Source organism: Pelodiscus sinensis, chromosome 1 (genome assembly GCF_052426305.1).
Source record: "Pelodiscus sinensis isolate ZL-2025 chromosome 1, ASM5242630v1, whole genome shotgun sequence".
Taxonomy (NCBI): Eukaryota; Metazoa; Chordata; order Testudines; family Trionychidae; genus Pelodiscus; species Pelodiscus sinensis.
The window spans coordinates 359,120,125-359,190,559 of NC_143052.1; the positions used below are offsets into that span (position 1 = coordinate 359,120,125).

General features: G+C 49.8%; 5 protein-coding genes and 1 pseudogene across 5 annotated transcripts; all 6 read right to left on the bottom strand.

Annotated features, from left to right (window-relative positions):
* Positions 1-4,501: 4,501 nt before the first annotated feature.
* LOC149526141 (olfactory receptor 52E2-like) lies at positions 4,502-5,449 on the bottom strand. Its single transcript, XM_089775354.1, has one exon. It carries the CDS (start codon positions 5,447-5,449, stop codon positions 4,502-4,504), a length of 948 nt encoding a protein of 315 aa, XP_089631480.1.
* Positions 5,450-15,992: 10,543 nt separating this feature from the next.
* LOC102449930 (olfactory receptor 52N1-like) lies at positions 15,993-16,940 on the bottom strand. The gene has a single exon (XM_075923526.2). It carries the CDS (start codon positions 16,938-16,940, stop codon positions 15,993-15,995), a length of 948 nt encoding a protein of 315 aa, XP_075779641.2.
* An 8,964-nt stretch (positions 16,941-25,904) lies between these two features.
* On the bottom strand, positions 25,905-26,903 carry LOC142827777 (olfactory receptor 52M1-like). The gene has a single exon (XM_075923527.2). It carries the CDS (start codon positions 26,901-26,903, stop codon positions 25,905-25,907), a length of 999 nt encoding a protein of 332 aa, XP_075779642.1.
* An 8,892-nt stretch (positions 26,904-35,795) lies between these two features.
* Positions 35,796-36,851, bottom strand: LOC102450413 (olfactory receptor 52E4-like). Its single transcript, XM_006123595.5, has one exon. The coding sequence runs from the start codon at positions 36,804-36,806 to the stop codon at positions 35,796-35,798; it is 1,011 nt and encodes a 336-aa protein (XP_006123657.4). The 5' UTR covers positions 36,807-36,851.
* A 9,427-nt stretch (positions 36,852-46,278) lies between these two features.
* On the bottom strand, positions 46,279-47,348 carry LOC102450633 (olfactory receptor 52R1-like). Its single transcript, XM_006123596.3, has one exon. The coding sequence runs from the start codon at positions 47,287-47,289 to the stop codon at positions 46,279-46,281; it is 1,011 nt and encodes a 336-aa protein (XP_006123658.3). The 5' UTR covers positions 47,290-47,348.
* Positions 47,349-60,924: 13,576 nt separating this feature from the next.
* On the bottom strand, positions 60,925-62,079 carry LOC142819117 (olfactory receptor 52E4-like; annotated as a pseudogene).
* Between the last annotated feature and the right edge of the window lie 8,356 nt (positions 62,080-70,435).

The following is a 70,435-nucleotide window of genomic DNA, read 5'->3' on the forward strand; positions in this document are numbered from 1 at the left end:
CCAGGGTTGGTTTTAGTGTGGTATGTCCTGTGGTTGTTGGTAAGAATCATCTTGAGGTTAGGTGGTTGTCTATAGGAGGCTATGGGTCTGTCTCCCAGAGCCTCTCGGAGTGTAGTATTCTGTTCCAGTATAGGCTGTAGTTTATTGATAATGTGTTGGACAGGTTTAAGTTGGGGGCTGTAGGTGATGACAAGTGGTGTTCTATTGTTGGTTTTCTTGGGTCTGTCTTGTAGTAGATGGTTTCTAGGTATTCGTCTGGCTCTTTCAAGTTGCTTTTTTATTTCTCTGGGTGGGTAGTTGAGGTTTATAAATGCTTGGTAGAGATCCTGAAGTTTCTGGTCTCTGTCATTGGGATTAGAGCAGATGCGGTTGTATCAAAGGGCTTGGCTATTGACGATGGATCGTATGGTGTGTTCTGGATGGGAGCTGGAAGCATGTAGGTAACTGTATGAGTCAGTAGGTTTTCTGTAGAGAGTGGTGTCTAATTTTCCATTGTTGATTTGTACTGTGGTGTCCAGGAAATGGATCTCTTGTGTAGAATGGTCCAGGCTGAGGTTGATGGTGGGGTGTAGCTTGTTGAAATGTCTGTGGAATGTCTCCAGTGTTTCTTGGCCATGCGTCCAGCTGATAAAGATGTCATCGATGTAGCGTAAGTAGAGAAGGGATAAAAGGGGACAGGAGTTGAGGAAACATTGTTCTAGGTCAGCCATAAAGATATTAGCATACTGTGGGGCCATGCGGGTACCCATGGCTGTGCCGCTGATCTGGAAGTATAAGTTGTTCTCAAACTGGAAATGATTGTGGGTGAGAACAAAGGTACATAGGTCTGCTATCAGATTGGCAGTGGTGTCCTCTGTTGACTTGTATGCACCTTCTCATCTACTGCAATCCCCAGGATGTCTACACTACAATGTTAGTTCGAACTAACGGACGTTAGTTCGAACTAACATTCATAGCCACTACACTAGCGCTCCGCTAGTTCGAATTTGAATCTAACTAGCGGAGCGCTTAGTTCGAACTAGGAAAACCTCATTTTACGAGGATTAAGCCTAGTTCGAACTAGCTAGTTCAAATTAAGGGGTGTATAGCCCTTTAATTCGAACTAGTGGGAGGCTAAGGCTTCCCAGGTTTCCCTGGTGGCCACTCTGGCCAACACCAGGGAAACTCTATTGCCCCCCTCCCGGCCCCGGAGCCCTTAAAGGGCCACGGGCTGGCTACACAGTTTGTGCCAGTTGCAAGGCTGCAAGCACCCGTGCCAGCAGACCCTGCACCTGCCACAACATGAGCCAGCCATCCGAGGGCTCCCAGTCCCCCACTGCTCCCCAGGACCAACCTGGCGGCTCCCAGGAGCCTGCCCAGGGGCGCAAAAGGTGGGCGCCCGCCTGGTCAAGTGCGGAGATCGTGGACCTCATCGAGGTTTGGGGGGAAGCCTCCAATGTCCATGATCTCCGCACTAGCCACAGGAACACGGCCGTCTACAGCCGCATGGCTGCCAGCCTGGCCGCCAAGGGCCACCAGCGCAGCCAGGAGCAGGTCTGCTGCAAAATTAAGGACCTGCGGCAGTCCTACTCCCGTGCCTGCCAGCCAGGGGCCGACCCGGAGGCCTGCCCCCACTTCCACGCCCTGGACCACCTCCTGGGGGCTCATGCCATCCTTGCCCCCTGGGGATCCTGCAGGGGCCCTGGCCTTGCAGAGAGGAGCTGGGTTTCACACACCTGGGCCCCTGGGGTAATTGACCGCTGGTCCCGTTGCACCACGGCCGCAGCGCCTGAGACTGCAGAGCACACCACCCCGCCTGCAGCAGCCGCCCGCTCCCGGGCAAGCAGGAGAGCCAGGAACAAGGAGGAGTACCAGAGGCAGCACCTCCGGTTCCTGGATCAACAGCTCCGTCTCCAGGACCATTGGGTCCAGGAGGACCTGAGGCTGTGCCGGAGGAGTCTGGAGGCCCTGGAGGAGCAGGGCCGTGCCCTGCGAGGCCACCTCCAGAGCCTGCACGACCGCTTCCCATTTCCTCCTCCTGCTGCTCCCCCTGCTCCCCCTGCTCCTCCTGCTCCCCCTTCTCCCCCTCCTGCTCCTGCTCCCACTCCTGCTCCCGCTCCCGCTCCTGCTCCCGCTCCTGCTTCCGCTCCTGCTTCCTCCACACCCCCTGTCTCTCCTGCCCCCCCCCTCCACAACCATTTCCCACCGACGCCCCCAGACCCGCAGTGTGGCAAGACGGGAGAGGCAGCCGGACTCCCACCCCTGAGCTTTCCTTTCCCTTCCTCCCTTCCCTCCCCTTCCAGCTCCCTCGTCCCAGGTTTCCCCCTCCCCTCTCCAACCCTCATTCCTCCCTTCCCGCACCCAGTTATGTTAAATAAACGGACATTTTTGTTTAAAAAACAGGTGTCTTTATTTTACAGTAGATAGGGAGGGGAAAGGGGAAGGGGGGTAGGGTGGAAGAAGGCCCCAGTGGGGCATGCAGGGAGAGGTCAGTCCTCCTCCTCCACCTGGAAGCTCTCCCGCAGGGCTTCCCGGATCCGGACGGCCCCCCGCTGGGCTTCCCGGATGGCGGCGGTGCGGGGCTGACCGTAGGGTCCAGCCATGCGGTCAGCCTCAGCCATCCAGGCTGGCAGGAAAGCCTCCCCCTTTCGCTCACACAAATTGTGGAGCACACAACATGCCGCCACCACGGGAGGGATGTTGTTCTCAGCCAGGTCCAGACAGGTGAGGAGGCATCGAAAGCGGGCTTTCAGTCGCCCGAAGGCCCCCTCCACCACGATGCGGGCCCTGGTCAGCCTGGCATTGAAGGCCTGGCGGGAGGGATTGAGATGCCCCGTGTAGGGCTTCATGAGCCAGGGCTGCAGTGGGTAGGCGGCATCCCCCACCAGGCACACGGGCATGTCCATGTCCCTGACCCTGATGTGGCGGTCGGGGAAGAAGGTCCCGGCCTGAAGCCGCTGGCACACGGAGGAGTTGCGGTACACCCGGGCGTCTTGTGCTTTGCCGGACCAGCCCACATTTATGTCCGTGAACTGGCCCCGGTGGTCACACACGGCCTGCAGGATCACGGAGAAGTACCCCTTGCGGTTCACGTACCGGGACGCCTGGTGTTCCGGGGCACGGATGGGGATGTGCGTTCCGTCGATGGCCCCCCCGCAGTTGGGGAAGCCGAGGGCGCCGAATCCCCGGATGACGGCGTCCGGGTCAGCGAGGCGGACCACCCTGCGGAGCAGCACCCGGTTGATGGCCTTGACCGCCTGCGGAGAGAGACACAGCAAAGAGCCAATCAGTGGGGCGCCCGGGTGGCTGGGAGCGTTCGTGCCCTGGCAGTGCCCCGCGCCCCACTCCCAGTAGCAACCCCCCTGGCGGCGTGTAGTACGGCCGGGACAGACCGATCCCTCCGGTGCGAGGCGCTTTCGCCTCCTCCCGCCCCCCTTTGTCCCTGGGGCAGCCCATCCCCTCCTCGCAGCCTCCCTCCCCCCCCGGCTTGGTGGCCGACGAGTGCCATACCTGCATGAGCACCACTCTGACGGTGGATCTCCCCACACCGAACTGGTTCCCGACGGATCGGTAGCTGTCCGGCGTGGAGAGCTTCCAGAGGGCGATGGCCACCCGCTTCTGGAGGGGGATGGCGGGCCTCATGCGAGTGTCTCTTCTGCACAGGGCAGGGGTGAGCCACTCGCAGAGCTCCAGGAAGGTGTCCCTCCTCATCCTGAAGTTCTAGGTCCACTGTCGGTCCTCCCAGCGCTCCAGGACAATGCAGTCCCACCAGTCGGTGCTGGTGTCCAGACGCGGCGGGGTACGCCGGTGCCGGGGTGCCGCCACGGCCCCTCCATGGCCCCTCCATGGCCCCCAGGGCGGCAAGGCGGAGAGGCAGGGGGCTGACGTGCACCAGGTGGTGCCAGGCAGCCTCGAGCCATTGCTGGCAGGCTTGCAGCAGCAAGTCCAGAAAGTGCACCAGAAGGTGCAGGGCGAGCTGTGGCTCCATGTTGCCACCTGCGGCGGCGTCCCTGAAGGGCAGCACCGACACAGACGGGCACAGAGACCAACGCTTTGCTGTCCCTCGGCGAGGTTGGCAAGCAAGCAGGAAAAGCTGAGAACCGGCTGTCCAGGGGGGTCCCTTTAAGCTCGAGCCTCAGATAGCCTCAGACAGCAGCCACACAAAGCAACTACTGACCTGATGCCCTGCCAGAACCGGTTTCAGCTGCCCTTAAATGCCCCCCTGCGTCCAATCAGTGTGGACGCGCTAGTTCGAATTAGCAAAACGCTAATTCGAACTAGTTTTTGGTTCTAGATGCGCTAGTTCGAATTAGCTTAGTTCGAATTAACTAATTCGAACTAAGTTAGTTCGAATTAGCGCTGTAGTGTAGACGTACCCTGACTCGTTTGTCCCAGGGAATTGCGAAACGTCAGTGTCCCTTAGCCTGTCCTGTAGGTGACTCAGGGAAGAGGCCCAGCACTGCGTCACCAGCCAGTCCTACACCGAGCTCAGGGGGAAAGCCAGAGCACAAGGAGAAAATGTTTAGTTCTTCCTAGGAGTAAAGAGCCGAACCAAATTGACACGTATCTGTTTGGTCCTCACCCCATAGATGATGGGGTTCAGCGTGGGGGGCACCAGGAGGTACATGTTGGCCATGAGAATGTGGACATGGAGGGGCATATTGGGAACAAAGTTCTGTGTGACGAAGGTGAACAAAGCTGGGATATTAAAGGTTAAGATGGCGCAGAGGTGGGAGCTGCAGGTCCGAAAAGTCTTAAGCCGGGCTTCCTTTGTGGGGAGGCGGAAGATGGCCCTGAGGATCTGGGTATAGGACACAGCGATAAGAAACAGATCCAGACACAACCGACAGAATGCCACAAAGAGGCCATAGTAGTTACTGATGCGGATGTTGGCACAGGCCAGACTCACCACAGACATGTGCTTGCAGTGTGTGGAGGGGATGATGTTGGTTCTGCAATATGGCCACTGACTGGCCAGGAGGGGATGGGGCAGATTGAGCATGACTCCCCGCAGCATCACAGCCAGGCTGATCTTGGTTACCATGGAGTTTGTCAGGATGGTGGAATGTCTAAGTGGATCACAGATGGCCACGTAGCGATCGAAAGCCATGGCCACACAATAGCCAGATTCTATCGCTGTCAGAGAGTGAAGGAAGAACATCTGGGTGAGGCAGCCACTGAAACTGATTTCCCTGGAATTGAACCAGAAGATGCTCAGCGTTTTGGGCATGGTGGATGTGCACAGGACCATATCGGTGGCAGCCAGCATGCAGAGAAAATAGTACATGGGCTCATGGAGACTTGGTTCCATCTTCACGATGAACAGGATGGTGAAGTTCCCCAAGAGGGCTATGGCGTACATGATGCAGAAGGGGATGGAGATCCAGACATGGGCCCACTCCAGTCCTGGGATGCCCAGCAGGATGAAGGTGGAGGGGTTGGTAAAGTTGGTTGTGTTGGAATCTGACATGGAGCAGAGGAAACGGTGTCCACCTCTGAAGGTTATTAAGAGACAATGCTACCAGAGGTTGTTCCGATGGTCAAAACTGATGATCGTTCTTTACACACCTTGAAAAATGGTAATATTGTTATGCAGAGAAATAAATGATAAACAAGCATCCCTCCTCCTGCCAATCCCAATCCGAGGGGGCTCTGCGGGTCAGTGTTCCCATGAACGTCCCTGTGAAAAAGCTCAATAGCCACCAGCAGGAAAGAGGAGTGTGGATCCTGCCTGGCCTTTACTGTCCCATCATGCACTGAAAGCCAAACCGGCCCGTCAGCGCTGTCGGGAATTCCCTGTTCGTCCGGCTGCTCCACATCTGAGAGCTGAACAAATTCAAACTTTTGCCAACACCTGTGCCGGGGGGACACCCCCATTGGAACGGCCCTCAAGAAAGACCCGGGTGTCAGAGCTGGCAGGTCATGGAACCACCGGCTCAGTTGTAGCAGTTGGCAGACACAAAAAGAGTTTGGCTGCCTAGGGAAGGGGCTGGAGAGTGACCTGCTGTGGAGAGGTCAGCAGTTTGGTTTCTCAAAGACATAGCGATGCATTAGGGTCTGAGAATGTCGGGGGCTGCTGTAGGAAGGAGACTGTAAAGTTTGGGGCTGTTTGGTTTGGAGAAGAGACAAACAAAGGTCATGCTAAGGAAGAAGGAATTAAGGAGTAGAACTGACAATATTCCAAAGGACGCTCATAAGAACGGTCAGACCTACCTGTCCGATGGACTGATGGCCCTAGCCTCCATGGATTAATCTAGTTCTTATTTGAACACTGTTAAAGTCCTAATCTGCACAACATCCTCTGGAAAGGAGTCCCCTTCCTTTAGTTTGTTTGAAAACTGCTACCTACTAGTTTCACTTGGTGACCCCCTAGACAAGTATAATAATATAGTATAGGGGAGATTGCCTATCTCCTAGAACTGGAAAGGACCTTGAAAGATCATCAACTCCAGTCCCCTGCCTTCACAGCAGGACCAAGTACCATCCCTGACAAATTTTTGCTCCCAATGGCCTCCACAAGAACTGAACTCACAACCCTGGGTTCAGCAGGCCAATGCGCAAACCACTGAGCTATCCCTCCCCCCAATGTCTAGTCACAATCAGTGGTTGAAAATGGCTCGTTCCCTAAAATTGGGGGAAATTGTCAATCAAACTGATTGGATGGGAATATTTAGACAGAGAAATGGGAAAGAGCATCGGGGACTATTTTAGAAGTTTTTTATTAAAGTGCTAAAGAGCCAAGTAGCCAGTTTTAGACAAACCCAGTTCTGTAGTGAAGCGAGTGCAGCATTAGGGGGAAAAGGGGTGGGAAGGAACGTGTAACTAACTGTCGAAAGGAAAACACACAGCGTATTGGACACATTGGAAATTAGGGAAACTGATAAGGAACTTTTAAAACAGCATTGAAAATCCGTGCTTGGCAGGGCCAAGCATAAACAAGAAGGCAATTCAGAATGCTAAGAACCAATGAAATAATGGGAAAGGATTAGGCTGGTTACTAGAGGGAAAGTGGAAAATTCTGAGTGTTAAAAATGTAAATGTGCTCAAGAAACATCTTTTCTTCTGCATTGGGGGACAAGCCGTGTGAGGTTCTCAGAACATCTGAGGGGATGAAAAACTTCCCAGCCCATTAGCCGTCAAGGAGGGGGTTGAACAGCATCTAAAAGAGAACCCATAGAGGTATGAACACCATGTTTAGGAACCGACTGGTTTCATTTGGAACTAGAATTGTGCCACTAGGCAGCAGCAGAGCCAAAAACGGTAGAGGAAGGGGAGGGTATAGGACAAAGACTGAGTTAAAATGAAACTATTAATGAATAAAGGGAAAGTTTACCAAGAAGAGCTGACAAAGAAATGACGGAAAAGTTGGTCTGGAACTAGCTTAAAACAGCAGAGGGGTATGATTAACGCCAGTCCACAACATGGAATCACAGCAGAGCAGGGTTGGAAGAGACATGAAGAGGTCATCTCATCCACCCCCTGCCTGACGCAGAACCAATCCCAACTAAATCATCCCAGCCAGGGCTTTGTCAAGTGGGACTAAAAACCTCCTTTTAATGAGGCTACAAGATTGTTTCACCAGGGGAAGGGCACCGATCCTTCAGTCTTTGATTTCTCTGAGTCATTTGATTGAGCAGGGAAAAGATTTCGATTACATAAGGAACCTTGTGCCGTCTCAGCAGAGCACACTGGGAATGGATTAGAAGCTGGCAGCCAGGTCTCAGAAATAGCCAGGGGAGCTGTGGGTGACCAAAGGTATTTCCACAAGGGTGCTACGCGGATACGTCTAGGTCTGTTGTTAGTCACTAGTTGGATTATCGATCTGCAGCAAATCAAAATGGTTTCAGATCCACGCTGCAAGTGTCCCAAAGATCGGCAGAGAGATTTTTTCTGGACATTTTGGCCAACGTACGGGAATGAACTTACACCCCCTGGTCAGGGCCCCGAGATGCCCGGTGGCTCTGCAGCCCACAGAGAATCACAGACTGACCTTCTCCCCACATTGCGCTGTGTCCGTGGAGCAGGGGGGCCCCTCGGCCAGAGCTGGTACCTGTGAGTGCTGAGAGGGACGTGTCTTCCCTGGAACCCCCCTCAGGCAGCCACGTCCCGCACCTCTCTCAGCCCAGCGTCTGCAGCAGCGTCCCGCGCCGAGTCCCGGCACAGGGCCATGCACTGGTTATAACCCACGCTGGAAGTCTGTACGGGCGCTTGCTCCATTTCTAATATAGCTCAGTGCAGCCCCAGTGGGGATCGCTGAGCCTCTGATGGAAAAAACCGTCTGGATGCCAAATGTCTAGAGATCGGGGACTCTCGAGCCCATGTCTCCGTTTCCATGTCTGCCCTTCTGTGTCCTTCCTGCAGCGGCAGGAGTAAACAGCCATCAACGGCCTTCCCAAAGGGCGAGGAGACTCGTGGGCCCTGGGCTGAGTCAGGGAGGAATTGGCTGCTCCGTGCTTTGTGTATGTCTGAAAAGAATTGAGGATTGGGAAGAAACTTTGAGATAAGGCCCCGGTCCCCCTAGAGGCTGATGCTCTGTAAACATTCCGTCAATGGGCAGGTGCTGAGTGTGAGACTCTGGGACTGGTAGGAATTTGTACATCAAATCGTAGAAGATTCGTTTTGGAAGTGACCTCAGCTGCCATCGAGTCCAACCCTTGCTCAAAGCAGGACCAGCCCCAACTAACCCGTCCCAGACAGGGCTTTGTCAAGCTGGGATTTAAATAACTGGGGAGCTGGAGAGTCTACCCTCTCCCTAGGGAACCCATCCCAGAGCTTCCCCACCCGCCTAGGGAAATAGTTTTTCCTAATATCCAACCTGGACCTCCCCCACTGCAACTTGAGGCCATTGCTCCTTGTTCTGCCATCTGCCCCCACTGAGAACAGCCTCTCTCCATCCTCTTTGGAACCTCCCTTCAGGAAGTTGAAAGCTCCTCTCCAATACTCTCTCACTCTTCTCTTCCGCAGAGTAAACAAGCCCAAATCCCTCAGCCTCTCCTCGTAGGTCAAATTTCCAGCCCCCTCATCATTTTGGTTGTTCTCTGCTGGACCCTCTCCAATGTGTCCATGTCCTTTCTATGGGGTGGGGGGGGAGGGAGAACTGGACACAATACTCCAGATGTGGCCTCTCCAGAGCTGAATAAAGGGGAATAATCACTTCTCTGGATCTGCTGCCAATGCTCCTCCTAATGCAGCCTAATATGCCATTCGACTTCTTGGCTACAAGGGCGCCCCGTTGACTTATATCCAGCTTCTCATCCACTGGAATCCCCAGGTCCTTTTCTGTAGAACTGCTACTTAGCTAGTCAGTCCCCAGCCTGTAACAATGCCTGGGATTCTTCCATCCCAAGTCAGATCTCTGCACTTGTCCTTGTTGAACCTCATCAATTTTCTTTGGACCCATTCCTCTAATTTCTTAATTCGCTCTGGACCTGATCCCTGCCCTCCAGCATATCAACCTCTCTCCCCAGCTTAGAGTCTTCCACACACACACAGAGGGGGCCTGTCAGGATGGCTTGTTTCTGTGTCCTCAGTAATTTTTCTTTACCACACAGCTAGCCTCCCAGACACCTTCCCTGCCGTGTTACTCTTTCTAGAAGGTGCATTGTTTACCCAGTGCTAGTCTAGTGCGCCAGCCTGCCTGGTCTGGTGGCCTGCAGCAGAGAACCCCTGTGACATCCCCTTTGTCATTCTCCTCTACAGTCTGAACCCAAAGACTCTCCACAGACTTTTCTCCCTCTACGTGCTGGAGTTCTGGGCAATCCTACTGCTCCCTGACCTACAGGGCAACTCCTCCTCCTCTTCTCCCCCCCTCTACGTCCCTCCCAAGCATTTTATTCCCCTCCACGTCCTTGCTCCCCTCCTGTGAGTCGCCCCCCATGTCTCTCTTCTAACAATCACATCAGAACACTGTAACTTGGCCAGGACTTGCAGTTCTTCCTGGTTTTTTCCTGGTGTTTTGCGTTCGTGTGCAGGCACCTCAGATGAGTAGCTAACTTCATTTGAATCAACCTGGGGCTGGAAGGCAGCTGGTAAAACCTGGCTCTGGCCTGGTGGGTTGGTGAACTACCCACGTTGGCCCCTAGAATGTGCCTGTGGTTGGCGCAGGTGCAGCCCCCCAGATGTAACATGGCAGGAAGTGATGTCACTGCATGAACCGGGATGGACAGTAGAGCAGCCCCATCCCCCGCTAGAGGTTCTCCCACATGAGCCAATCAGCATAGGGGAGGCAGGGCTGAGCTTGCTTCCCCTTCACCAGCTCTGCCTCTGCAGCGCCCCCTGCTGTTCCAGCTTGGAGCTACATGCTGCATGGCCGGGGCCCCTCACTCTTGGCCTGCAGCGCCCCCTGCTGCTCCAAGTCTTGCGGTTTCACAACAGAATTCTAAACAGCTGTGGGCAGCCATTGCTAACCACCCACCTTTGTGTCATTTGCACCCTGGGCCTTAGCCTGTCTGCTTTGTGCCACATGCTTATGAGACTGCTTGTCTCACCCCATCAGCCTTTCAGGGTGTGCACGTGTGTCTGGCGCTGCTCGGGCTGAGCCTTTGCTCCTCACCAGGGTGTTGTCAGAATCGCGGCACCTGCCATTCATCCCGCCATTCACATTATCCTGTTTGTGGTGGTGTTTTGGGCCAAGAGCACCAGGCCATGGCACTTGTGTTGCAACATCCCTGTTTGTGTGATGCACACAGCGATATTTCTGCTGCAACTCTGTATCATGTGCCTGGGTACATCGACGGGCCAGAGCCCTTGTGCTGTGCTGGGGGGCAGCGTTACAGTTCGATTCCCTGTGCTGTGAGGTGTGACCATGGGGCACGCTGGGGCTATGGGGAGTGGCAGCAGTATGCCTGCACCATTCTGCTGACAGACTTGTCAATTCACAGGGTCAGGGCCAAGCAGGATTCTGGATTCACTTCAACACAGAGTCGATGAGGGATTACTAAACACTACATCACTACTATTACAGGTGTAACACTGCCAGATGATTACACAGCTTCTGCAAAGTAACAGGCCAATAAGCACAGGAAGAGCAATGCATAAGAGAACTACATGCACTTAGAAATGCTTATGCCCTTTCAGTCTGTGGGGAGCCCCATTCCTGTCACCTCGCACCAGGCTGCAGTGGACATGGCTCCACCTGGGGGATCCAGGGCACCCTGTGAGGTCTAGGTCCCTGCTGAGACTCACTGGGCACAGGACTCCCTACACCAGCTATACTGCAGGGCTGTGTCTACACTGGCATGAATTTCTGGAAATGCTTAAAACAGAATAGTTTTCGTTATAAGTATTTCCGGAAAAAGAGCGTCTACATTGGCAGGCTGCTTTACGAAAAAGCCCTTTTTCCGGAAAAGCATCTGTGGCCAATATAGACACGCTTTTCCGGAAAAGAGCCCCGATCATCATTTTCGCGATTGGGGCTTTTTTCCAGAAAAGACTACTGGGCTGTCTACACTGGCCCTTTTCCGGAACAGTGTTCCGGAATAAGGACTTATGCCTGAGCGGGAGCAGCATAGCTTTTCCGGAATAACGGCTGATTTTGTACAGTAGAGCGTCGTTGCTTTTCCGGAAATTCAAGGGCCAGTGTAGACAGCTCGCAGCTTATTCCGGAAAAGCGGCTGATTTTCCGGAATAAGTGGCCCAGTGTAGACACAGCCCAGTTGTTTACTGGGTGTGTGCATACCTGGCTCAACGCCATTCTTATCACTTTCATGGGCTGAGACCGAGGACAAACTAGTTCACCACTTAGTAGTTTTCCAGCTCAAGCATGGCTTAAAGCTGGGAAAGCCCAGCAGCTGTTTTCACTTGTAGGGTCCCAGCCTATGCTAAGCTGGGTTCAGCAGGGATGGAAACTTCCATCCCGGGCCTGCTGAGCTGCAAGCCCCACATATGACTTTTATGTGACTATTCTGAATTGCTTTGTCAACTCCTGTCAATTTCGCCTAACTTTCATTTCAGAAAGAAGGATGGAAAATCTGAGGGTGGTGCTGCATGGCCATGTGTTCACATTGCCCTACCTGGTCCTGGTGTGGCACTGGCCTTTACACAGAATCATTCCTACACACACTGCAAAAACATAGTCAGGGTGAATCTCGACTGCTCTGATGTCCATGACATCACTTACTAAAACCTCTCTGTGACATTCTTGTTGGCAGGTTTGAGGGGTTTTTTTTTATCACTGCCTCCTGTACTCAGATCCTCAGGGCTATCTTCAGCCTTCCCACAAAGGACGCCTGGTTCAAGAAATTTGGGATACGTGGCTCCCAGCTCTGTGCCATCGTAGCCTTTTACATCTCAGGTCTCTTCTTCCTTACACACTTTTGGCCACAACATGCCCCTCCATCTCCACATTCTCATGGCCAACGTGTACCTCCTGGTGTCCCCCATGCTAAAGCCCATCATCTATGGGGTGAGGATCAAGGAGATCCGAGAGAGGTTGCTCAGGATTTTCACTCATCACATGGTGCTCTGGCTCTCAGAAAAACTCCTTGCAGAGCTAGTATCAGTTTGAAAAATGTGGGGATCAGTCTATGTACAACTCACAGGTTTGCCACTTTTCCAGCTACTGATGACTGAGCCCTTGAAGCCCCACCCACCTCTTTTGTGTAGTCTCAGCTCTTCTTCTCAAGGCACTTTCCCTGTTCCACACCTTCATCCTCCCCTCCCTCTGATACTCACATAAGAACATGAAAATGGTAATAGTGTATCAGACCCAAACCATGTCTAGCCCAGTGTCCTGTCATCCTGTTTAATAGTCATAGATGGACTGACCCTCCAAGAAATTATTAAGCCTTTTCTTAATTCTGTGATAGTCTTGATCCTCACAAAATTCCATGGGTTGATTCTGTGTTGTGTGATACAAACTTTCCTTTTGTTTCTTTGAAACTTCCTGTTTATTAATTTGTGGTGGCCCTTAGTTATTCTAAGCTCTATGTTCTTATTCATGTTCTCCAGACTAGACATGACCTTAGTGACCTCTCTCGTATCCTTGGGATGGGTTGTCCCTTTTGTGTTGCTACCTGATGTACTGGTAGACCGCCGAGTTGGCCTGTTCTGCCAGCCTTTGTCCCCTCTACCTGGTCTCACCGGGCCATGTTTACAAGCCTCTTCTGGCCAGGCCACAGGCAGGGTCACCCCAGCTGCACAGAGAGACAGAGGTCAGCTCTGGAACATTAAGCCTTAGGGACTTGCCCCAACACTCTGCTGTGCAGACACTTTAGGTCAGTGTTTCTGTTTAAGACTGAGGAACACCAAACAATATTTTTTTTAATGGGGAACACCAAGGATTTTTTTGTTGAGAGGAAAAAAAAAAAGGAAGCTTGCTCCTTTAAGGGTGGCCATTCCCAAGAGAAAAGTTGTTGGCCCCAAAAAAACAAACAAAAAAAAAAACCCAAAAAAAAAACCACCACGGAAAAGTTGTTGAGCAAAGCAACCATACAAAAAAGGGCGGAAAAGAACTTGTTAAGCAAAAAACAAAAAAAAACAAAAAACAAAACCAAACATTTGCCCTTTCATCAGGAGAGCAGGCATTGCCCTTTTAAGAGCAGCCATTTTGAACTCTGTTCTCCATGGCACACCTCCAACTGCCAATACACTTTAAGAAACGCTGCCCTAGGGCAAAAACCAGGTTTTCTGACCTTTTCACTCTCCCTCAGTGTGGAGAGGGGCATGCTCAGCTCCCCGCCCCCGCCCCAATATGAATTGGACAAACTGGTTTCGAGTATAAAGGAGACAGAAGTTTTAATAAATTAATGGGAAGTTTGAAGTGACACCAGGAGGTAACACACAGAACAAAGACGCTCACCTCAGCGAATGCACAAACCGTGCTTGCTACTGTGACGGGGCTGGACCTGGGGCACTCAGGGTTCAAACACTCCTAAGAGGGGGATGGGAACCAGCTAGGCCCTAAAGGAAGGGCACTTACACAGGAGAAGCCCAGTCTGACTTCTGCAGAGGAGCGAGATGGACCCAGCTGCCTGCTAGCCGGGGTACCTGGGACAGAGCAGTGCTGGGGGGAGGCCGGGTGATCCAGGGAAGCTCAGGAATAAAAAATCCCCAGATTGAGAGCTAGTGAAAGGGCCCAAGGAGGTACGAGGGCTGCGGAGAAGCAGCCAGGGCAGAAATAGGCAATACGCCCCCCTCTCCCACCCGTACCAAAGATGAAGTGGCCAGTTCAGACTGCGCTTTGCCTGAGGGCAGGGGCTAGCTGATGAATGGCAGTGGGTCACCGAGGCAAGAGAGGGCTCAGTGATAACAATGTTCCCAGGAGTGTAGGCCCTCAGAGCATGGGCACGGCTGTGTAGCCAGGGAAGGGGCACCAAAGTGGGACCTGACAAAGCATGGTGCTGAACTGGAAAAAGGCAGGTATGAGCGGGTGAGACACCAGCCAGAGGAGGGTTCTCCACAGCGGAATGAGCTAATTCCCAAGTCTGGCCAGCAGGAGGCGCCGTGGCAGTGAGCAAACCTGTCACACTCACCTTGATACATAAAGAAACTGGCTACAACTAGAACATAAGAACGGTCGTAGTGGGTCAGACCAAAGGTCCTTCTAGCCCAGTAGCCTGTCTGCCGACAGTGGCCAGCACCAGGTGCCCCAGAGAGGGTGGACCGAAGACAATGATCAAGCGATTTGTCTCCTGCCATCGCTCTCCAGCCTCTGACAAACAGAGGCCAAGGACACCATTTTATCCCCTGGCTAATAGCCTTTTATGGACCTAACCTCCATGAACTAGTAATTTCTCCCCCATCTGAGCTTTTATGTAGATTCCCTTTGAGGTGAAATGTCTTTCCAGCCAGTGCCCAGCACTTCTTCCCACCTCTCATTCCAGACCTGTTGTTACCAGCTGTTTCCTCTTGGCAGGGAGGTAGAGGAGAAGCAAACAGAAGACCTTGATTCCTTCCCTCCCCCATTTTAAATGAGATGTCCTGAGGCTGGAATCCTTGAATTTCTCCACCTCCCAGTGGGAATGTTCAGCAGGGCAAGTTAGGGGTCACTCAAACCACCCAACGGCAGGGAGAGAGCTCCTCGACGGCCCTCATCTTACTGCGCAAACCTGTTGGAGAGACCGTTCTCGTACTTCAAGGCTGAGCTTGCTCGTGGAATGAGGAGTAACGGTAGTTCGAACTAGGAAGCCTAGTTCGAACTACCTAGTTCGTGCCCCGTGTAGCCGCGCGGCATGGGGTTCGAACCAGCGGGGATTTAAAAATGGTGGCGCCCCGCTTATGCAAATGAAGCCCGGGAAATTCAAATCCCGGGCTTCATTTGCAATTGCGGTATGCCTACATTACCCTCCTATTTCAAAATAGGAGGGTAGTGTAGACATACCCTTATAGATTAACAGGTATATTGGAGCATAAGCGTTCGTGGGTAAAGACCCGCTTCGTCAGATGCAGATTCAGATTAACACAGCTACCTCTGATACTTGTCACCAGGAAAGGGTGACATTCACGGCAACTCCTGGAAAAAAGCAGACCCTGGTGGCCAGGTAAGAACTGTCGTTTCCAACAATGGTGAACTGTTCTGCTAGAGCCCCAAGAAGTTCCAGGAAGAAATCCGTGGTGTTGCGTGGTTGGAAGAAAGGTGAGTATGACCCCAGCAACCGGAGGCCCATCTCTCGCTGTTCCACCATGTACACACTACGTGTCAGCTACCTCCCAGCTCGGATTACAGATTGGTTCGAGAACAGATGAGCCATCTGCTCCCTACAGAAGGGCTTGATGTCCTGCAAAGATTTCCACAAACCCACCTTCGTCCCCCAGACTGCCAGCCCCGTGGCCAGCAGGGCGTGGACGCAGTGTGCCATAGCGTGGCTGGACTGGCTAATGCATTTGGATCAATGTCCTCCCAGCACATTTTTGAGACCATGAAGGATCCCTGACCAGTCCAACTTTCCCAAACTTTCCTTCCCTATTTATCCGTTACTATTATAGCACATCACTCAAAGAAAAGAAAAAAACTGCATCACCAGTCAGTCCCGCACAGAGCTCAGGGTGAAATCCAGAGCACCGGGAGAAAACTTTTAGTTCTTCCTAGGAATAAAGAGCCGAATCAAACTGCGGCGTATCTGTTTGGTCCTCACCCCGTAGATGATGGGGTTCAGCATGGGGGGCACCAGAAGATAGACGTTGGCCATGAGAATGTGGACATGGAGGGGCATATTGTGGCCAAAGTATTGCGTGAGAAAGGTGAAAAGAGCTGGGATATTAAATGCTAAAATGGCAAGGAGGTGGGAGCTGCAGGTCCCAAAAGTCTTGAGCCGGGCATCCTTGGTGGGGAGGCGGAAGATGACCCTGAGGATCTGAGTGTAGGACACAGTGATAAGGAACAGATCCAGAAACATCACAGCGAATGCCACAAAGAGGCCATAGTAGCTACTGATGCTGATGTTGGAACAGGCCAGGCTTACCACAGACATAAGCTTGCAGTGCGTGGAGGGGATGATATTCGTTCTGCAATATGGCCACTGACTGGCCAGGAGGGGATAGGGCAGAATGAGTATGACTCCCCGCAGCATCACGGCCAGGCTGATCTTGGCCATCATGGAGTTTGTGAGGATGGTGGAATGTCTCAAAGGATCACAAATGGCCACGTAGCGATCCAAAGCCATGGCCACACAATACCCGGACTCCATCACTGTCAGAGAGTGAATGAAGAACATCTGAGTGAGGCAGCCACTGAAACTGATCTCCCTGGAATTGAACCAGAAGATGCTCAGTGTTTTGGGCAAGGTGGACGTGCACAGGACCAAGTCGGTGACAGTCAGCATGCAGAGGAAATAGTACATGGGCCCATGAAGGCTCTGCTCCGTCTTCACAATGAAGAGGATGGCGAAGTTCCCCAAGAGGGCTACTGCATATATAGCACAGAAGGGGATGGAGATCCAGACATGGGCCGCCTCCAGGCCAGGGACTCCTAGCAGTATGAAGGTGGAGGGGTTGGAGAAGTCGGTTCTGTTGGACTTTGACATGGAGCAGGTAAGAAGGTGTCCACTTCTATATGTTACTAGGAGACACCACATGCACTTCTGGAGGCTGTTCCGATGGTCAAAACTGATGATCGTTCTTTATACACCTTGAAAAATGACAATTTAATTAGGCAGAGAAATAAATGATAAAGAACCGACCCTCCTCCTGCCAGTCCCAATCTGAGGGGGCTCTGCGGGTCAGTGTTCCCAACACCTTCCCTGTGAGAAAGCTCAATAGGCACTGGCACAAAAGAGGAGCATGGATCCTGCCTGGACTTGATTGTCCGTCATGTACTGAAAGCCAAACCGGTCCATTGGCACTGTCAGGAATTCTCCATTCGTCCAGCTGCTCCACAGCCAAGAGTGGGACAAACGCAAATCTTCACAAAGGCCTGTGCCGGGGACACCTCCCCCTTGGAACAGCCCTCAGGGAAAGACCCGGGTGTCAGAGTTGGCAGGTCATACAGCCACCAGCTCGGTCGCAGCAGTCGGCAGACACAGATAGTGTCCAGCTGCCTAGGCAATGGGCCAGAGAATGACCTGCTGTGGAGAGGTCGGCAATTTGCCCCCCCTAAGACATAGCAATGCAAAGGGGAGCTCCACAGTAGGGTCTGAGAATGTGGGGGGCTGTTTGGTTTGGAGAAGAGACAAAGTTCAGGCTAGAGAAGAACAAATGAATGAGTAGAACTGACGACATTCCAAAGGACACCCCTAAGAACACAAGAATGGCCGGACTGGGTCAGCCCAAAGGTCCATCTAGACCAGTGTCCTGTCTGTCGACAGTGGCCAGCGCCAGATGCCCCAGAGGGATTGAATTGAACAGAGAATCATCCTGTGATACCTCCTCCGTCATCCATTTCCAGCTCTGACAAGCAGAGTCTAGGGACACTGTCATTGCTTGTATAATATTATTGATAATAATAGTGATGGACCCAACCTCCATGAATTTATCTAGTTCTCTTTTGAATCCTTTAAATTTCTGGTCTTCACAAGATCTGCTGGCAAGGAGTTTCACATCTTAACTTTGCACTGAGTGAAGGAGAAAAATAACCCCTTCCTTTTGTTTAAAACTACCTAGTAATTTCATTTGGTGACCCTAGAAAAATGTAATGTTTTTTCATAGTTAGTGTTTGAAAATGGCTAGTTCCTTAACATTGGAGGAAATTGTCAACCAACCTGATCGGATGGAAATGTTTTGACAGAGAAATGGGAAAGAACACCGGGGGCTAGTTTAGAAGATTTTATAAAAAAAGCTAAAGAGCCAAGTTCCCATAGAAAAGAAAGCAGCCAACTTTGGACAAAACCCAGTTCTGCAGTGAAGTGAGGGCAACATTAAGGGGAAAAGGGGGAGGATGGAACGTATAACAAATGGTCGAAAGGAAAACACAGCATATTAAAAAACTGTAAAAAACTACAAATGGTCTGGTAGCACTTTAGAGACTAACAAAATATGTAGATGGCCTCATGAGTTTCTGAGGGCACAACCCACTTCTTCAGATGACCGGAGTGTTGGATGTCCAGAGCCAAAATATAGTTTTGGACATCCAACGCTTCAGTCATCTGAAGAAGTGGGCTGTGCCCACGAAAGCTCATGATGCCATCTACATGTTTTGTTAGGCTTTAAAGTGCTACCAGACTATTTGCTGTTTTTAAGTTTTTCCTATTACAGATTAACTTGGCTACCCCTCTTAAGGTTTTGAACACAGCATATTGTACACATTGGAAATTAGATAAATGATAAGGAACTTTTAAAGCAGTATTGAAAATCTATGCTTGGCAGGGTGAAGCATAAACAAGAAGCCAATTCAGTATGCTAAGAACAAAAGAAATAATGAGAAAGAATTAGGCTGGTTACCAGAGGGAGAGCGAAAAATTGTGACTGATAAAAATGTAGATGTGCACAAGAAATATTTTTTCTTCTGCATTGGGGAACAAACTGTACTCAGAACTTCTGAGGGGATGAAAACTTCCCAACCCAATTAGCTCTCAAGAAGGGGGTTGAACAGCATCTACAATAGATCCGGTAGAGGTATGAACACCATGTTTAGGAAATGACTGATTTCATTTGGAACCCGAAGTGTGCCACCAGACAGCAGCAGAGCCAAAACGGCAGAGAAAGGGGGAGATCTAGGACAAGGACTGAGTTAAAATGAAACTATTAATTAATATAAAGTTTAAAAAATAGTGTTAACAAAGAAATGACAGAAAAGTTGGTACGGAACTAGCTTAAAACAGCTTAGGCGTAAAATTGATGCCAATCCACAGCAGATCAGGGTTGGTTCTTTTTTTTTATCCTTGGTTCCAGAGCAGACTGGAAATGAATTAGAAGCTGGCAGACAGGTCTCAGAAATTGCCAGGGACGCTGTCAGTGAGCAAAGGTGTTTCCACAGAGATGCTACATGGATATGTCTAGATCTGATGTTAATCTCTATTTTGATTATTGATCTGCAGCAAATCAAAATGATTTCAGATCAAAGTTTCAGGTGTCTCAAAGATTGTCCCAGAGATTTTTTTCTGACCGGGCATCTTGATTAATCTGGAGCATTTGGTGAGCAGGTACAGCTAACAAGAGAGTTTGGAGAGGGAGTTCTCCAGGTAAAACAGCTCGTTAATTCAAGCTAGGGAGGCAAATGAGGCGACTGGAGTAGCAAATGAAGCCCGGGATTTAAATACCCGGGCTTTATTTGCATGTTCCCATCCGGTCGTCATTTTGAACTTTCACTTGCCCGAACTCACTGCTGTGCGGCTACATATGGCAGTGAAACGTTAATTCAAACTAAGTCCTTAGTTCAAATTAACTGAGTAACTCCAGTCGCCTCATTTGTCTACCTAGCTCAAATTAACGAGCTAGTGTAGACATACCCTTAGAAACGAACATTCAAGAGAGAGATCTTGGAGTCATTGTGGATAGTTCTCTTAAAACATCCATTCAGTGTGCAGCGGCAGTCAAAAAAGCAATGTTAGGAATAATTAAAAAAGGTATAGAGAATAAGACAGAAAATATCTTATTGCCTCTATATAATATAATGGTACGCCCACATCTTGAATACTGCGTTCGGAATGTGGTCACCTCATCTTAAGAAAGGCATCTTGGCATTGGAAGAAATTAAGGAAAGGGCAACACAAATGATGAGGGGTTTGGAACGGGTCCCATAGGAAGAGAGATTAAAGAGACTGGGACTTTTCAGTTTAGAAAAGAGGAGACTAAGGGGGGATATGGTAGAGGTCTATAAAATCATGACCAGTGTGGAAAAAGTCAATAAGGAAAAGTTATTTACTTAGTTCCACAATATCAGAACTAGGGGTCACCAAATGAAATTAATAGGCAGCAGGTTTAAAACAAAGAAAAGGAATTTTTTCTTCACTCAGGACACAGTCAACCAGTGGAACTCCTTGCCAGAGGATGTGGTGAAGGCTAGAACTTTAACAGGGTTAGATTCATGCAGGTTAGGTCCATCAATGGCTATTAGCCAGGCTGGGTAGGAACGGTGTCCCTGGCCTCTGTTTCTCTGGAAATGGGTGACATGGGAAGGATTAATTGTGGCTTACCTGTTGTGATCCCTCCCTCTGGGGCATCTGGCATTGGCCACAGTCAGCAGAGAGGACACTGGGCAAGATGGACGTTTGGTCTGACCCAGTCTGACTGTTCTTATGTTAAAACCTCATAAACAAAGCAAAACAAAAACTGAAAACAACAGCCACCTATGGACACTGGGGGAAAGGAGGTAGATGATACCTATCAGCCTGGGAGGGTTTAGACAGAACGAATCCTGCATCCAGGCAGGGGTTCACACTAGAGAACCCTCCTGGTCTTGGCTAACTCTGGTCTCTGATTTAATTGGGACTGGTCCTGCTTTGGGCAGGGGGCTGGACTTGATCACTCCTGAGGTTTCTTTCAGCCCTGGGAGTCTATGAATTTCTGCTAACCCCCTGGCTCCATGATTCTACATTGTAGGGTGTGTCTAGACTACAGGGTTTTGTCGACAAAAGTCCACTTTTGTCGACAAAACTATACCTGCGTCTAGACTACCGCTGAGTTCTGTCAACATAACGTCGACAGAACTCACCAGTTTTGTCGATGCTGGTAAACCTCATTTTACGAGGCATAACACCTTCTGTCGACAGAGTTCTGTCGACAGAAGGTGTTATTGCATGTAAACTGTCCTTTGCGTCTACACTACCATGTCGACAAAGCGGCTTGCTTTGTCGACAGAACTGAATGTAGTGTAGACGCTCTTTGACGACAGAAGCTTTGTCGACAGTATCTGTCGACAAAACTTCTGTCGACAAAAGCTTGTAGTCTAGACATACCCGTAAAGTCCTGGAGTAGAGCAGGTCTTAGTTCAATACAAGTTGTAGAGCTCAATAGAAATCAAATGGCCTGGATTAGACAGGAGGCTGGACAATCTAATGGTCCCTTCTGACCTGCAACTCTGCAGATTTCGCAGAAAGCCATGAGATCAAGTATTGGCATTTACTGCTTCTCTGTGCACACAGACAAGGGGCCATTGCATCGTGGGATTAAAAGTCTGACATTAGAACACTGGTCAAGGAAATGTGTTTAGCTAATCGATATTTCTCCTGTGGAACTCCTCGCCACTGACATTACAGGAGGGAAGTGCTTAGCTCAGCGGGATTCACAAATGAACGGGAAGTTGTATCTGGTGCCAGTGGGCCCCCATGTCGCTAACGCCACCTGCCATTAGAGTGCCTCAGGTTGTGATACATTTGCCAAATATTCAGCCTTAGATTGGGAATTTCCCACACTGGGTGTCTGCTTCCAGCTGAATTGATCCAAGTTTCAGATGTAAATGACCTCAGCCAACTTCTGGAATCAAGCTGGGAGAAAAGAGGTCCTGCCTGTGTAGAGCAATTCTTATAATTCTTCTGGGGGAGGGGGCCCTAGCAACCCCAGGCTTTCTATCAGATAAAACCCAATTAATAGCCCTCTCGTTAACAGCCTGGGCCCTGAGAGGCAGGAGGAGAAGGTGACAGTGTCTGCGTAACACACAGTTGGCTCCCGAGATCTTTCCTCAATTCTTATTCCTGGAGGAGTTTTGCCTCCATGGGACCTGATCACACGACAGGCCCTGGCCTCAGAACGTGGCCTTGTATCGCTCATCTATTCACCCCGCTCAGCCCCACGGATCTGCCGTGCCACTCACATGGCCCAGCCTGGCTGCTGGAGGTCCCTAGCTGGGATGGGGGCAGGGGAGGGGCACAGAGAAGAAGGACGTTTTGGCCAGTGTACGGGAATGAACTCGTGCCCCGTGGCCAGGACCTCGAGATGTTCAGTGTCTCTGCAGAGCAGAGAGAATCACAGACTGACCCTCTCCCCCACCATCCCCACATCACGCCGTGTCTGTGGAGCAGGGGAGCCCCTCAGCTAGAGCTGGTACCTGTGAGTGCTGAGAGGGACGTGTCTTCCCTGGAACCGCCCTCAGGCAGCCGCGTCCCCACCTCTCTCAGCTCAGCGTCTGCAGCAGCGTCCTGCGCTGCAAGTCAACACGGGCTTTTGCTCTGTTTATAACACAGACCTGTGTAGTCCCAGCGGGGATCGCTCAGCCTCTGACAGAGAAGATGCGTCTGGATGCCAAATGCCTGGAGATCAGAGACACTTTAGTTAATGACTCTGTTTCCATGTCTGCTCTCCTGTGCTCCTCCTCCAGCTCCACGAGTAAACAGCCATTAAGGCCCTTCCCACAGGGAGAGGAGAACTCCTGGGCCCTGAGCTGACTCAGGGAGGAATTGACTCCTCTTTATATTGGTGAATGTTTGAAAATTAGAGATGATTGGGAAACAAATTGGGGTAATGCCTGGGTTTCCATTGAGTCCGATACTCTATAAATGAGTGAATAGGAATCATCTGTAATAGTGTGTTTAGGTAAGAGCTGAAATAGTCCGTCAATTGGCAGGTGCTGTGTGTGATCCTCTGGGAAAAGTAGAAATTTTTCCATGAATTCATAGAATCATAGAATCATAGGACTGGAAGGGACCTCGAGAGGTCATCGAGTCCAGCCCCCCGCCCTCAAGGCAGGACCAAGCTCCGTCTACACCATCCCTGACAGATGTCTATCTAACCTGTTCTTAAATATCTCCAGAGAGGGAGATTCCACCACCTCCCTTGACAATTTATTCCAATATTTGACCACCCTGACAGTTAGGAATTTTTTCCTAATGTCCAATCTAAACCTCCCCTGCTGCACTTTAAGCCCATTACTCCTTGTCCTGTCCTCAGAAACCAAGAGGAACAAATTTTCTCCTTCCTCCTTGTGGCACCCTTTTAGATATTTGAAAACCGCTATCATGTCCCCCCTTAACCTTCTTTTTTCCAAACTAAACAAGCCCAGTTCATGAAGCCTGGCTTCATAGGTCATGTTCTCTAGACCTTTAATCATTCTTGTCGCTCTTCTCTGTACCCTTTCCAATTTCTCCACATCTTTCTTGAAATGTGGCGCCCAGAACTGGACACAGTACTCCAGCTGAGGCCTAACTAGTGCAGAATAGAGCGGCAGAATGACTTCACGAGTTTTGCTTACAACACACCTGTTGATACAACCTAGAATCATATTTGCTTTTTTTGCAACAGCATCACACTGTTGACTCATATTCAACTTGTGGTCCACTATGACCCCTAGATCGCTTTCCGCCATGCTCCTTCCTAGACAGTCGCTTCCCATCTTGTATGTATGGAACTGATTGTTCCTTCCTAAGTGGAGCACTTTGCATTTCTCTTTATTAAACCTCATCCTGTTTACCTCTGACCATTTCTCTAACTTGCTAAGGTCATTTTGAATTATGTCCCTATCCTCCAAAGAAGTTGCAACTAATAGAAGATTAGTTTTGAAAGAGACCTCAGGAGTCATCGATTCCAACCCAACACTCAAAGCGGGACCAGCCCCAGCTGATCTAGGGGAAGGCTTTGGAGCAATGAAGCTCTGAAGGGGCTCTAACAGCTGGCATGGAAAAGTCTGACAGTCATCGGTGGCTCGGCATTGAAAGCAGAGAAACCGCAACTAGGGACATAGGGTACGGCTAGACTGTGGGGCTTTTCGGGGAGTGTCTCTGCACCTTTAGAGAATCCCATAGTCCAGTAGTTTAGAAAACTCTCATGGATGGAGACTCCGATTCGCATCCTTGCTCCACCGAATGTGTATTTGTCGAAAGTGGAACAGATAGAAGCAGACACACTGTGAGCTCCACCCAGAATAGTGCTTTGCCTGGTGCTTGGGGCACCGCTATGGGACCTGAGAGACCACGGTGTAAGTCCCTGCCTCAAATCAAGTGTAGTAGGAAGCGGGCCTGAAACATAAGCCCTTGTATCCGAGGCCTGGTGCAAGGCCTGAGGCTTGAACTAACGTCGTTTCCAAGCTTTGCTAGTATAAAGCAAGGAAGCAAAGTGAGCCGAAGTCATGTCCTGTCCACTTGAAGCCAGGCAGAATCTGGCAAGAACTGGGTGGATGCTGCAGAAACTCACGCTCCGAAGTAGTGCCAGGCACAAGACTAGATGTGGGAACACGCTCCAGAAAGGCTGTGACGGACTCCCCCGTACTTTGGGAAATGGACGTATGGACCAAATATACGTCACTCAACGGTGCTTAGGACAAATGGCGTCATGTAACCTGTCAATCCTTATGTCCTAATCTGCTGGGTCTGTGTATCTTATTGTGGGGTGTGTGTCATTGTTGTGTGTAAAGTTAGAGAGTGTGGGGTGCTTTATGGTATTAACTGTGCAAAGGAAAGTCATCAAGGGTGTTTCCAAGGCTACTTCAAGGTCTGGGCACTCGCATGTAAGCACCCTTTTTTGTCCTTTAAATCTTAGCAGTGCTTGGTCTTAGGAAGTCACATGACCTCCCTAACTGGTAGAGACTGGCCAGGTAACTTCCCATGTAACAGGGAATCCATAAAACAATGGTAAGTTTAGCAGGGTCGTTGTCTTTGACTGGCTGGCTGGCATGGCTCCCTAGTTTGGAGGCTTAGCTGGACAGGGAACAGTTTTAGGGTGAGGTTGTAATGAGTTCATATGGAGGTTTCAGTGTCAGAATTAGCCAAGCGTTTCCTGCCATTTAAATTTGTAATCTACTTTGCTCTGCTTTCCCATTAATAACCACTGCAAACCTACCGCTTGTACTTAATAAAATCACTTTTATTTACTATCAAGCCCAGTGTAAATAATTGTTTAACCACCATGACAGGTAGGAAGTGTTTCCAAATGTTCACCCTTGCTCCCCCAGTTTGAATTATGACCCTCTCCTCCAAAGCACTAGCAACCCCTCCCAGCTTGGCACCAGCTGCAAACTTAATAAACTTAACTACTGTGCCAGTATCTAAATTGTTGATGAAGATATTGAACAGAACCGGTCCCAAAACAGACCCCTGTGGAACCCCACTTGTTATACCTTTCCAGCATGACGCTGACCATTAACTACTCTCTGAGGGTATGTCTACACTACCCCGTTAGTTCGAACTAGGAGGGTAATGTATGCATACCGAACGTGCTAATGAAGCCCGGGATTTGAATTTCCTGGGCTTCATTAGCATAAAGCCGGCTCCGCCATTTTTAAAAGCCGGCTTGTTCGAACCCCGTGCCGCGCGGCTACACGCGGCACGGGCTAGATAGTTCGAACTATGTAGTTGTTCCGAACTATCTGTACACCTCATTTCACGAGGAATAAGCCCTCTTGCACAAGAGCTCTTGTGCAAGAAGGCTGTGTGGACAGGCAAAGAAACTCCTATGGTTAAAATGGCCATTAGAGCTTTCTTGCATAAGAGAGTGTCTACACTGCCATGGACGCTCTTGCACAAAAGCACATGGCAGTGTGGGCGTGCAACAGTTTTTGTGCAAAAAGCCTGCAGTGTAGACGTAGCCTAAGACTTCTGAGAAAGGGATTCACAGAAGGGATCCCTGTTCCATGGCACCAGGCAGTACTTCAGGGAGCCTGAGAGCCAGAGCAACAGAAGAAAACTTTAGGTCCCTCTATGAGTAAAAAGCCAAAACAGCCTGTCCCGGATCTGTTTGTTCAACACCCCATAGATGATGGGGTTTAGCGTGGGGGGCACCAGGAGATACACATTGGCAGTGAGAACATGGAAATGCAGGGGCACGTTCTGGCCAAACCGGTAAATGAGGGAGGAGAGGATAGTTGAGATGTAAAAGGCTAAGATGGCGCAGAGGTGGGAGCTGCAAGTCCCAAAAGTCTTGAGCCGGGCGTCTTTTCTGGGGAGGCCGAAGATGGCCCTGAGGATCTGCAAATAGGACAGGCCAATAAAAAACACGTCAAGACCAATGACACAGAATACCACAAAGAGGCCATAGTAGCTACTGACACTGATGTCAGAGCAGGCCAGCTTCACCACGGCCATATGCTCACAGTGTGTGTGTGGGATGACGTTGGATCTGCAATATGGCCGCCACCTTGCCAAGACAGGATGGGGAATTACGAGTATGCCACCACGCAGAAATACAGCCAGGCCAATCTTGGCCACAGCATGGTTTGTCAGGATGGTGGAATGTCTCAGGGGATGGCAGATGGCCACATAACGATCAAATGCCATGGCCACGAAGATCCCAGACTCTATCACTGAGAAGCAGTGAATGAAATAGAGTTGGGTGAGGCAGGCATTAAAATGTATCTCCCTGGAATTGAACCAGAAGATGCTCAGCGATTTGGGCAGGATGGAAGTGGACAGGACCAGGTCGGTGGTGGCCAGCATGAAGAGGAAATAGTACATGGGTCCATGAAGACTTTGTTCCCTCTTGATGATGAAGAGGATGGTCAAGTTTCCCACAAGGGCTATGACATACATGGTGCAGAAGGGGATGGAGATCCAGACATGGGCCACCTCCAGGCCAGGGATGCCCAGCAGGATGAAATTGGAGGGGTTGGTGAAGACAGTGGTGTTGGAATCTGACATGGCGTAGGGCAGAAGTTGTCCAACTCTGAGGTACAATGACGTCTCCTTCATGCACCTTATGTTCCCCAACTTCTTGTATGTGCCCAGACTCTCAGATGATGGTCCTGGATGGAGAGACAATGTCGATATTAGACACTACATCTATTACTGGAGGCTGTTCCCATGGGTGATGAAGATTGGTCATTGTTCAGAGAAATAATTACGAACAACTGACCCTATGAATGTCAATTCCATTATTTTACTATACTCTGTGTGTCAGGAGTTGTTAAATATTGTGGTGTGAGAGAACATAATAGAGGCACCAGCAGAAACAGAAACGTGGACACTTGTTTTCCCTCATTGTTCCTTAATTGTCAGGGTGGTTAAACACTGGAATAGGTTGCTTAGGGAGGTTGTGGAATCTCCATCTCTGGAGATATTTAACAGCAGATTGGACAGACACCTGTCAGGGGTGATCTAGACCAGCATATGTGCAACCCAGGGGTCACGACCCTCTTGGGGGTCGCAGCTGTCTTCAGGGGCCAGTGTACTACAGAACGTCAGACTGGATCGTCTAATGGTCCCTTCGAACCTTACGCAGAACGAGGCGCAATGCTCTCAAGGTGCAGTGGGGGAGGTCTAGATTGGATATTAGGAAAAACTATTTCCGTAGGCGGGTGGTGATGCACTGGGATGGGTTCCCTAGGGAGGGGGTAAAATCTTCATCCCTAGAGGATTTAAGTCCTTTCTTGACAGAGCCCTGGCCGGGATGATTGAGTTGGGATTGGTCCTGCTTTGGGCAGGGGGCTAGACTTGATGACCTGCTGTTGTCTCTTATAGCCCTGGGATTCTATAGGATGATATAAGTCCTATGGATCTCTGGATAAGACAAGTAGATCAGACAGGTATTTACTGTCTCATAATGCATCAATGCAGGGACGTTCAATTACAGTAATTCCTTATTTAACACGTGCCTGCTTCACACGTTTTTGAGATAGCGCAGGGATTTTTTTAGGGAACGTCTTTTGAATTACACGACCATCCCTGGAATAACACGATTTCCCCAGCTGGCCCGTTGACAGCGGATGCACGGGGCTTCCCCCGCCTCCCTGCAAAGGGGCAGAGGGTTCACCACTCACCGCGCTGTTCCCCGGCGATCCCCCCTCGCCGGACGCAGTGCAAGTCCCCGTTAACCCATCACAGGGGCATACTCCCATCCCAATTCCCCTCTCCTCTCTTCCCCTTCCCTTCCCCAGAGCCAAACACCTCCCCTCCCTGCTGTAACCCAGTCCCCTTTCTCCCCCAACCTTATGCCTTGGTCCCAACAGACACCACTGCTTGAAACACAACCCCCACCTTTTCCATTCTTTTCAATAGGAAAATTGACCTCGCATAACACGTTTTCATATAACACAATCATTTTCTGAAACATCTCGATAGTGTTAAATGACAAATTACTGTACATTGCAAATCTGAACATATAACACTGATCAAACCGGAGTCTTAAAATAACCCATGTTTGACCTGTGGAACTCCTTGCCACATACATCGCTGGAGCAAATAGTTTAGCTGACTAGGAGTGGCCAATGGGCTGGCCATTTTAGCCTTTAGTAAAGACTATCTGAATCCTTCAAAGAGAAGACCTCATTCAGATTTGCTTATACATTTGCCAAACATTAAGATTTGAGACTGAAAATTCTGCTTCTGGCAGGCTTTTTTTTTATTATTCAAATTCAGGCAATATAGTTCCACAGAGTTCATGAATGAAGCTAGGAGAGAAGTCTTGAGTTCATTAAAAAAAACCTTGTAATTATTCAGGTAAAGAGCCCTAGCACCTCCATGCTTTCCAGCCGATAAAAGTCAGGGAGCAGCTCCCACCCGTGAACAAACACAGCCCTAAACGCACAAGGGGAGGTGACCGTTTCTGTGTAGTAACACACAGCTGGCTCCTAAGGGCTTTAATCAGTTTTTGCTCCAAGGGGACATTTGCCTCGGTGAGACCAGAGTCTCAGAATTTGTATCATACGTATTCTAAACGTTTTCACCCCGAAGGATCCACTCTGTCACGGACATGCAGCCACCCAGGGATGGAGGCCATGAGCCTGAGGAGGGGAGGCAGGGGTGCAAGAAAGGGGGACATTCAGGTAATTGATACTAGATCATTGTGTTTGGCGTGGGCTCTGGGATGTTTAATGGCTGTGCAGAAAGGAAACCGCCCCAGATTGTCAATCCCATCTTGCCCAAGCGGCCCTAGCTCTGTGGGGCAGGGGAGCCCATCAGCCAGAGCTGGTACCTGTGAGTTCTGAGAGGGACGTGTCTTCCCTGGCAATTTTCCTGAGGGAGCTGTGCTCACGACAGCATCTGCAGCAGCATCCCACGCCGAGAGCCGACACTGTGATGTCAACCGTTTATGATGCAGCTTTGAAATGCTTCTTCGGTTCCTCAGCATCGGGGGGAGAAGCGGCATCTGATGGTAACCAGGCTGGAGACAAGCCTGTCTGAGCTTCTCTGTTATTTATCCGTGTTTAGAAGTAAACAGCAATCAAGGGCCCTTCCCAGAAGGAGAGGAGAATCTCTGGGCTCAGCTGGGAGGAATTGGCTGCTCTGGGAATATCTCTGTGTTTAACAATTATAGTTGATTAGCAAGAAAACGAGTGATAATATCCACATCTCCCTAGCGTGTGATACCCTGTAAGCGCCCAGGATGGAAGGGAAGATCGTATCCACACAGGTCTCCAGACAGATGACTGAGGATAGATGGGAACAGGGACACTTTCTGAAGGATCTGCAAATCCCCTAGCAAAGGAAAGTCCCAGTGAACATCTCAGTACACAGATCGGTAAAGAGAGGCGCAGGAGACGTGACGTGGCCAATGTCACAGACAGTGACCAAGAGAACACCAGAGTCCTGACTTCTCTGCTGTAACCTCAGTCCCCCTGGGAGTAACTGAGCCCAGGACAAGAATGAAATTGATTCGAGCTTCAGTGATGCCTGTTTATTGGGTAGTTGTGAGTCATTTGCCTGGAGAGTAACCTGGAGCTAGGGTGCAGCTAAAGCCTTTGGCAGTGTCTCTGGCTCCCTCTCACACCGAGGCTGTGACAAGCAGCAATCTGTTCCAGAAGATGCGCTAACACAACCAAGGACACTATCCGCTGGGGCACAGGAAGGCTTTCCCTAGCCAGTCATCAACCGGCAATACAGTGGCTGCAGCCAGTTGTGTGCAATGCCTGAGCCTAGGACCCCAAAGCAGTGTTGTCATGCCTTGGTCGGAAGACTGCCCAGTTCCAATGTATTACCCATCCCTCCCTCAATGTGGAGAGGACAATGCACCAGCACCCATCCCAGAGCAGACTTCTCTTTTGTATTCCAAACCAGCATTCAAGTGTTGCAAAACGTTGTAGGGTTATCCCCTTGTGTTATTGTAACATTCTGTGTACCTTGGAATGCTGCATGGATCAGCCTAGTGATCTCACAACTCAGCAAGTGCCCCTGCTCTGGGTCGTTAGAAAGCCCCTCTTTGTGTCTGTGCAGTATTGTCAATCATTGTGCTCCTCCAGCAGGTGATAACTCAACACGGCTACTCCTCTGTGCTGTGAAGTGGCGTGTCTCTGTTCACCCTGCCACAGAGCAGAGCAGCTTTCTTGTGGGTCCCCTGCTGTGACAAGATTTGAGCCAGTGTTCAGGTGTTAGTGGAGTTTCTTATGTACTACTACATGATCACAAAACCTTTTCCAGACTCAGACATGTTCCACATTTTCACAGGGTTTATCATCGGTATCGAATTCTTTATTATAGAAAAGAAACTCTTAATAAAAGGGAGGGAAGTAACTTGGCAGTAATTTGGGAAAATACCACAGAGTTCATAACCGAAACCATGAGCAACAGTCCCACCCCAAGCAGGTTGTGTAATGTCCCTTTTCCTCCTCGGTTCCTCAGTCCAGCAATAGTATAGACCCATAAACCAAACACTGAGGGCACCTCCAGCCGGCATCTGTACACTTGCAGTTGTGAGGAGCAATGGAAGCCAATAGAATCATTTGTTTCCATTGGTCTCTGCTGTGTGGTCAGCAAGACTAGGCTTAAGGAAAACTGATGTGGGTGGCACTGCAGGAGTTGTGTACCTTAAACTGACCTCCCAGGTCTAGGCTATGTCTACACTGGCAGCTTCTTGCGGAAGAACAGCCATTCTTACGCAAAAACTTGCCAGCTACACTGCACGAGTGTTCTTCCAGAAGTAAATTTACAGTAAAGTGTTGTAAAACAGGGCTTCTTCTGGAAGAGTTATTCCTCCCCCCTGAGGAATAAGCCCTCTTGCGCAAGAGCTCTGCCAGAAGAGAGCAGTGTAGACAGGTAACTTGAATTTTTTGCACAAGAAGCCCCTATGATTAAAATAGCCATCAGCTCTTTCTTGTGCAAGAGAGCGTCCACACTGCCATGGACGCTCTTGTGCAAAAGCACATGGCAGTGTAGACACTCTCTTGTGGTAGAGTTTTTGCACAGGAACTCTTCCGCAAAAGAGTTCTTGCGCAAGAAGCTGCCAGTGTAGACGTAGCCCTAGAGTAGATCTGCCCCCAAAGTCTCTACCACACTTTCTGAGTGGACCATGAGGTTTGTTCAATGCTAGCATGTCTTTCACCTCTTCTCTCAACTTTCACATGTGGCTAGTTCCTTCCCCCTCAGCGTCCCCTCAGGAGGGATCTCAGTTTGCCATCTTCGGGGGTGTTACTATGCCAGAGTTAGGAGGAATAAGGATGTAAGGGGAGATTGTGTATTGGCCAGTCCACTGTGGTGCTGCTTCCCAAACTCAGGGTTATACCCATGCAAAAGTTCCCCTCTCCATTTTGGGGGTTTCCCTGAAATCCCCATTCCCTGCAGTGGAATTTCCCTGTCCTAGAAGGATGTGATCCTTGCACCTTGGGTTAAGAGGTGCAGTCAAAGTTGTAACTTACAAAATATTTATTTATTTATTTATTTATTTATTTTTATCCTGCCTTTCTATTTAAAATATTCAAGGCGGCTTACAAGAACAACAACAAATAATACAAATATATATAAAAATTTAAAAATTTAAAATATGAGACCTCAGAGGGACATAACCAGCTAAAAACATATTGGCTACGTCTAGACTGGCATGATTTTCCGGAAATGCTTTTAACGGAAAAGTTTTCCATTAAAAGCATTTTCAGAAAAGAGAGTCTAGCTTGGCATGGACGCTTTTCCACAAAAGCACTTGAGGGTGGTGAAGCACTGGGATGGGTTACCTAGAGAAGTAGTGGAGTCTCCATCCCTAGAGGTGTTTAAGTCTCGGCTTGACAAAGCCCTGGCCGGGTTGATTTAGTTGGAATTGGTCCTGCCTAGAGCAGGGGGCTGGACTTGATGACCTTCTGAGTCTCTTCCAGTTCTATGATTCTATGATTCTAATCTAGACGCGCTTTTCCGAAAAAAAGCCCCGATAGCCATTTTCGCAATCGGGGCTTTTTTGCGCAAAACAAATCTCAGCTGTCTACACTGGCCCCCTTTTGTGCAAAAGTTTTGCACAAAAGGGACTTTTTCCCAAACGGGAGCAGCAAAGTATTTCCACAAAAAGCACTGATTTCTTACAGTACGAAGTCAGTGCTTTTGCGGAAATTCAAGCAGCCAGTGTAGACAGCTGGCAAGTTTTTCCGGAAAAGCAGCTGATTTTCCAGAAAAACTGGCCAGTCTAGACACAGCCTTTGAGAGGAGGATCACACACATACAGACTCAAACTTTAATAAAAGCACGAATAAAAAAGGTGGCTTTAGCCTGACGCCGAAACAACACTAGCGTTGGCGCCATGCGAATATCCCGAGGAAGAGAATTCCACAATCTAGGAGCAAAAGCTGGGAATGCCCTGTTCTGCATAGATGTTAATCTTATCTCCACACTTGGGGGAACATGGAGCAAAACTTCACCAGCTGACCTCAATCCCTGGGCAGGTTCATATGGGAGAAGACGGTCCTTCAGATACCCTTGACCCCACCCATTTAAGGCTTTATAGGTCATAACTAAAACCTTAAATTGTGTCCAGAAACATACCGGAAGCCAGTGCAGCTGCCGAAGCCCTGGAATAATGTGCTCCATATAACGAGTGTTAGTTAAAACTCGAGCAGCCGCATTCTGGATCAGTTGAAGATTCCGAAGGCTCTTTAGAGGCAGCCCCACATAAAGTGCATGACAGTAATCCAGTTGGGATGTAACAAGAGCATGGATCACTGTGGCCAAGTCATGCTTGTTCAGTACGGGTCGCAGCTGGCGGATCAAACAAGTTGCCCAAAGGCACTCTTGGCCACCAAAGAAATCTGATTTTCAAATGTTGAAAAAGGGTCCAGGTGGACTCCCAAGCGTACCTGTTTTTTCAGGGGAGAGTAACCCCTCCTAGAACAGGTGCCATGCCACATTCACACACAGATGGCCTCCTGATCCACAGAACCTCAGTCTTATCTGGGTTCAACTTCAGCTTATTTGACTTCATCCAAACCATCACTGTCTCCAGACACCGAGTTAGATCAGTCACTGCCACCTGGTTCTAATGTCACAGGGAAATAGAGTTGGGTGTCCTTTGCATATTGATGGCACCGTCCTCCAAAACTCCTTATGACCTCGCCCAGCGGCTTCATGTAGATATTAAACAGCATAGGGGACAAGATGGAACCTTGCGGGACCGCATAGCACAATCGCCACGGGGTCGAATAGCAGCCCCCTAGCTCCACCTTCTGAAAGCATCCCGACAGGTTGGACCAGAACAGTGCCTCCAATTCCCAACTCCACAAGGCGTCCCAGAAGGATATCATGGTCAATGGTATCAAAAGCCGCTGAGAGGTCTAGGAGAATCAACAGGGATGCACTCCCCTTGTCCATATCCCAGCATAAATCATCTACCAGGGCAACCAAGGCTGTTTCAAACTGGAGGTAGAGCTGGTGTATGTTCTCTGTCCTTTGTAGCAATGGCGGGCTGGGTAATACATTTGTACTGGCTGGGTTTTCACCAGAGCAAGATGGGAGAGCTTAGCCTGAGGAGCCAAGAATATTTTCCTTGTAGCCTCCCAACATTGGCTTCTGAGCTGGCTAGCCACAGTATTTATGAACACAGCTGGGGGAGGGGGTGTTCCCACCCACGGACGTTCATGTGAGTGCAGCTAAGAGGGCTCCACAGCTCGTCGTGTCACTGTGCAAGAGGGAATCCAGGATAGTGAGTCTGAGGGCTCTGCTGCACCTCAATCGCAGGTGTCCCCCAAGGCCCACCAGCCACCAGATGATCCACAGAGTGACAGGGGGAGCAAAGGAGCAAACGAGCGTGGGAAACCATGGGGGGGAAGGCATAGAAGTGGTTGGGACTGCAAGGGAGGACTTGGAGCAGAGGTGGGGCCTTGGGAGAAGAGGAGAGGGAGGCGAGGGGCCTTGGGTGTCAGTTACAATGACAAATACAATTAGAAAGGGGGCAAACATATGAGTTAACAGATTGTTCACAAAGGGTATGTCTACACTACTGCGTTAATTTGAGTTATCTTAATTCAAAATAGTTAATTCGAATTAACGCATCTACACACAAAATGCAGCTCTAATTAGCATTTTGGATTTAAGGCCAGCCAGAACCAGGTCAGGCAGGGCATCAGGTCAGGAGTGTCTGTGTGTGGCTGCTGCCTGACGCCTGTGCTTAAAGGGACACATCCCCTCACCCCTGGGGAAGCCAGTTCTCAGGTGTCCCTGCTTGCTTGCCTGCCTCGATGAGCGACAGCAAAGCATTTGTGTCTCTTTGTGCTCTGGTTGCCCTCACTCGGGACACCACAGCACTCTGCAACACGGAACCGGAGCTGCTCCTGGGCTCTCTGGTGCTTCTCGTGGATGCGTTGCTGCGAGCCTGGCTGCACTTTCTGCAGGCTGCCATCCCAGAGGTCCAGTGGGGGGCTGTCAGTATCCAGGAGGCCCTGTGGGAGAGCTTCCACCCTGAGGAGCACTAAGAGCCTCCCTGGTGTGCCCCACTGGGCACTTGTGCCTCATTCCTCCCTCATGTCCTTCCACTTACTCCTCCCTAGCCCCCTTTCTTCATAGCAAATAAAAGCACATTTCTTGCCAAAAACAAACTTTCTTTATTGACCGAAATAAAGAATGAGGGTGGGAATGAGGGTGAGCCAGGGGAAGGGGACACCTGGAAGGAGGGAGCTGGAAGGGGGATGCAAAGGGAGGAAGGGGGAGGAGAAGCTCAGGGTTGGGGATCTTGCAGGACAAATATGATTTTCATGCAAACTGCTCCTGGGTTCACATGTGGCCTTTGGTAGCCAGGCTGGCAGTTATCCTGCTGTAGACGGCTGCATTCCTCTGTCCAGTGCAGAGATCATGGATGTTGGGGGCACTCCCCCAAACCTGAGTATGGTCCACCATGATCTCCGCCCTGGACCAGGCAGTCTCCTGGGAGCTGGAAGACTGCTCCTGGGGTGCAGTGGAGGGTTGGCTGCCAGTGGCTTGGAGCTGGCACAGGCACTGTTGCCAGAGTCTGCCCCTTTAAGGTCTCTGGGGCTGGTGGGAGGGAGAAGAGTGTTCCTGGTTTTGCCCAGAGTGGCCCCCAGGGGAAACTGGGAAGGTTGGAGGCCAGCTAATTGGGACTAAGTGTCTACCCAGCACTTATTCTGAATTATCTAATTCGAGTTTCATGTTACTCCTCATAGAATGAGGTTTACCAAACTCGAATTAAGTGCCCTGCTATTTCAAATTTAATTTGATACAGTAGTTTGCTTGTGTAGATGCTATGGAAGTTAATTCGGAATAACGGCTGTTATTCTGAATTAACTTTGCAGTGTAGGCAAACTGATTCCCCTGTGTATCACAATCAGAATGCACAGCAAGGTCATCACAAAAAACTCTCACTTTGACTGGCTCATCAATGATTCAGGGAAAAGGGCCCAGCACCCCAAGCCCTGCACGGGGCATGGTCTGAGAGCCAACGCCCTAGGAAAGAACTTTAGTCCCTTTATGTGGAAACAGCCGGATCAGACTTTCCCGGATCTGTTTGGTCCTCGCCCCATAAATGATGGGGTTTACCATGGGGGGCACCAGAAGGTAAACATTGGCAATGAGAACATGGAAATGAAGGGGCAAATTGTGCCCAAACCGGGATGTGAAGGAATAGAAGAGAGTTGGGATGTAAAAGGTCAAGATGACACAGAGGTGGGAGCTGCAAGTCCCAAAAGTCTTGAGCCGGGCATCCTTCGTGGGGAGGTGGAAGATGGCCCTGAGGATCTGGGTGTAGGACAGGGCAATAAAAAGCACATCAAAAGTGATCCTAGAGATTAGTGCAAAGAGGCCGTAGTAAGTACTGACACGGATGTCAGCACAGGCCAGTTTCACCACGGCCATGTGCTCACAGTGTGTGTGGGGGATGATGTTGGTTCTGCAATACGGCCACTGCCTGACCAGGAAGGGATAGGGCAGTGCAAGTATGGCACCTCGCAGCACCACGGCCAGGCCGATCTTGACCACAACATTGTTTGTCAGGATGGTGGAATGTCGCAGGGGATCACAAATGGCCACGTAGCGATCAAACGCCATGGCCACATAGATCCCAGACTCAATCACTGAGAAAGTATGAACAAAGTACAGCTGGGTGAGGCAGGCACTGAAACCGATCTCCCTAGAGTTGAACCAGAAGATGCTGAGCAATTTGGGAATGGTGGATGTACACAGGACTAGGTCGGTGACGGCCAGCATGCAGAGGAAATAGTACATGGGCTCATGGAGGCTCGGCTCCCTCTTCACTATGAACAGGATGGTGACGTTCCCCAAGATGGATAAGATGTACATGGCACAGAAGGGGATGGAGATCCAGACATGGGCTGCCTCCAATCCAGGGATGCCCTGCAGGATGAAGGTGGAGGGGTTGGTGAAGTGGGTTGTGTTGGAATCTGGCATGGAGAAGGGGAGAAGGTGTCCAACTCTGATGCAGAACAGTCTCTCCTGCATGCGCTGTATGTTTCACTGATTTTATGGATGAGCCCAGGATTTAGAGTGATTGAAGCATTTCAAATGCCTGCAGGAACAGAAAATGTTAATGTGAGACACTCCATGCACTGATGGAGGCTGTTGTCATGGCTGACAGATTCATTGCCCTTCACATACTGAAAACCAACATTTTGCTTTATTCAGAGAAATGAAGTATGAACAACTGACCCTCCACATGCCAGCGGTGTCCCTGGGTCAGTAATTTCATACATCATTTTGTGAGAAACCTTAAGAGGCATCGACAGGAAATACACCTCGGGGAAAGACTCGGTCCTCGTTGAAAGCAACACGAGGGGGTCAGCTGCTCTTTGCAGCTGTGTCCAAAGTACAGACCATGGTTGGACACATACGGAATGAGATGGAGAATAACCTGCTCTAGCCACGCCCTTGGGTCTGGTCGCCCAGTCGCTGTGCAGGATACAGCAGATAGAAAAGGTATTTCTAGGGCAGGTTTTGAGAATGGGGAAGCTGCCATACGTGGACAGACAGGAAAGTCTGGAGCTGTTTGGTGCAGACTCAAGACACAAGAGAGCATATGATAGAGGAGAAGAAAATAATGGAGCTAATGACACACAAAAGGAGAAAGAGAAAATATTTCGGAACCAGTAACATCTGTTGACAGTGCTGGAAAAGGGCTAATTCCCCAAAGCTGAGACAAATTATCAGCACATTTCAGGGGGAGGAAAAGTGAGACAGAAAAACGGGAAACAACCCTTGGGAGAGCTTTAGGAAGAGTTTGTTGGGTATCTACAAAGCCATGATTCCAGAGTCAAGGAAGAAGGCCATTTTGGCTAAAATCCCAATTCAGTGGCAAGGGGATGGCAACAATTACAGGGGAAGGAGCAATATACGGCCCGTGGGAGAAAAGGAAAATAGATGGGAATCACTTAAAATTGGAAGCATTTTAAAATGATGAAGGATTTTAATGATTTCAGAGAAAAATCCATGCTTGGCTTCGTTCAGAGTCACAGAAAAGACGTTATTTTAGTGTATAATTTAGAAATGTCCATATTTCAGTCCGTCTGTTTCTGCATCCAGTTGTTTCTCCTAAAATAGAAAGGGGGGTGTCTTGTAGAAGGGACAGTTATACAGTAGAATGACCAGAAGGGGGCAGCAAGGAGACAGAGATGGGAAGGCAGGACAGCTATACCCCCAGTGTGCCAGGAGGAGACCGGAATGCAGAAAGTGACAGCTACCGACTACACATTTCAGAAAGTTTGTCTGTTTGTGTTACTGATTTTCTGTGTGTCTGTCTGTTGCCCAACCAGGGGACATTCAACCTTTCTCCAACTGCAGCGACCATGTACAGGTGCTTTCCCCCATACCTCAAGATGCTATAGTAAGAGAAGGCTCAGGCTGTCCCTCTCCCCAGGGCAGCCTGCCTCCTGCACCCCTCATCTCCAGCCTCACCCCCACAGCAATGGTTTAAATTAAAAAAAAATATTTGAGTTAAGGACTCAAGAAATGTCGGGTAAATATTCTAGTTGGCTGTGTCTACACTGGCAAGTTATTCCGGAAAATCAGCTGCTTTTCCGGAAAAACTTGCCAGCTGTCTACACTGGCCGCTTGAATTTCCGGAAAAGCACTGACGATCTAATGTAAAATCATCAGTGCTCTTCTGGAAAAACTATGCTGCTCCCGTTCGGACAAAAGTCTTTTTCCAGAAAACTGTTCCGGAAAAGGGCCAGTGTAGACAGCACAGTAGTGTTTTCCGCAAAAAAGCCCCGATCGCAAAAATGACGATCGGGGCTTTTTTGCAGAAAAGCGCGTCTAGATTGGCCATGGGCACTTTTCCTCAAAAAGTGCTTTTCCGGAAAAGCGTCCTTCCAATCTAGATGCACTTTTCCGAAAATGCTTTTAACGGAAAACTTTTCCGTTAAAAGCATTTCCGGAAAATCATGCCAGTGTAGACGTAGCTGTTAAGTATATTAAGGGAAAAAAGGAAATCCTAGAAAAAAAAAGTCACCAGTTCCTGGAGGGAGAAAGCAAATGTTTCAAGGATAGTGTTAAACAGCATCTACTGTAGAAACTTTGACTTTGGAACACCAGAGTTATGAAGTGAGCAGTGAATCACATTCAGAACCAGAAGTCCACAATCAGGAAGCAGCAAAAGAAAAGAAAAGAAAAGAAAAGAAAAGAAAAGAAAAGAAAAGAAAAGAAAAGAAAAGAAAAGAAAAGAAAAGAAAAGAAAAGAAAAGAAAAGAAAAGAAAAGAAAAGAAAAGAAAAGAAAAGAAAAGAAAAGAAAAGAAAAGAAAAGAAAAGAAAAGAAAAGAAAAGAAAAGAAAAGAAAAGAAAATGCAGGGCAGGTCTCTTTTAAATGTAAATTAGTAGAAAATAAAGAAAACATTTTTAAAAAGGCTTGGACAAACTTAGGAAAGAATGAAAAAAATGGTACGGAATTAGTTAACAAAATGTCAAGGAATATAATTCGTGCCAGACAACAATATGTTTTTTGGAAAATAGTTGTCATGAAATAAACTAATTTCCTCCTTTAATGAGAGTAAATGTTTGGTTGATCATGGGAACCAACAGAAGTAATAACCTTTAATTTCTCTGAGCCATTTGATTTAGTAGGGGAAAACATTCACATGAAGACACGAGCACTCGACAATTTCAGTAGCACACACATGACGTGGATCTATGGATGTTATACCGACCTATCTCAGAAAGCCATTCTCAATGCACCACGGAGAGTGACCAGGGCTGTTCGTAGTAGGATCTGCAGGGAGCAGTTTAGACTGATGCTAGTTAATGTTTTCATGAATGATCTGGAAGCAAACAGACAGACACTGCAGATAACGGCAGAGCAGTTACAGCGAGACGTGAGAGCAGGCAAACCTGTTGATTTGCCACATTTGATAAGCTGAGCCCATGCCAACACAATGTTTTAATACGGCCCAATGAGAAGTTTCCCTTTTGGAACAGGGACTGCAGGTCTGACCCACACACCAGAGTGCTGTATGGTGGAGTAGCAGAACTCTGAGTAGTAAACAGCAAAACTCACAACTGACAACAACTCCGTGTGATCTGTCCGTGTGCTGCTGTGGCCAAAGGAACCTAGGCATGGACAGGAGTGTTGTGAGTGGAAGGGTTTCACTGGACAGTGGTGAAACTGACTGTTTATTTCTGGGGTCCATATTTCAAAAGGGCCGTTGGAAAACTGGAGAGGGTGCAGAAGAGGAGAGCAACCAGACCAGACGCCCAAAGTGCCGACACTGCGATGTGTCTGGTGGTTGGCTCCAAGCAAATGTGATTCCAGTTTCCTGCCTCCTTCATTTCCTCTTAAACCTCAGTTTATCGAGTAAAATTGGAGTTCTGCCCAGCTCGACCCTCACCAGCTGTTTTACTGAAATGTTACTAATCAGTCCCAGTAGTGTAGTGAGTACCTCTCACCATTCTAATCCATTTACACCTAGCGAAATTAATCATACAGCAAACAAACAAACAAAGAGCCAGAGAGAGAACATCCAGCTTAACAACAGAAAAGTGGGGGCGATAAAGGAAAAATAACAATGCAATGAGGGTCCCACAACCACAACTAGGGATAAAACAAAAGACAGGACGATGCCAGACCAGACTCGCACGGCTACATCTCTAGAACTAGGGATCAGTGAGCTCCTGCCGGACACAAATCACACTAAGTTTTCTTTCGTTCTGGGATCTGTCCTGTATCTGGAGGGGTTAGATTGACTCAGCTTCTGTACCGCCTGATATTACCTGATCTCCGTGCGGCTGGCTGGGAATGGGAGGATGTGAGCATACCCTGCCCAGCCTATGGCTGCCCCACTGCTCGGCCAAAGCACAAGGCCTCAGACGGTCAGTGTGAGCAATGACCCCTTCACAGGCGGACGTGTGGGTCTGATTCTTTGGTTTATATCTCCACGCCTAGCTAAGTGATGGGAATACACCGATGTCCTGAAAGTAGCAGCCTTTGCTGACCGGCCCGGATGCCTGTTTCCTCTCACTCTGCCTGGTACTTCCTTGTGGACACAATTCTTGTCCTTGGGGGGGGGGGGGGGTGGAGGGTTGGGAAAAAGGTGGACCAGCAGCCCCCATCAACTCCTCTGAGTTCCCTGGAAGCCCCTCCCCTACTGGCCCAGAGCTACACCTGGGAGCCCCCTGCTTGCTGTGGGGGGGAAGGGTGGGGAAGATGGCAGTTCATAACAGCTTGTTCCCCCTCCCCCAATCTAGCCAACCACTCCTTGCCCCGGGATATCACAATCTGAACTGGCTAAAAGGGCAGTATACTTATAGTGGGGCTCACATACTTAAAGAGGCAATGCACATCTCTTGCTGCCTCTCGCAAATGCAGATATGCACACAGAGACACACAGAATGACACACACACACACAGGGTGCACGTCTCCGTCCATCTCTCACACCCAGTGCCCATGTCTCTCTCTTATGCAAACACCCCTTGGTACTGTGGAAACACCGCACTGTGCTGCTGTGCACGCTCAGTCCGGAGGAGAGGGGGCGCTCCGGCGGGATGATGCAAGTTCACCACCACGTTCAGGTTCCCCTGCAGCCACGGCCGTGTGTCTCTTGTGTGTCCTCCCTCCTGCCCCCCGCCACACTGCCTCTAGATTGCAGGGCCACCTTACCAACTCAGCGAAGTGCTAGTTCAGCACTGAGCAGCCAGACGGTCCCCGGAAACTATCCCAGCCTCTTACGCCACCACCTCCACCCAGCTTCCCAGCCGTCTCTGCTGGGCATGCTAACAAATTGATTAAAATTGTTAAAATCTTATTTGGTACCTACTGTCCTTTGTCTCCTAGAAAAAAATTCCTGGTAACCTAAGGCTCCTATTTCCATGATTTCTTACAGGGGAATTGGGGTCACTGAACATGATTTTGCTTTAAGTCATATGTTTTTCAGGAACATCGCAGCAACGTTAAATGAGGAGTTATTGTACTGTGTCCGATTTCAGTCACTGCTGAATGGAGGGAAACAGGAAAGGGTCACGAGAGAAGGCATCCAGATGTTCCCAGGGACAGAATGTAAGCTGTTTATGCGAGCTGAAGGACCCAGGTGTGTTTAGGTTTGAAGGGGAACATGACACGGGTCTTCAAGTACCAGAAAAACTCGGGTCATCTGAAGAAGTGGGCTGTGCCCACGAAAGCTCATGATACCACCTGTGTTTTGTTAGTCTCTAAAGTTCTACCAGACTATTTGTTGGTTTTTTAAGTTTATCCTGTACAGACAAACTCGATTACTCCCTCGAAGGCTTCTGAAAGGTTACAAGAAGACAGGAGGGAAAGTTCTTCGCACTTGACTCAGAGAGCAGAACCAGCGGCTTTAGATGCTTCAAGAGGTTGGGGAGGCCCTTCACTGGAGGTGTTCGGAAGGAAGGGGGCAGCCATCGGTTTGGGAGGGTGCAGATTCAACACATTCTCTCTTTGCCTGGGATTAGATTACCTGATATTTGTGGCGCCCTCTCATATTTACGATTCTACACCACAATCCTGGTATAAACCGGGCCTTAGTGACACACAGGTCACAGGACTTAATATGGGAATAACTAGGTGAAATGTTTGAACATCTAATAATAAGAAAAGAAGATGTCTTATAATTTCCATATTTGGCCTGCGGCGCTCCTTGCCACAATAATTATTGCAATTAAATGGGATTCACAAATGTGCCAGCCAACCATCTTTTATTGAGACTCTCTGATACCTTCGATTTTAGTGGCTTCTGGCAAATAGGGTTTTGTTGTTGTTGTTTTGAAAGGTTCATGAAGAACAGTTCAGCCGACTGGTTGAAGGAAGGCAGTCTGGATGGGATAAGTGGACTGTCAGGTGGATAGAAAGACGGCTAGAAGGTTGGGCCCAACATGTAGTGATCAATGGCTCGATGTCTGGTTTGTGGTCGCTTTGAAGCGGAGTGCCCCAAGGATCGGTTCTAGGACCGATTTTGTTCAACATATTTACTAATGAGCTAGATAAAAGGAAGGATTGCACCCTCAGCAAGTTTGCAGATGACACTAAGCTGCTTTCCAGCAGAGAAGCCTCAGGTAACACTCCCACACCCTCAACCTGCTGATTCACAGCCAGAGCCCTGAGGTTCAGGAGCAGGAGGGGAACATTTCTGGGCACTAACACACAGTGACTTCTCAGATCTATGGTTGGTTCCAGTCCAGGGGAGCTGGGCCTCACTGGGGCCTGAGCAAAGTCCAGGCCAGGACCTGCGAGCTGGGCATTGTCCTGTACTTCTACCGGCACCTTTCATCCCGACAGAGCCCCTGGGCCACTTCAGTGTGGCCACTTCGGAGCTGGAGGCATCAGCCGGGCTGGGCTGGGGTGCACTGAAATGAGGGACATTTTGACCCATGAAACTGGAGGAAACTCATCCCCTAATGCAAGGGCCCTGGGATGCTGAATGGCCGGGCAGAGAAGAGAAGACCCCCCCATCAACTCTATCCCATCATACCCACATGGCACTGGGTCTGTGGGGCAGGGGAGCCCCTCAGGAAGAGACGGTACCTGTGAGTGCTGAGAGGGACGTGTCTTCCCTGGGAACCCCCTCAGGCAGCCGCGTCCCCACCTCTCTCAGCCCAGCGTCTGCAGCAGTGTCCCGCGCCGAGAGCCGGCACAGGGCTGGGCACTGGTTATAACCCAGCTCTGGGCCGTCCCAGGAGGGTTTGCTCTGCCTTGCGGGAGAGGCACCATCTGGATGCAAACAGGCTGGAGAGGAGCCTGACTGCACTTCTCTGCTCTTTCTCCAGCTTCAGGAGTCAACAGCAATTAAGGCCCTTCCCAAGGGGGGAGGAGAACCCCTGGGCTCTGGACTGACTCAGGGAGGAATTGCCGGCTCTGTGCATTTGTGTGTATTTTAAAATGATCTTTGATTAGAAAGAAATCCCTGGATTTTGCCTACTTTCCCATAGGGCTGCTCCCTTGGAAGTGCCCAGGAGGGACGGGTCAATAGTCCCCACACAGACCTGGGCACAGACGCCTGAGGGGAGACACAAACCCTGTCTGGGGCATCACAGATCAGTCGTTCTCCTCAGTGATTCTCCTCACACTGGGCTGCACCTTCCACTAAAGGCTTTTCAGAGGCCCTGGTACAGGAAAATCCCCCTCACTACATCCCTATGCTACAGCTGGGTAAACTGAGGCTCAAGAGACATGATTGGTCAAGGTCCCTTCTGGCCAAGGGCATGTACCCACAAGCTCCTATTCCTATTTCCTGTGGGAGACTGAGACAGAGCGATTGCCCTGCGCTGGCCCTTTAAGGGCAAAATCCCAGCCCTGAGCAAGCCCCAGCTGAGGCAGCTCTGGCTAAGGAGGGCCCAGCTGGGGGCTGTATAAAAAAGGGCTCCTGGATGGAGGGGAGAACTCACGGCTGCTCTGGACAGAGCAGTAGGCACCTGGGTGCTTGGGAAGCAGGAGGCTTCCTGGAGGTAGAGCAGGACTGGGGAAGGCAGGCAGGGATGGGCATCTCTGGCCAAGCAAACTCCCAGGCTGCAGGGCCTGAAGCAGCCATGTGGGCAAAGGCAGCAGGTCCACCCCCCTTGGCCAGTGATGAGTGGCCATGACAGGCTGCAGTTTGCCCTGAGGCAGAGGCTAGATGGAGACTGGCCGTGGGTCACTGAGGCAAGGTGGGGGCAGGGGAACTGGGTGTTCCCTGGGAGGAGAACAGGGTGCCCTGGGGAGGGGAGGACCTGGAGAACAAGCAGGATAAACACCCCCCCGGGAAGGGGGGCTCAGACATTGGCATGGGCGCTGCCGGAGGGCCGTGTCCTGGAGGGGATGCCGTGGTGAAAGACACCAGGGAGAGGGAGGCATCCAGTGAGCCAACCAGCTAATTCCCAGAGCAACCCGCTGGCGCCGCCGTGGTGAGGAGTCTGCCCCATGGGGGAGACCCACACCCCGCCCTTGTGTGTGGAATGTGCCCACGAGACGCAGACACGCTGGGTCTCAGAGGCGAGTGAGGCCGGGAAAGGCAGATGAGCACCTGTCGATATGCACATATCATGGTTCTGCCTGAAGTTACGGATATTGGCCGTGTGCTGGTGTCAGAGGAGCAGAGCCAGTTTGTGGCCAGAGCAAAGGTGCTGGCATGGGGGTCAGGGCCACCAGTTGCCCAAAAGAGGGCCACGAGCTGTGGGGGTCCCAGCCTGTGGATGTCGGTGTGAGTGCAGCTCGGAGGGCTCCACAGCTTGTTGTCTCGCTGTGCAAGAGGGAGCCCAAGCTGGTGAGTCTGAGGGCTCCGCTGCACCTCAATGCCCAGTGTCCCCTGAGGGGGACCCACCAGTCACCAGATATATAGAATCATAGGACTGGAAGGGACCTCGAGGGTCATCGAGTCCAGCCCCCCGCCCTCAAGGCCAAGCTCCGTCTACACCATCCCTGACAGATGTCTCTCTAACCTGTTCTTAAATATCTCCAGAGAGGGAGATTCCACCACCTCCCTTGGCAATTTATTCCAATATTTGACCACCCTGACAGTTAGGAATTTTTTCCTAATGTCCAATCTAAACCTCCCCTGCTGCACTTTAAGCCCATTACTCCTTGTCCTGTCCTCAGAAACCAAGAGGAACAAATTTTCTCCTTCCTCCTTGTGACACCCTTTTAGATATTTGAAAACCGCTATCATGTCCCCCCTTAATCTTCTTTTTTCCAAACTAAACAAGCCCAGTTCATGAAGCCTGGCTTCATAGGTCATGTTCTCTAGACCTTTAATCATTCTTGTCGCTCTTCTCTGTACCCTCCAATTTCTCCACATCTTTCTTGAAATGTGGCGCCCAGAACTGGACACAGTACTCCAGCTGGGCCTAACTAGTGCAGAGTAGAGCGGCAGAATGACTTCACGAGTTTTGCTTACAACACACCTGTTGATACAACCTAGAATCATATTTGCTTTTTTTGCAACAGCATCACACTGTTGACTCATAGTCAACTTGTGGTCCACTATGGATCCCTTTCCGCCATGCTCCTTCCTAGACAGTTGCTTCCCATCTTGTATGTATAGAACTGATTGTTCCTTCCTAAGGGAGCACTTTGCATTTCTCTTTATTAAACTTCATCCTGTTTACCTCTGACCATTTCTCTAACTTGCTAAGGTCATTTGATCCGCAGAGTGAGAGGGGGAGCAAATGAGAGTGGGAGGAAATGAGGGAGGGGAAGCAAAAACAGGCTGGAGGCTTCACAGGAAGATTTGCAGTAGAGGTGGGGTTTTAGGAGAACAGGACAGGGAGGGGCAGGGCCTTGGGTGTCAGTTGCAATGACAAATACAATAAGAAAGGGGGAAATCAGTGTCTGATGGAGCGGTACACAGACAGATTCACCAGAATGTCACACTCAGGAAGCACAATAAAGCCAGGAAAGGATTTAATTTGTCTTTGGCTGGCTCATAAGTGATCCAGGGAAGAGGGCCCAGCAACATGTCACCCGCCAGAGTTACATGGGGCTTGGTCTGAGAGCCAGAGCTTCAGGAGAAAACCTTAGTCCCTTTACGAGGAAGTAGCTGGAGCAGCCTGGCCCGGATCTGTTGAGTCCTCACCCCATAGATAACGGGGTTTAGCATGGGGGGCAGCAGGAGGTACATGTTAGCAAAGAAAACATGGAAATTAAGGGGCAAATTGTGGGCAAAACGGACCATGAGGGAAGAGAAGAGAGTTGGGATGTAAAAGGCCAAGATGACACAGAGGTGGGAGCTGCAGGTCCCAAAAGTCTTGAGCCGGGCATCCTTGGTGGGCAGTCGGAAGATGGCCCTGAGGATCTGGGTGTAGGACAGAGCAATAAAAAACACATCGAGACCAATCCTACAGATTAGTGTAAAGAGGCCGTAGTAGCTACTGACACGGATGTCGGCGCAGGCCAGGCTCACCACGGCCATGTGCTCGCAGTGCGTGTAGGGGATGATGTTGGTTCTGCAATACGGCCACTGCCTGGCCAGGAAGGGATAGGGCAATGCAAGTATGGCACCTCGCAGCACAGCAACCAGGCCGATCTTGGGCACCACAGCATTTGTCAGGATGGTGGAATGTCTCAGGGGATGGCAGATGGCCACGTAGCGATCCAAAGCCATGGCCACAAAAAGTCCAGACTCAATTGCTGAGAAGCAGTGAACGAAGTACAGCTGGGTGAGGCAGGCACTGAAATCGATCTCCCGGGAATTGAACCAGAAGATGCTCAGCATTTTGGGCAGGGTGGACGTGGACAGGACCAGGTCGGTGATGGCCAGCATGCAGAGGAAATAGTACATGGGCTCATGGAGGCTCGGCTCTGTCTTCACTATGATCAGAATGGTGATGTTCCCTAAGATGGTGATGGCGTACATAGTGCAGAAGGGGATGGAGATCCAGACATGGGCTGCCTCTAGACCAGGCATGCCCAGGAGGATGAAGGTGGAGGGGTTGGTGAAGTTGGCTGAGCTGGAATCTGCCATGGAGCAGGGGAGAAGGTGTCCAACCCTGAGGCAGAACGGTGTCTCCTGCATGTGCCGCACATTCCCGTGGTTCTGTGGATATCTCCACAGCTTGCAATGCTGGTCGCAATACAAATACCTGGAGGGATAGACAATGACAATATGAGACCCCACATGCACTCCTGGTGGCTGTTCTCGGGGGCAGAGCAGATTGGCACACACACACAGGCACACACACACTTTCCTTATGCAGAGAAATGAATTATTTGCAACCGACCCTCCGGATGCCAGCGGTGTCCCCGTGTCAGTCATCTCCATACATCATTTTGTGAGAAGCCTCGATAGACACCGACAGGAACTACACCCCAGGGAAAGACCTGGCCCTTGCTGAGAGCAACACCCAGGGGTCGCCTGCTCTTTGCAGCCATGGCCAAAACACAGACCATGGTTGGACACGTACGGAATGAGATGGAAAAAAACCTGCTCTGACCACACCCTCGGGTCTGGTCGCCCAGTTGCTGGGCAGGACACAGCAGACAGAAAAGACATTTCTGAGACAGGCCGTGGGAATGGGGGAGTTGGGGGGAGCTGTTCTAAGGGGCTGGGAGGAAAGTCTGGAACTGGTTAGTTCAGAGACGAAACACACAAGGGAGCACGTGGTAAAGAAGAAAATAATGGAGCTGATTTCACACAAAAGGAGAAACAGCAAAGATTTCCTGACTAGGACTAGCTATCGACAGTGCTTGACAAAGGCTAAGACAAACTGAGACAAATTATGAGCAAAAGTTTTGGGGAGGAAACGTGAGACAGAAAAATGGGAATGAACGTGGGAGAGCTTTAGGAGGAGTTTGTTCACTGCTACAAAGCAATGATTCCAGAGTCGAGAAAGTGGGCAATTTGGGCTCAAATCCTAACGCAGTGGCAAAGGGAGAGCAACAATTATGGGGGACAGAGCGATATTTAGCAAACTGGAGAAAAGGAAACGAGACATCCATCACTACAAATTGGAAGTGTTTAAAACTGATCAGGGACATTAAAGATATCAGGGAAAAATCCATGCTTGGCTTAGTTAAGGACCACATAATGTGGGTTATTGGATGGCATATTTTAGAAATGTGCATCTTTCTGTCTGTCTGTGAGTCCCTTTGTTCAGAAGTCCACTTCATTGGTAAGAGCTAGGGCTACCAAACTTGGTATGCAGCTTCCTCTTCTCATCACTTCAGACAAGGTCGGGGTTTGGTTGTGCCAGGTTACTCGGATGTACCTAGAATTGGATTGTTTCTCATCAAATGGAAAGGAAGGGGGCTGGTAGAAAGAACAGTAACGTGGTAGAATGTTAGCAGAAGGGGGCAGCAAGTGGCAAGAGATGGGAACCCGGGGCAGCTCGAACCCCATGGGGCCCTCAGGGGTCCAGGGTTGAGAAAGGGACAGCTACCTACTCTGTATTTCAGGAAGTCTGTCTGCTTGTGTGTCTGTTTGCCGCTGTGTCCATCGGTCCCTCAGACGGGGGACGTGCATCTCTTTCCCGGCTGTGCCCACTGCAGCGGCCATGGGCAGGGGCTTTTGACCTAACCTCAAGCTACGGAGGTGAGAGAGGTCTGGGGTTGCCCTCTCTTCCCCGGGGCAGCCTGCAAACTGAACCCCTCACGTCCACCCCGGAACAAGGCCTTACATGAAGAGAAACAAAACAGATCTGAGTTAAGGACTGGAGCAATTTCAGGCAAATCTTTTAGTTAAGTATTTTAAGAAAAAAAAAGGAAATCCTAGAAAAAACACACTAGTTCCTAAAGGGAGAAAATACTCCAGTTCTTAAAGGGAGAAAGCAAATGTTTCAAGGATGGTGTTAAACAACATCTACTGTAGAACCTTTGATGTTGTGAAGTGAGCAATGAATCCCAATCAGCATCAGAAGTCCACAGTCAGGAAGCAGCCAAGTTGAAAAAGCAAAACAAAGCAAATACAGGACAGGTCTCTTTCAAATGTAGATTAGTGGAAAATAAAGGAAAAGGTAAAAAAAAAGGGGGATTTGACACGGTTAGAGAACAATGGAAAAGGATGATATGGGATTGTCTAGAAAAAGTCTAGGGGTGTAATTAATGCCAGACGATAGTATGGTTTCTGGAAAACAGGTGTTTGGAAATAAACTAATTTCCTCCATTAATGAGAGAAAATGTTTGGTTGATCATGGGAACCACACGGATGTAATAACCTTTAATTTCTCTGAGCCATTTGATACAGTAGGGGAAAACATTCAGATAAAGACACGAGCACTCTACAATTTCAGTAGCTCACACATGACGTGGATCAATAGATGTGATACCGACCTATCTCAGAAAGCCATTCTCAATGCACCACGGTCAGCAAACCGGGCTGTTTGTAGTAGGATCTCCAGGGATCAGTTTAGGCTGACGCTAGTTAATGTTTTCATGAATGATCTGGAAGCAAACAGACAGACACTGCAGATAACAGCTGAGGACGACCCTAACATCGGCAGAGATGTTACAATGAGACGTGAGAGCAAGCAAACCTGTAGATCTACCACATTTGGTGAGCTGAGCCCATGCCAACAAAATGTTTTAATACTGTCCAATGAGAAGTTACCCTCTCTGAACAGGGACTGCAGGCCCGACCCACAGACTGGAGTGCTGTGTGGGGCAATTCCAGCATGTAGTCATCATAACGGACAACAATGAGGGTACATCTACACTAGCCTCCTAGTTGGAACAAGAGAGGCTAATGAGGGCAACCGAAATTGCAAATGAAGCATGGCATTTAAATATCCCGCTCTTCATTAGCATGTTCCCTTGCGGGCGCCATTTTAGAAACTGACTAGCCCGGAATAGCTGCTCGCATCTACACGTGGCAGAGAAGCGCGATTCCGAGATAAACCCCTTAGTTCGAATTAACCGTTAAACCTCATGGAATGAGGCCCTTCTCTGGGGGTGTGCGAACGGAAGGGGACAGACATCTGTCTGGGAGGGTGCAGATTCAACACATTCTCCGTCTTTGGCGGGGGTCAGATCACCTGACACTCATGGTGCCCTCTCACATCTCTGCTTCTGCCCCACAAAATCCTGGTACAAAGCAGGCCTTAGTGACACACGGGACATGGGACTTAATATGCAAGTAAGTGGGTGACATGTAATGACCTGTGTTACGGAACAGGTCAGATTTAATGATCTAATTGTCCCTCCTGATTTTCAGCTCTATGAATCCAGCACTAAAGAAAGTAATCAGGCATTTATATTCACCGTCTCTCATAACACGCAAAAAGGGAACATTTAATTCCATTGCATGTTTGAACATTGAAAACAAGAAAAGCTAAGTTTTTACATTCTCCATACGTGGCCTGTGGAACTCCTTACCACAGACATTATTACAAAGAGGTTTGCTGAATGGGCTTCCCAAGAGCCAGCCAACCATCTTTGGGTCAGGCTGCCTGACACCTTCAGTTTTAGCTGCTTACACAGTTTCCCAGCTTCAACTGTCGGGAGTGAAACATCCAATGCTACGGATCCGCTTCTGGCTGAGCCGTTTCCCTTTTTTCTTTTCCTTCTTTTGAAATGTTGGGGCATAGCAGTCCAGCCGGCTGCTTGAATGAAGGTGGGAGAAAATATGTCTTGACCAGGAGGTGGAGAGGCTGGGGGAGTGTGGGTCACCAAGAAGGGGTCCTCCCAGGGAATGCCCGGAGCCAAGGGTGGGTACCGCCTGGGAGCCTCTGACACCATTGTTCCAGAGAGGAGCCCATCCACTTCCATGCTTTCCAGCAGAGAAACATTAAGGAAAAGCCCCCACCCCCAACCCGCCAATTCACAGCCAGAGCCCTGAGGTTCAGGAGCAGGAGGGAAACGCTTCTGGGCACTAACACACGGTGGCTTCTCAGATCTTTGCTCGGTTCCAGTCCAGGGGAGCTGGGCCTCACTGGAGCCTGAGCAAAGTCCGGGCCAGGATCTGCGAGCTGGACATTGTCCTGTACTTCTACCGGCACCTTTCATCCTGACAGAGCCCCTGGGCCACTGCAGTGCGGCCACTTCGGGGCTGGGCTGGGGTGCACTGAAATGAGGGACATTTTGACCCATGAAACTGGAGGAAACATCCCCTAATGCAAGGGCCCTGGGATGCTGAATGGCCGTGCACTGGGTCTGTGGGGCAGGGGAGCCCCTCACGAAGAGACAGTACCTGTGAGTGCTGAGAGGGACGTGTCTTCCCTGGAACCCCCCTCAGGCAGCCGCATCCCCACCTCTCTCAGCCCAGCGCCTGCAGCAGAGTCCTGCGCCAGGAGCCAGCACAGGGCTGTGTAATGGTCTGTGTAATGGTTATAACCCAGCTCTGGGCCGTCCCAGGGGGGGTTGCTCTGCCTTGCGGGAGAGGCAGCATCTCAGTAGTAACAGGCTGGAGAGGAGCCTGACTGCACTTCTCTGCTCTTTCTCCAGCTTCAAGAGTCAACAGCAATTAAGGCCCTTGCGAGGGGGTCACTCACCACCGTAGCGGGGGTCCATCTTCTGTCCCTGGAATCAGTTCATTCCGCCCGCACAGGCCTCCGCTCACGTGGCGTTTCCCCTCTGGAATCTTCCGGTCACGCTGCTCTCTTCGCCACACTGCCCTCCGGCAGTGCCCAAGTCACTCGCTCTGAGCCCCCCTTCCGGGGGTCTGGTGTCTCTCTGGTAGGCCTCACCGTAGGCCTAGCAGGCTGGCCGGGGGGGCTGTCCGAGCACCCTGGCCCAGCCTGACTCTCTAGCCCTGCCCTAGCTCCAGAGAGCGTCCTGCTCCCTCAGCAGCCAGGCTCACACTGCCTTGGCTGAACCAGCCCTTCCCTTTTATAGCCCCCAGCTGAGCCTTAATTGGCCAACGCCTCCCAGCTGGGCTGAACTCCCCGGGCCTGCTCCCGGCTGGGGTTTGGCTCTTAAAGGGGCCAGTACAGGGCAGCTGCCCTGTTACAGCCCTTCCCAACAAGGGAGGAGAACTCCTGGGCTCTTGGCTGAGTCAGGGAGGAATTGCCGGCTCTGTGCCTTTGTGTGTATTTTAAAATGATATTTGCTTAGAAAGAAATCCCGGATTTTGCCTACTTTCCCATAGGGCTGCTCCCTTGGAAGTGCCCAGGAGGGATGGGTCAATAGTTCCCACACAGACCTGGGCACAGACGCCTGAGGGGAGACACAAACCCTGTCTGGGGCATCACAGATCAGTCGTTCTCCTCAGTGACTCTCCTCACACTGGGCAGCACCTTCCACTAAAGGCTTTTCAGAGGTCCTGGTACAGGAAAATCCCCCTCACTACATCCCTGTGCTACAGCTGGGTAAACTGAGGCTCGGGAGACATGATTGATCAAGGTCACTGTAGAGGGCTCACCCTTTCTAGTGCACCCCTTCTGGCCAAGGGCGTGTACCCACAAGCTCCTACTCCTACTTCAATGTTGCCTAGGAGCTGGAGTCTTACTGCTCCTTTTACTAGCCACTGAGGGGCGGAGGTGGAGGAGGGTGAGTTGAGGCTGCACGCAAGGGGCTGACCTGGAGCACAGGGGGCTTTGTCCCAAGCCCCCCACACCCCTGGGGACGACCCTGGCTGGGAGTGCATTGGGGCCACAGGTGAAGACAAGTGTCCAGGCCCTGTGAGGGGAACAGGATCCAGAGACCAAGACACATGCCAGGCCAAGGGGCGAATTGGCCCAGGGCCTGGGGATACAAAGGCCCCAATGAAGGCTGGAGCACCATGCCCATTCAGTCACCACTGGAGCAGCACACAGCTGTCAGGGCTGCTGCCCCCTTCTGCCTGAGGCCTGCCCCTGTCCGCAGCTCAGAGCTGGGCCCTCCCTACAACTTACCTGGGGCCCTGCAGACGCTGTCAGCCCCCATGGACATGTGTACACACCTGGTCCTTCTGAGGGGCATAAGGTCAAGGGACAAAGACACACGCCCAGCCCCTGTGGGAGACTGGGACAGGGGGCTTCTCCTGCATTGGCCCTTTAAGGGCAAAACCCCAGCCCTGGGCAAGGGCGGAGAGCAAATCCCCAGCCGAGGCAGCTCTGGTTAACGAGGCCCCAGTTAGGGGATATATAAAGAAAGATTACACAGCGTGTAGTCAACCTGTGGAACTCCTTGCCAGAGGAGGCTGTGAAGGCTAGAATTATAACAGAGTTTAAAGAGAAGCTAGATAATTTCATGGAGGTTAGGTCCATAAAAGGCTATTTGCCAGGGGATAAAATGGTGTCCTTGACCTCTGTTTGTCAGAGGCTGGAGAGGGATGGCAGGAGACAGATCGCTTGATCATTGTCTTCGGTCCACCCTCTCTGGGGCACCTGGTGCTGGCCACTGTGGGCAGACAGGTTACTGGGCTAGATGGACCTTTAGTCTGACCCAGTACGGCCGTTCTTATGTTCTTATGCTCCTGAAGGGAGAAGGAGAACTGGTGGCTGCTCTGGACAGAGAGCAGTAGGGACCTGGCTGTTTGGGAAGCAGGAGGCTTCCTGGAGGTAGAGCAGGACAGGGGAAGGCAGGCAGGCAGGCAGGGCTGGGCGTCTCTTCCAGGCTTCAGGGCCTGAAGCAGCCATGTGGGCAAAGGCAGCAGGTCCACCCCCCTTTGCCAGTGACGAGCAGCCATGACAGGCTGCAGGATGCCCCTGAGGCAGAGGCTAGATGGAGACTGGCCATGGGTCACTGAGGCAAGGTGGGGGCAGGGGAACTGGGTGTTCCCTGGGAAGAGAACAGGGTGCCCTGGGGAGGGGAGGACCTGGAGAGCAAGCAGGATAAACACCCCCCTGGAAGGGGGGCTCAGACACTGGCGTTGGATCTGCCAGGGGGCCCTGTCCTGGAGGGGATGCCGTGGTCAAAGAGAACACGGGGAGACACCAGGGAGAGGGAGGCGTCCAGCGAGCCAACCAGCTAATTCCCAGAGCAACCTGCTGGCGATGCCGTGGTGAGGAGTCTGCCCTGTGAGGGAGACCCACACCCCGCCCTTGTGTGTGGAATGTGCCCACGAGACGCAGACACGCTGGGTCTCTGAGAGGCGAGTGAGGCCGGGAAAGGCAGACGAGCGCCTGGTGCCTGTGAGGGACGTGGGGCAGACGCAGATACTCGCCCACCCTCGGCGAGGGGAAGGAGGAAGAGTGGTGCAGACACTCAGCTGTACATGAGGAATGGGGCTGACACACCCAGAACATGTGAGGGGACAGTGCAGACACACACACGGTTTGCATGAGAGGAAGGGGATAGACACACGTGCCCATGTCCTACTCACTGGGAGGAATGCACTGAGAGAGGCAAACTCAGGCCTGGCCTTAGTGAGGATCCTGGAGAACACCTGGAGAATGCTCCCCCCATGCTTCATACACGGGGCCCAGGATAACTCCAGTCCTGCTCCAGCTCTGCCTCTGCTCCACCCCCATGATGCACCTACTCTGCCCCTTCCTCAAACTGTCCCCCTGCTCCACGTGAACCCCCTTCCCCAAGCAACATTATCCAAGGAATTGTGGGGCTTGGGGAGGGTGGCAACAGGGGTCTGACCCCCACACTAACAATGGTGGGAGCCAGAGCAGACCGGCCACCTGCTCCACTCTGCCCTGCCATGCTACCATCTCAAACCACGTCTCTTTCCTCTCTCAAGCCGGGTTTGGAGGAGAGAGGAGAAGGACTGCAGGAGATAAGGGTGTCAGAGAAGTACCTAGATGAGACTTCCTGGGATGGAGTCTCACTGTCCCATGCCTGGTCTGACTCCAGGGGCAAGCCAAGGAGAGTGGGGGGCCATTGGGGAGCTGGGGGCATCAAGGGAAGATTTGCAGTAGAGGTGGGGCCTTAGCAGAAGAGGACGGGCAGGGGCAGGGCCGTGGGTGTCAGTTGCAATGACCAATACAGTAGGAAAGGAGCAAATCTGTATGTTCCTGAGCTGCACACAAATGGATTCCCCAGAATGTCGCACTCATGAAGCACAATAAGCTCAGGCAACGATTGAATCTTTCTTTGACTGGCCCATCAGTGACTCGGGAAGAGGGCCCAGTAGCATGTCACCCCCCAGGGTTACATGTTGCTTGGTCTGAAGGCCAGAGCCCCAGGAGAAAAATGTAGTCCCTTTATGCAGGAGTAGCTGGAGCAGCCTGGCCTGGAGTTGCTTGGTCCTCACCCCGTAGATGATGGGGTTCGCATGGGGGGCACCAGGAGATAGACGTTGGCCAAGGAGAATGTGGAAATAAAGAGTCAAAATGTAGACAAGTCGAGTCATGAGGGAGGAGAAGAGAGTTCGGATGTAAAAGGCCAAGATGACACAGGAGGGAGCTGCAGGTCCCAAAAGTCTTGAGCTGGGCGTCCTTGTGGGGAGGCGGACGATGGCCCTGAGGATCTGGGTGTAGGACATGGCAATGAGAAACACATCCAGACTCATCCCAGAGATTAGCACAAACAGTGCATGTATGGGATGATGTTGGTTCTGCAATATGGCCACTGCCTCGCCAGGAAGGGTAGGGCAGTGCGAGCATGACACCTCGCAGCAATACAGCCAGACCAATCTTGGCTACAACACGGTTTGTTAGGATGGCGGAATGTCTCAGGGGATGGCAGATGGCCACGTAGCACTCCAAAGCCATGGCCACATATAGCCCAGACTCAGTTGCGGTGAAGCAGTGAATGAAGTACAGCTGAGTGAGGCAGGCACTGAAATTGATCTCCCTAGAGTTGAACCAGAAGATGCTCAGTATTTTGGGCAGGATAGATGTACACAGGACCAGGACAGTGGCAGCCGGCATGCTGAGGAAATAGTACATGGGCTCATGGAGGCTCGGATCCTTCTTCACAATGAAGAGGATGGTGAAGTTTCCCAAGATGGTTATGACGTACATGGCACAGAAGGGGATGGAGATCGAGACATTGACCTCCTCCAGGCCTCTAATGCCCAGCAGGATGAAGATGGAGGGGTTGGGGAAGTGGGTTGTGTTGGAGTCTTACATGGTCTACAGGAGAAGGTGTCCAACTCTCAAGCAGAACAGTGTCTCTTGCGTGTACTGGTCATTCCCCTGACTTTACGGCTGTGCCCAGAATTCACAATATTGGTCGCAGTACCAATGCCTGGAGGGATAGACAATGACAATATGAGACACACATGCCCTGCTAGAGGCTGTTCTCGGGGGCAAAGCAGATCGGTCGCTCTTCACACACACACACAACATTTTCCTTATGCAGAGAAATGAATTATGAGCAACCGACCCTCCGGATGCCAGCGGTGTCCCCGTGTCAGTCATCTCCATACATCAGTTTGTGAGAAACCGTAATAGGCACCAGCAGGAACTATACCCCAGGGAAAGGCCTGGCCCTCGCTGAGAGCAACACCAGGGCGTCGCCTGCTCTTTGCAGCCGTGGCCCAAGCTCAGACCATGGTTGGACACGTACGGAATGAGACAGAGAGTAACCTGCTCTGGCCACGCCCTCGGGTCTGGTCGCCCAGTGGCTGTGCAGGACACAACAGACAGAAAAGGTGTTTCTGAGACAGGCTGCGAGGTTGGGGGGGGGATGGGGGGCTGTTCTAAGGGGCTGGGGGGAAAGTCTGGAACTGGTTAGTTCAGAGACGAGACACACAAGGGGGCACTTGATAAAGGAGAGGAAGCTAATGGAGCTGATAACACACAAAAAGAAAACAGCAAAGATTTCCTGACTTGTACCATCTATTGGCAGTGCTGGAAAAGGGCTAATTCCCGAAAGCTGAGGCAAATTATCCGCAAAACTCTTTGGGTGGCGAATTCCATGGCCAAGGGAGGGCAGCTGTGAGCGGGGAAGAGCAATCCATGGCACTGGCAGAAAAGGAAAAGAAATTCCAGAGACTGAGACAGGACCTGACAGGGATCTCGTCCCCTCACCTGTGTCTCTTTGATTGTGCGCTACAATATCCCAGTGTAAACCATGCCTTACTGACACACAGGTCATGGGGCTCAATATGTGGAGTCAGCGGGTGAAAATGGAATGGCCTGTGTTGTGTGGGAGGTCAGACTCACTGATCGAACCATCCCTTCTGGGCACAAGCTCCGTGTATTCAGCCGTTTCTGTTAACTACGTCTCATCACATGCAGCACCAAGAAAGGGAATTTTCTTACACAATCCACATGTGGCCTGGGAGAGAGGGGCCCCTAGAACGGCTGTCACACCAGCAGGTTCCTCCAGGGATGGCCCGGAGACAAGGGTGGGTGCCACCTGTGAGCCTGTGACACCATGTCCCACCTCCATGCTTTCCAGCAGAGAAATGTCAGGTAACACCTACTGTCATCGCCCCCAATCCGCCGATTCACAGCCAGAGCCCTGAGGTTCAGGAGCAGGAGGGGAACGTTTCTGGGCACTAACACACGGGTGTCTTCTCAGATCTTTGCTCGGTTCCAGTCCAGGGGAGCTGGGCCTCACTGGGACCTGAGCAAAGTCCGGGCCAGGACCTGCGAGCTGGGCATTGTCCTGTGTTGGAATTAGAGTTTTATATCTTTTTATATTTGTATTTTAGGTTTAATAATGTAGTAAGGTAACATAATACATTTAACAATTAAGCCCTTTAATTATACATATGGCTGCGTCTAGACTGGCATACAGGCAGTCTACAGTACAGCTGGTTCGGATTAGGAAGCCTAATCCGAACTAGCTAGTCCGTGCCGCGTGTAGCCGCGCGGCACGGGGTCCGAACTAGCTGACATTTAAAAATGGTGCCGGCCGGCTTTATGCAAATGAAGCCCAGGAAATTCAAATCCCAGGCTTCATTTGCAACTCCGTATGACTACATTACCCCCCCTAGATCAAACTAGGGGGGTAGTGTAGACATACCCACTGTGAGCTGTGTGAAGAAAAGAGCCATTAGCAATTAGGAAGACATTCCAAAAGACCAGCTAAGGAAGGGCAAATACAAACAACCTAATGAATTACAAATCAATCATCTCCATTTCTCTACCATAAGATAATGGAGCAAATATTTAACAAATCAATTTGCAAACATTTACAACACAATAAGGTCATAAGGAACAGTTAGCATGACTTGTCAAGAGCAAATCATGTTAAAACAACCTGATGGCTTTCTCTGACAGGCTAACAAGCCTGGTGGATGGAGGAAGCAGTAGACGTGGTCGATCTTGACTTGAGTAAGTACATTAGGATTTGATTGAGGTTTTGTTTTATTACTTACAGTAGTCTACTTTGATCTGTTTGCTCTCACCACTTAAAACCTTTCTTTCTCAAGCTAATAAATCTCTCTTATATTTTACATAAGACACAGTGTGCTGGTTGAAGTTCAAAGGGTAAAAACAGTAGCTCATTAAGAAGAGTTGGGACATGTCCCCTTTCCTTAATAGAAGTGGGGCACTGCAAGTGCGGCGCTTCAGGAGGGGAGGGAGGGCAGCAGTCATGTGTACCAGGACGTGGCTTGCTTTTCTGCCCATTCCGCTGACAGTAAAAGAGCAAGGGGAAAGTACTTGCATGCTGTGAATTATTCCTCTGCCCTCTCCCTTCCCCAGCCAAGAGTGACAGGCATGCACGGCATGCAAGTACTTGCCCCTCGCTTCCTGATAGTCATGGGAATGGGAAGAAAAGCAAATCATGTCCCGGTGCACATGGCTACCTGTGCCCCCTGCCCTCTCACCCTCCTGAAACTCTGCCCTTGGTGCACTGGGCAATCGAGGCACACTGGGTGGGTTGTCCCCAGGGCAAGATGGTAGAGCTCTGGGTGCTTAGGCTGGAGAGCCAAGAGAACTTTCTCTGTCTATGGTGGGTCTATAACTGACTGGCCAGAGCATTCAGGAAAACAGCTGGGGGTGTGGCCCAGCCTGCAGATGTTGGTCTGAAGCAAGCGTGTCATGTCACGATGCAAGAGGGAACCCAAATGAGTGATACAGAGGCCTCAGCTGCACCTCCGTTCCAGGGGGTACCCGTCACACAGATGTTCCAAAGAGAGATGGGGGAGGAGAGGAGCAATCAAGAGTGCAGGGTGCAAGGGATGGCGTGAAAGGCATAGAAGGGATGGGGAGAATCAAGGAAAGATTTGGAGTAGAGGCGGGACCTTGGGAGAAGAGGAGTGGGAGGGGGCAGGGCCTTGGGTCTCAGTTACAATGACAAATACAATTGGAAAGGAGGCAAATCCATGACGTAAAACATCTTAAAGGGGGAGACGTGTTAGTCTGCGACTTTAAAAACAACAAGTAGCCCTGTGGCCTCTAAGGGTATGTCTACAATAGCCACCTAGTTTGAACTAGAGAGGCTAATGTAGGCATTCGGAGTTGCAAATGAAGACCGGGATTTAAATATCCCACGCTTGATTTGCATCTTCCTGTCCAGGCGCCAGTTTTAAATCCCCCTTCGTCCGAACTAACTGCCCTCGGCTACACGTGGCAGTCAAATGTTTACTCAAACTAAGTCCTTAGTTCGAGTTAACTGTTACACTTCATTCCATGAGGTGTAACAGTTAACTCGAACTAAGGACTTAGTTTGAAAGGAGATGTTAAGTTTATGGAAGGCTGCTTTATAATGGGCCATCCAGTTAATGTCTTTGTTCAAGCCCCACGAAACAGCATCAGGTTTGCATCATAGAATCATAGAACACTAGGACCGGAAGGGACCTCGCGAGGTCGAGTCCAGTCCCCTGACCTCATGGCAGGACCAAATACTGCCTAGACCATCCCTGATAGACATTTATCTAACCTACTCTTAAATATCTCCAGAGACGGGGATTCCACAACCTCCCTGGGCAATTTATTCCAGTGTTTGACCACCCTGACAGTTAGGAACTTTTTCCTAATGTCCAACCTACACCTCCCTTGCTGCAGTTTAAGCCCATTGCCTCTTTTCTATCCTCAGAGGCCAAGATAAACAAGTTTTCTCCCTCCTCCTTATGACACCCTTTTAGATACCTGAAAACGGCTCTCATGTCCCCCTCAATCTTCTCTTTTCTAAACTAAACAAACCCAATTCTTTCAACCTTCCTTCATAGATCATGTTCTCTAGACCTTTCACCATTTTTGTTGCTCTTCTCTGGACTTTCTCCAATTTCTCCGCATCTTTCTTGAAATGTGGTGACCAGACCTGGACACAATACTCCAGCTGAGGCCTAACCAGTGCAGAGTAGAGCAGAAGAATGACTTCTCGTGTCCTGCTCACAACACACCTGTTAATGCAGCCCAGAAACATGTTTGCTCTTTTTGCAACAGCATCACACTGCTGACTCATATTCAGCTTGTGGTCCATTATAATCCCTAGATCCCTTTCTGCCATACTCCTTCCTAGACAGTCGCTTTCCATTCTGTGTGTGAAACTGATTGTTCCTTCCTCAATGGAGCACATTGCATTTGTCTTTATTAAACTTTATTAAGCATCTGAAGGTGAACTCTGTACTTTCTGTAATTGGCTGGGGAAAGTTGTTGGTAGAAGAACGGCTGCTTTGAAATCCATGAATGAGTGCCCAGGCAGGGTACAATGTTCCACTGCGGGTTTCTGTGAGTTACAATGTCTGGTGTCTGACTTGTGTCTATTTATCCTTTTTTGCAGAGACCGTCCATTGGGCATGGTAGAGGGGCATTGCTGGCACTTGGTGGCAAAGATCACATTAGAGGATGTACAGGTGATTGGGCCCCTGATGTAGCTGCTCTGGTTAGGTCCTGTGATGGTGCCACTTGCCTAGATGTTAATAATTTACACACAAACTCACATTCAGAAGCCACGATAAGGACAGGAAAGGATTTATTCTCTCTTTGACTGGCCAATCAATGGTTCAGGCAGGGCCAAGAAACATGCCACTGGCCAGCACTGCATGGGGCTTGGACTGAGAATCAGAGCTCTAGGAGAAAACTTTAGTCCATTTGTGAGGAAACAGCCGCAGCAGCCTGGCCTGTATCTGTTGGGTCCTCACCCCGTAGATGATGGGATTTAGCATGGGGGGCACCAGGAGGTAAATGTTGCCAGTTAGACTGAGGAAATGAAGGGGCAAATTACGACCAAACCGTGCCATGAGGGAGGAGAAGAGAGTTGGGATGTAAAAGGCCAAGACAACACAGAGGTGAGAACCGCAGGTCCCAAAGGTCTTGAGCCGGGCATCCTTGGTGGGGAGGCGGAAGATGGCCCTGAGGATCTGGGTGTAGGACAGGGCAGTAAAAAGCACATCGAGACCAATCCTAGAGACTAGTGCAAAGAGGCCATAGTAGCTACTGATGCGGATGTCCGCGCAAGCCAGGCTCACCACAAGCATGTGCTCGCAGTGCGTGTGGGGGACAATGTTGGTTCTGCAATACGGCCACTGCCTGGCCAGGAAGGGTAAGGGCAGTGCAAGCACGGCACCGCGCAGCACCACAGCCAGGCTGATCTCAGCTACGACACGGTTTGTCAGGATGGTGGAATATCTCAGAGGTTTGCAGATGGCCACGTACCGATCCAACGCCATGGCCACATAAAGCCCAGACTCAATCGCTGAGAAGCAGTGAATGAAGTACAGCTGGGTGAGGCAGGCACTGAAACCGATCTCCCGGGAATTGAACCAGAAGATGCTCAGCATTTTGGGCATGGTAGATGTACACAGGATGAGATCGGTGACAGCCAGCATGCAGAGGAAATAGTACATGGGCTCATGGAGGCTCGGATCCTTCTTCACAATGAACAGGATGGTGAGGTTCCCCAAGAGGGCTATGATGTACATGGCACAGAAGGGGATGGAGAGCCAGCCATGGGCCCCCTCCAGACCAGGAATGCCCTGAAGGATGAAGGTGGAGGGGTTGGTGAAGGCAGTTAGGTTAGAATCTGACATGGTGTAGGAGAGAAGGTGTCCAACTCTGAGGCAGAATGGTGTCTCCTGCACTTTCTATATGTTTCCCTTCCTTTCTGTATGTGCCCCGGGTTTATAATGATGCTCGCAGTACAAGTTCCTGGAGGGACAGAGAATGACAATATGAGACATGACATACTGTGTACAGATGTGGTCTCCTCACCTCAAAAAAGATATTTTGGCCTTGGAAAGGGTTCAGAAAAGGGCAACTAAAATGTTGAGGGGTTTGGAACGGGTCCCATATGAGGAGAGGTTAAAGCGACTGGGACTTTTCAGTTTAGAAGAGAGGAGACTGAGGGGGGATATGATAGAGGTCTATAAAATCATGAGTGGTGTGGAGAGGGCCGATAAAGAAAAGTTATTTATTAGTTCCCTAAATAGAAGAACTAAAGGACACCAAATGAAATTAATGGGTAGCAGGTTTAAAACGAATAAAAGAAAGTTCTTCTTCACACAGCGTGTAGTCAACCTGTGGAACTCCTTGCCAGAGGAGGCTGGGAAGGCTAGGACTATAACAGAGTTTAAAGAGAAGCTAGATAATTTCATGGAGGTTAGATCCATAAAAGGCTATTAGCCAGGGGATACAATGGTGTCCTTGGCCTCTGTGTCTAGACTACATGCCTCTGTCGGCAGAGGCATTTAGATTTGTTTTTTTGGCAAAGGCAAGTGAAGCCGCGATTTAAATGATCGCAGCTTCATTTACATTTACATGGCTGCTGCGCTGAGCCGACAAACAGCTGATCAGCTGTTTGTCCACTCAGCGCGCTAATCTGGATGCTCCCCTGCTGAAATCAAAGCCCTTTGTCGGCAGCCCCGGTAAACCTCATCCCACGAGGAATAACGGGGCTGCCGACAAAGGGCTTTGATGTCGGCAGGGGAGCGTCCGGACTAGCGCGCTGAGCGGACAAACAGCTGATCAGCTGTTTGTCGGCTCAGCGCGGCAGCCATGTAAATGTAAATGAAGCTGCGATCATTTAAATCGTGGCTTCATTTGCCTTTGCCTATGTGTCTAATCTACATGCCTCTGCCGACAGAGGCATGTAGTCTAGACACAGCCTAACAGAGTTTAAAGAGAAGTTAGATAATTTCATGGAGGTTAGGTCCATAAAAGGCTATTAGCCAGGGGAAAAAATGGTGTCCCTGGCCTCTGTCTGTCAGAGGCTGGAGAGGGATGGCAGGAGACAAATCGCTTGATCATTGTCTTCGGTCCACCCTCTCTGGGGCACCTGGTGCTGGCCACTGTCGGCAGACAGGATACTGGGCTAGATGGACCTTTGGTCTGACGCAGTACGGCCGTTCTTATGTTCTTATGACATGCTCTGCTTGAGGCTTTTCCAGGGGCAAAGCAGACTGGTCACTCTTCACACACTAAACACAAAGATTTTGCAGTTAAATGACGTATGAGCAACTCACCCTCCGAATGCCAGTGGTGTCCCAGTGTCTATAATTTCCATACATCATTTTGTGAGAAACCTTAACAGCCACCAGCAGGAAAGGCCTGCTCCTCACAGAGCTACACCAAGGGGTCACCTGCTTTTTGCAGCTGTGGTGAAAGCACAGACCATGGTTGGACACATATGGAATGAAATGGGTTATAACCCGCTCTGGGCATGCGCTCAGGTCTGGTTGCTCATTGCACTACGTAAATTGTGTAGCTTAGTCTGAGTCAATTTTGAAATAGCTTATTTTTAAATTTCATGCTGGCTACATAGCACCACATTTTGAAACAAAGCGCAGGTCTGACAAGTCTGTCAAACCTCAGGGAATGAAGACCCATACACAGGTGGACTTATGGATTTATACCTCCATTAGATAAGTGATAAGAATATGAGTAAATTCATACTGGAGCAGCCTTTGTAGGTTGGCCTGAATATCTGTCTCCAATCAATCTGCCTGGTACGTCGATGTGGACACTATTCACCATGGCTTCAGGGGGCTCCAGTGGAAAAGCAGCCTACCCTTGGGGGTGTGTGGACCCAGAGTGGGTTAATCGGAAAGGATCAGGAGAGAAGGTCCAAACATGTCCCAACGCTGTGTAAGGAAGCTGAAGGACCCAGGTGTGTTTAGATTTGAATGGAGTTCGGGAGGGAGGGAGAGAGGGAGAGAGGGAGGTATAACAAGGATCTCCAAGGATTTCAGAGCCTACAATAAGAAATGGAGGAAAGTTCTTCACTTTTGACTCGGAGAGCAGAACCAGAGGCAGTGGGTTTAGATGCCTCAGGAGGTTGTGGCAGGCCCTTCACTGGGGGTATTCAAACGGAAGGGGACAGACATCTGTCTGGGAGGGTGCAGATTCAACACATTCTCCGTCTTTGGCGGGGGCCGGGTCACCTGACACTCGTGGTGCCCTCTCACATCTCTGCTTCTGCACCACAAAATCCTGGTACAAAGCAGGCCTTAGTGACACTCAGGGCATGGGACTTAATATGCAAATAAGTGGGTGACATGTAATGACCTGTGTTACGGAACAGGTCAGATTTAATGATCTAATTGTCCCTCCTGATTTTCAGCTCTATGAATCCAGCACCAAAGAAAGTAATCAGGCATTTATATTCACCGTCTCTCATAACACGCAAAAAGGGAACATTTAATTCCATTGCATGTTTGAACATCGAAAACAAGAAAAGCTAAATTCTTACCTTCTCCATACGTGGCCTGTGGAACTCCTTGCCACAGACATTATTACAAAGAAGAGGTTTGCTGAATGGGCTTCCCAAGAGCCAGCCAACCATCTTTGGGTCAGGCTGTCTGACACCTTCAGTTTTAGCTGCTTACACAGTTTCCCAGCTTCAACTGTCGGGAGTGAAACATCCAACGCTGCGGATCCGCTTCTGGCTGAGCCGTTTCCCTTTTTTCTTTTCCTTCCTTTGAAATGTTCGGGTATAGCAGTCCAGCCGGCTACTTGAATGAAGGTGGGAGAAAATATGTCTTGACCAGGAAGTGGAGAGGCTGGGAGAGTGTGGGTCGCCAAGAAGGGGTCCTCCCAGGGACTGCCCAGAGCCAAGGGTGGGTACCGCCTGGGAGCCTCTGACACCATTGTTCCAGAGAGGAGCCCATCCACTTCCATGCTTTCCAGCAGAGAAACATTAAGGAAAAGCCCCCACTCCCAATCCACCAATTCACAGCCAGAGCCCTGAGGATCAGGAGCAGGAGGGAAACGCTTCTGGGCACTAACACACGGTGGCTTCTCAGATCTTTGCTCGGTTCCAGTCCAGGGGAGCTGGGCCTCACTGGGGCCTGAGCAAAGTCCGGGCCAGGACCTGCGAGCTGGGCATTGTCCTGTACTTCTACCGGCACCTTTCATCCTGACAGAGCCCCTGGGCCACTACAGTGTGGCCACTTTGGGGTTGGAGGGTTCGGCTGGGCTGGGCTGGGCTGGGCTGGGCTGGGCTGGGCTGGGCTGGGGTGCATCAAAAGGAGGGACATTTTGACCCATGAAACTGGAGGAAACTCATGCCCTGCAGCAGGGCCCTTGGATGTTCATTGTCTCTGCAGAGTAGAAAGGACCCCGACTGACTCTCCCCTCACACCCACATTACCCTGGTTCTGAGGAACAGGGGAGCTCCTCAGCTAGAGCTGGTACCTGTGAGTGCTGAGAGGGACGTGTCTTCCCTGGGAACGCCCCCCTAGGCAGACGCGTCCCACACTTCTCTCAGCCCAGCGTCGGCAGCAGCATCCCGCGCCGAGAGCCGACACAGGGCTGTGCACCATCTATAATACAGCTCGGTGAGGTCCCAAGGGGGTTTGCTCTACCTTGGGGGAGAGGCAGCATCTGAGTGTAAACAGGCTGGAGAGAAGCTTGTTTGCACTTGTCTGCTTTTTTCTAGCTTTAGGAACAAACAGCCATTAAGGGGCCTTCCCAAAGGGCAGTAAGAACTCTTGGGCTCTGGGCTGAGTCAGGGAGGGATTGTCTGCTCCATGTATTTTTAGTGTATTTAAAAAAACATGTGATTGGAAAGAAAACTCGGGACAAAGCTAACTTTCCATAGTAAGAGATGGAGGTAGGAGACAGACGTGTTGAGAGTCTCTGACTTAGATTAAAAGCGGTAAAAAACAAGGGTGAAGTCATGCTAGGGATCTACCTCAGATCACCTACCCAGGCTTTTTTACACAACTAACACAATGAAACAAAGCACAGGAATTGATGGTGATGGGGGACTTCATCTATCCAGACATTTGTTGGGAAACTAACACCGCAGGGCACGCATTATCCAACAAGATCTACTCTGCACTAGTTAGGCCTCAGCTGGAGTACTGTGTCCAGTTCTGGGCGCCACATTTCAAGAAAGATGTGGAGAAATTGGAAAGGGTATAGAGAAGAGCGACAGGGGACAGTGATCACGAAATAATAGAGTTCATGATCTTAAGGAAAGGTAGAAGGGAGACCAGCACAATTGAGGTAATGGATTTCAGGAAGGCAGATTTTGATAAGCTCAGAGAACTTGTAGGTAAGGTCCCATGGGAAGCAAGACTGAAGGGAAAAACAACTGAGGAGAGTTGGAAGTATTTCAAAGGGACGTTGTTAAGGGCCCAAAAGCAAACAATTCCGCTGTGTAGGAAAGATAGAAAATATGGCAAAAGACCAGCTTGGCTTAACAAGGAGATCTTGCACGATCTCAAAATAAAAAAGGAGTCATATAAAAAATGGAAACTAGGACAACTAACAAAGGATGAATATAGGCAAGCAACACGGGAATGCAGGGGCAAGATTAGAAAGGCAAAGGCACAAAATGAGATCAAACTAGCTACAGGCATAAAGGGAAACAAGAAGACTTTTTATAAATACATTAAAAGCAAGAGGAAGACCAAGGACAGGGTAGGCCCACTGCTTAGTGAGGAGGGAGAAGCAGTAACAGGAAACTTGGAAATGGCGGAGATGCTCAATGACTTCTTTGTTTCGGTCTTCACCGAGAAGTCTGGAGGTGTGCCTAACGTAGTGAATACAAGCAGAGAGAGGGTAGGTTTAGAAGATAGGATTCACAAAAAACAAGTTAAAAGTCACTTAGGAAAGTTAGATGTCAGCAAGTCACCAGGTCCTGATGAAATGCATCCCAGGATACTCAAGGAGCTGATAGAGGAGGTATCTGAGCCTTTAGCTATGATCTTTGAAAAATCATGGCGGACAGGGGAGATTCCAGAAGACTGGAAAAGGGCAAATATTGTGCCCATCTATAAAAAGGGGAATAAGAACAACCCAGGAAACTATAGACCGGTCAGTTTAACGTCTGTCCCAGGGAAGATAATGGAGCAGGTAATTAAGGAAATCCTATGCAAACACTTGGAAGGTAATAAAGTGATAGGGAATAGCCAGCATGGGTTTGTGAAGAACAAGTCATGCCAAACTAATCTGATAGCTTTCTTTGATAAGATAACGAGCCTTGTGGATAAGGGAGAAGCGGTGGATGTCATATACCTAGACTTTAGTAAGGCATTTGATACGGTTTCGCATGATATTCTTATTGATAAACTAGGCAAATATAACTTAGATAGGGCCACGATAAGGTGGGTGCATAATTGGCTGGATAACCGTAGTCAGAGAGTTGTTGTTAACGGTTCTAAATCCTGCTGGAAAGGGATAACAAGTGGAGTTCCTCAAGGGTCTGTTTTGGGACCCGTACTGTTCAATATCTTCATCAATGATGTAGATATTGGGATAGAGAGTACGCTTATTAAGTTTGCGGATGATACCAAACTGGGTGGGGTTGCGACTTCTTCGGAGGATAGGGACATAATTCAAAATGACCTTAGCAAGTTAGAGAAATGGTCAGAGGTAAACAGGATGAGGTTTAATAAAGAGAAATGCAAAGTGCTCCACTTAGGAAGGAACAATCAGTTCCATACATACAAGATGGGAAGCGACTGTCTAGGAAGGAGCATGGCAGAAAGGGATCTAGGGGTCATAGTGGACCACAAGTTGAATATGAGTCAACAGTGTGATGCTGTTGCCAAAAAAGCAAATATGATTCTAGGTTGTATCAACAGGTGTGTTATAAGCAAAACTCGTGAAGTCATTCTGCCTCTCTACTCTGCACTAGTTAGGCCTCAGCTGGAGTACTGTGTCCAGTTCTGGGCGCCACATTTCAAGAAAGATGTGGAGAAATTGGAAAGGGTCCAGAGAAGAGCGACAAGAATGATTAAAGGCCTAGAGAACATGACCTATGAAGCCAGGCTTCATGAACTGGGCTTGTTTAGTTTGGAAAAAAGAAGATTAAGGGGGGACATGATAGCGGTTTTCAAATATCTAAAAGGGTGTCACAAGGAGGAAGGAGAAAATTTGTTCCTCTTGGTTACTGAAGACAGGACAAGGAGTAATGGGCTTAAAGTGCAGCAGGGGAGGTTTAGATTGGACATTAGGAAAAAGTTCCTAACTGTCAGGGTGGTCAAATATTGGAATAAATTGCCAAGGGAGGTGGTGGAATCTCCCTCTCTGGAGATATTTAAGAACAGGTTAGATAGACATCTGTCAGGGATGGTGTAGACGGAGCTTGGTCCTGCCTTGAGGGCGGGGGGCTGGACTCGATGGCCTCTCGAGGTTCCTTCCAGTCCTATTATTCTATGATTCTATGATTCTAAGTTCTTGGACTGCATAGGAGACCATTATATAAAGCTGAGAAAGCTACTAGTGAGGGAAGCTGTTCTTGATTTGATTTTAGCTGGCTGAGAATTTGAAAGTGGAAGGCAGCTTGGGCGAAAGTGATCATGAAATCATAGAGTTCCTGATTCTAAAGAATGGTAGAAGGGAGAACAGTAAAACAGAGACAGTGGATTTCAGGAAGGCCGATTTTGGTAAGGTCGAAGAGCTGGTAGGTAAGGTCCCATGGGAAGCAAGACTAACAGGAAAACCAAATGAAGAGAGTTAGCAGTTTTTCCAAGGGACATTATTAAAGGCCCAAAAGGAAACTATTCTGCTGCATAGGAAGAATAGAAAGTATGGCAAAAGACCTCCTTAGCTTAACCAGGAGATCTTAAATGATCTAATAATCCAAAAAGGAGTTGTACAGTGAAACCTCTGTTATCCGGCACTCTATTAACCAGAAAACTTTGTTAACCAGCATTGCCCCCAGCCATAATACTGTCACATCTTCAGGCGCACAGGCCTGGCTTGGTTTACCATGATTGGCTTAACAATGTTTTATTTAACAAGTACGAATCCTCTTAAACTCAAAAGAAAAATGTGAGACCAACTGCCTCACACTACAAAACTACCAATATTAAAAACTTGAGTTGTCCGTTGTTTTTTCCTAGGTTGATGGGACCCTCAGATAACTGGAATTTTTAGATAACCAGAACACCCTAATCCCTAAGCGTGCCAGATAACACAGGTGTTATTGTATATAAATTGGAAACTAGGTTAAATTACTAAGGATGAGTATAAGCAACTAATACTAATATGCAGGGGCAAGATTAGAGAGGCAAAGACAAAAAATGAGCTCAAACTAGCTACAGACATAAAGGGAACAAGATGACTTTCTATACATATATTAGAAGCAAGAGGAAGACCAAGGACAGGGTAGGCCCATTGCTCAGTGCGGAGGGAGAAACCATAACAGAAAATGTGGAAATGGCAGAGGTGCTTAATCATTTCTTTGTTTCGGTTTTCACCAAGGAGATTGATGGTGACTGGATGCCTCACATAGCAAATTGGAAGGTTTGGAAGTTAAAATAGGAAAAGACCAAATTAAAAATTGCTTAGAAAAGTTCGATGTCTGCAAGTCACCAGGGCCTGATGAAATGTATCCTAGAATACCCAAGGGGCTGATAGAGGAGGTATCTGAGTCTTTACCTATCATCTTTGAAAAATCATGAAAGTCTAGTGAGATTCCAGAAGACTGGAAAAGGGAAAATCTAGTGCCTATCTATAAAAAAGGAAATGAAAACAACTCAGGAAACTACAGACCAGTCAGTTTAACTTCTGTGCCAGAACAGATAATGGAGCAAGCAATTAAGGAAATCATCTGCAAACATCTGGAAGATAATAAGGTGACAGATAGTACCCAGCATGGATTTGTAAACAACAACCCAATTACGTCAACTCAATCTAATAGCTTTCTTTGATAAGATATCAAGTCTTGCGGATAAGGGGGAAGCAGTGAACATGATATACCTAGACTTTAGTAAGGCATTTGACACGGCCTCCATGATCTTCTTATCAATAAACAAGGGAAATTTAACCTAGATGGGGTTACTATAAGGTGGGTGCATAACTGGCTGGATAACCATTCTCAGAGAGTGGTTATTAACAGTTCACAAACATGTCGGAAGGGCATAAGAAGTAGGGTTACGCAGGGGTCTGTTTTGGGACTAATTCTGTTCAATATCTTCACCAACTATTTAGATATTGGCACAGAGAGGACAATTCTGAAGTTTGCAGAGGATATCAAGCTGGGAGGGGGGGCAAGTGCTTTGGAGGACTGGGTCATAATTCAAACTGCTCAGGACAATCTAGAGAAATTGTCTGAAGTCAATA

Coding starts and splice junctions, on each gene's coding strand:
- LOC149526141 (XM_089775354.1), bottom strand. CDS start 5,449: ATGTCAGATTCCAACACAACCAACTTTACCAACCCCTCCACCTTCATC.
- LOC102449930 (XM_075923526.2), bottom strand. CDS start 16,940: ATGTCAAAGTCCAACAGAACCGACTTCTCCAACCCCTCCACCTTCATA.
- LOC142827777 (XM_075923527.2), bottom strand. CDS start 26,903: ATGAAGGAGACGTCATTGTACCTCAGAGTTGGACAACTTCTGCCCTAC.
- LOC102450413 (XM_006123595.5), bottom strand. CDS start 36,806: ATGCAGGAGAGACTGTTCTGCATCAGAGTTGGACACCTTCTCCCCTTC.
- LOC102450633 (XM_006123596.3), bottom strand. CDS start 47,289: ATGCAGGAGACACCGTTCTGCCTCAGGGTTGGACACCTTCTCCCCTGC.